This window comes from Delphinapterus leucas, chromosome 4 (genome assembly GCF_059928025.1).
Source record: "Delphinapterus leucas isolate spDelLeu-1000000601 "Yukka" chromosome 4, BTC_Dleu_Yukka2, whole genome shotgun sequence".
Classification (NCBI taxonomy): Eukaryota; Metazoa; Chordata; class Mammalia; order Artiodactyla; family Monodontidae; genus Delphinapterus; species Delphinapterus leucas.
The window spans coordinates 116,940,647-117,012,735 of NC_143132.1; the positions used below are offsets into that span (position 1 = coordinate 116,940,647).

General features: G+C 38.1%; 1 non-coding gene and 1 pseudogene across 1 annotated transcript; one reads left to right on the forward strand and one right to left on the reverse strand.

Annotated features, from left to right (window-relative positions):
* The first annotated feature begins 26,285 nt into the window (after nt 1-26,285).
* LOC149749408 (signal recognition particle RNA) lies at nt 26,286-26,584 on the forward strand. Its single transcript, XR_016393156.1, has one exon.
* A 40,754-nt stretch (nt 26,585-67,338) lies between these two features.
* Nucleotides 67,339-69,191, reverse strand: LOC111179326 (14-3-3 protein eta-like; annotated as a pseudogene).
* Nucleotides 69,192-72,089: the final 2,898 nt, after the last annotated feature.

Below are 72,089 nucleotides of genomic sequence, written 5' to 3' on the forward strand. Positions count from 1 at the left end.
AGTCTGTTCTTAATAGTGCATCACTGGTCACATCCAGCTTTTCTGAAGTTTCTGATCTATGAAAAGAGTTTCAGAGAGAGAGAGATTTTTTTCCCTATGATTCTACAACATACTCTAGTCATATCTAATAGATTAGCCAATACAACATTATCGTCATCTTTAATCTGCAAGACTATACTCCATATACTGTAAGGGAAAGAGAGAGGAGTATGACAAGGCTCTTTCTCTCAGAGTTTAAGACTGAAGTGGGCATATGCTACATTTACAGTTGAAAAGTGTGAACTGACAGTAATTTAAGTATCTATTTAATAGTGGGAAAACACGGACATATGAAATCCAAATGGACTACAGCAACATCTCTCTTTTGGAGTGGCAGTGAAGGTGATGGCAAAATTTATATCAGTGGGGCAATAAATCTGTCTGTAGGTCTCTTAGGGATAAAAGGAATGAAAATTTAAGGAGTATTCCACCAAAAAAGGGGATATAAAGAGAGTTCTGAGGGGAAGAAAGGGAGTTAAACCACATGGCAAGATCATGGACCTTAGGGAGAAAATGGGAAAGTAAGTGGTTCCTAGTGGAAGGAAGTCTAATGGTGTTTTAAGACCAAGGAAATTGAACATTTGTTGTTAAGCGGTTTGTGCTTCTGTAATTTAAATGTCCTCTACTGCTCCAAATCTCAAGTACAGTCTTCTTATGTAGTTGCTTTAGGAGGAAACCAAGGAGTGCCATGTGTAAGTGAATATGGAACAGAATCTACAGGTATGCATGGAGAGAGAAGAATGAGGTTGAAAGTTTCAGCAGGAGCCAGAAGTTGAAGCCAAGACATGGCATTGGAGCTCCAAGCCAGAACTTTCCAGGAGAAAAAACAGTCCTGGTGCAAGACTAGCCTTCTTGTAAAGTGCAGAATAAAGAGCTCTAGAAAATGTGATTCATTTCTCACAGGGTAGAGAACCCTCAGTGGCCATCTGGATTACATGTAGAGCACCCAGTTAACTGGAAAAAAATGAGACCAGGTTAGGGCCTGCTTACAGTAAAGCATTCTATAAATGTATTTTCCTCCTCTTTTACTTTAACAACGGAGGGGAATATGCCGAAATTAGAAACAAGCAAACAAAAGGCATCAGCTTTGAAATTAGGTTGAAGTATCTTCAAGTCTTAGCTCTATCTGTTACTCAGTGTGTGGCCTTTGGTACATTTCCTAACCATTTAGGTCTTTATTTTCCTCAGGAGTAAACTGATCATAATAATATCTGCCTTGCAAGGTTATGCAGGACACAGCATCTGGCAGATAGTAGTGCTTAATTAATCGTGACTGTTGTCATTGTTATTTCTGCTAATAAAAGAGAATAGTTATCATGCACTCAGTATGCTGGGCATGGCTCCTGGCACCTTACTAGATTTATCTTATTTAATACTTACAACAAAGTCATAAGGTAAGTGAAAATATCTTTATTTTACAGATGAGGAAATGGAGACAGGATGGTTGGCAACCTTCCCAAGGTCGTATAGAGTCCAAGTCAATGTCTGAAACCAGATGGAGCCCATCCTCCCTAACCAGTAAGCTGTGGAAGAGAGTAATAGGTCTAGGGATCATCAGAGTGGACTTCCCTGATGAGGTAGGCTTCACCTTGGTGTGGGAGGATCTGCAAGGTTTGCTGAGTCATGCCTCATTTTTAAACAAACATGGGGAGGCAGGAATACCCATCATGCATCGGGATGAGAAGGGAAGCAGTAGGAATGCAGGAAGCTGTGGAGGTGACATGTATAAGAAAGTAGGCGGAGGGAGGGAGGAAAAGTTTGTGGAACTTTAGGCAAGAGATTTTAGGTTCAGTGGGGGTGAGGTTAAAGAAAGGTATATTGTCTTGAACTTCTAGAGTATCAACAGGTTGTGAGTTGTGTGAACCAATTGATTGATTAAAGTTAGTTAAAAATAGTACATCTCGGGCTTCCCTGGTGGCGCAGTGGTTGAGAGTCCGCCTGCCGATGCAGGGGACGCGGGTTCGTGCCCCAGTCAGGGAAGATCCCACGTGCCACGGAGCGGCTGGGCCCGTGAGCCATGGCCGCTGAGCCTGCGTGTCGGGAGCCTGTGCTCCGCAACGGGAGAGGCCAGAGCAGCAGTCTTTCTGCCATGGCTCTTCTGCTCTTCTGGATTGCATTGGTGCGTCAGGTCACGTTAATTCTGCCTTTCTCCGTATATGTTCTGGCTATATTATAGATAACTAAACATCAAGCCATACACTATGTCCTACTATTATGCTTGAAGACTTACAAGTTATACAGTTGAGCTGAATGACATGGGCCACGTTTGTGTCATTATCCCCATTTCCAGATGAGATTATGGGACACACCAAGACTAGCTGAGTTCATGCCCTATCAATGATCAGAGCTGAACTGTACTGAAATAGAACACTGTGTTTCTACATTTTATTGTAGTTATCTCTTTATCTGACCATGTCTCCCGTTTCTGTGCTGCAGCCACAAGGAAGGGGTCTAGTAAATCCTTACTGAATGAGTGGATATAATTATACTGGAAAGTAGCTACATAAAAAATGACTATAAGGTGTAACAGAATGAAATGGTCAGTAATACGCCTGACTTGACCCACCCGTTGTCTGGATAAATTTGTATTATTCATCTGTTAGGATTATTTTGAGTTCTCTCTCATCTCTTGACTTCTCTTACATACTTGACATTTCTTTCCACCAAATCTATGCCCTGGCTTTTGCCGCATCATTGCACCAGCAAATGTGAACTTGGTATGGTGAACGGTTATAAAATGCAGCAGTAATACCATGGGCAATGAAAACTGACTTTTCAGAATATGTCCTATTTGTGAATCAGGTTAATTATTTAGCAAACCATAAAAATAGCTACTATAACCATTAAAGCATGGCTTTTCCTCCTCTTAAAAGAACTGTATGAAAAAATAATTTTAGGCACTCAGATATGTCCTACACTTGTAGCTGGAGGGGCTGTTAGGGATAATTCAGTCCTATGATGACAAAGCTTATTTTTTCTCTTTACTGTTAAATTTTACTCTGAATTACAATTATGAAGCTAATACTAAGTCATTATTTCATGAAAAAACAAGATCTTAGCTTACAAGGTTATAGAATGCATTGTTAACGTGTTACAGGGTTAAGAACTACATAAAGATTTTTCTTTCCCAAGAATTGCTGCTCTCTTTCAAACCAGTAGAAATGGTATACTTAAGTAGAAATTATCTTTCACCCAAATGTGTCTAACATATAACTTTTAAACACCAAATTCTTTTCAAAAGTGATGATAGATGACATAATAGATTTGCAAATTTTCATTTTCTTTTTACTCTTTCTGACAAGTCATATATGTCATATGATTATTTCAGAGCCCATAAAATCCAAAGCGAGAGTCACAGACGCCAGTGGATGTTAAAGCTGGTGACCTGGAACAGGCGCTGATGTAGGTGATACACATCTCAGCCGTTAGAAAGGCTCCATTCTTTGGCTACTGCCTGCTGAGCTCCCACTCCACTTCTCAGCCAATTTGTGGCATCTCCGCTCTTTCCAATGTCCTACAGATCTCAGGGATTAAACTTCAGCTTAATTATTTTTTAAGTCTTCCCTGGGGCTTTTCTTCCCTCCAAATATGCTTGTCAGGGAATCAGAGTCCTTTCATCTCTTACTGAGTCCTTGAATCTCTTTTCTGTTTCCTTTTTCACCATTCTGTGCAATGCAGAGGGTCTCCTTCATTTCAAGGATCTTATGGTCAATTTTTAAAAGGAAAGAGAGGGCAACAAAAAAATCACACACACACACATTTCTCAGAGTCACTGAGACATGAGAAAGAGTAACTGGCAGGATACCTGGGCAAAGATAAACCTAGATAAAATTCCAAAGAAATGTTGCTTATATTGTGCAATTTTGAGTATGAAAACCTTAAATCTAATAATCCAATAAAATCCATCTGGTTAAGGAAATTATGTTTAATAATAATTGAAAGAGTTCTTTAATTCTAGACTCGTAAAAGAATTTGTTGAGGGCTTCCCTGGTGGCACAGTGGTTAAGAATCTGCCTGCCAATGCAGGGGACATGGTTCCAAGCCCTGGTCCAGGAAGATCCCACATGTCACAGAGCAACGAAGCCCGTGCACCACAACTACTGAGTCTGTGTGCCACAACTACTGAAGCCCGTGAGCCTAGAGCCTATGCTCCACAACAAGAGAAGCCACCACAATAAGAAGCCCGTGCACTGCAATGAAGAGTAGCCCCCAGTCACCACAACTAGAGAAAGCCCATGCACAGCAACAAAAACCCAATGCAGCCAAAAATAAAAATAAATAAATAAATAAGTTAAAAAAAAAATCCGCCTGCCAATGCAGGGGACACGGGTTCGAGCCCTGGTCCAGGAAGATCCCACATGTCACGGAGCAACTAAACCCGTGCGCCACAACTACTGAGCCTGCGCTCTAGCCAAAGAGCCACAACTACTGAGCCAGCATGCCATAATTATTGAAGCCCACGCACCTGGAGCCTGTGCTCCACAACAAAAGAAACCACTGCAATGAGAAGCCCATGCATCACAACAAAGAGTAGCCCCCGCTCGCTGCAACTAGAGAATGCCCGCGCACAGCAACGAAGACCCAACACAGCCAAAAATAAAATAAATAAATAAGTTACTTAAAAAAAGAAAAAGAATTTGTTGAGAATAACTAAATTTGCACTCTGTAACAAGAATTAGATACTGTGTAAGAACTACGGTCTGATTATGAATGGTCAAGGGTATATATGATAGTAATAGCTATCATCTAATGAGTCATTATTGCAAAATTAAGTGATAATGATTTTCTCCACAAACACCTGACACTATATCTATCCCCTCACTCTTAGTAAATGACCTTGCCACCATCCTCACAAAGAAAATAGAAATCCTAAAGTGCTAGGCATATACTTGTTCTTACTAATCATTTATTTCACATGACAAAAGTCTCTGATTCTTATGTGGATAAATATCTTATTAATTCTTTAAACTAGTAAAATGGCTTTAACAAAATGGTTTTAAATAAAATGGAGGTGGCTACTCTTTTTTTAACGGCTCTTCTTTTCATTCAGACTGAGCTCTAATCCAAACACAAATATTTCATACTAGATTTCTGTGCCTGATACAACTCATATTGTTTCCTCCTTGGAATGCTTTCCTTTCTACTCCTTTCCTCTGCTCACCCGCCCACCTCCAACTTGTACATATCTTGAGTTTTCAAGTCCTATCCATCCTCACTTTTTCCTTGGAAAATTTTTCTTATTCTATGATCTAAGCTTCCTCCTATCCCAGTAATCCCTCTTACTTCAGAACTCATATTTTCTGCATCTCTCTTATGGTATGTTCTTATATTTTTTCCGTATTTTAGTTTTATGTGTGTAAGCTTTATCTTTATTATACTGTGAGATCCTTGGAGCTATCTGTGTTTGATCTTTTTTTTTTAAATTCCTCATTGCACCTGGCATAGTGCCTTACTCAGAAAAGGAAATCAATCAATATGTGAACGATTTAAATCAATCAATTCAATGATCAAAAGATTGTGATGATCAGTGAGGAAACAAGGACCACACAGGAGCCAGGAATTAAATAAATAAATAAGGCAATGGATCAAAAGGGGCCAAGAGGAAAGGAACAAGGAAAAGGAAGATCTGGAGAATACAGCTCAACATTAGATGATTCAGTTGAAGTAGCTGAAATTGTAGGAATTCCAAAATCAGGGGCAAGTTAGGTGACTCATATGTTGAGTCATGAAACCTCCCTGCTTGAAAGAAGGGTGCTGGTTGGTTTGAATAATTATATTAAGTGGTTTTCCTTTTTTAATCTAAAGTTGGATGAGGAAAATGGTGTCTCTTATGACTGGGAAGATATGAGAAGACATTTCAGAAGTGAAACCAACCTTGGGAAGTAGAATGATAGCCTGAAAAGAGTAAACAAAAGCAGAGCAAGAATTTTGTCAAGCTTCTCAAAGATAAATGGGAATGCAATCTCTCACTCAAAATCTTTGAAATCCCAAAGAAAGAGAGGGTACAAAGTAAAAAGATTCAGTGGAGTGGTATTAAATGGGAGCCTAGGGAGGCAGAAAGGGTAGGGACAAAAAAATAAAACATAAAAGTTTTCTGTGAAGCTTTAGGATTTATATTTTGTTATCCTCCATCTGTATTTTTGGTATAATGTAATCAGAAATTTCTGGTTGACTGAATTCAATTTTCGTCCTGATGTTCTCATATTATGTAGACGCAGTTTAAAAAATTCGCTGAAAACAATATAAAATATATCTTTAAAGAGCACTCACTGATTCTTCTATGTTTTCTTTTGATTATAGTCACTTTGGACAAAAGGTATTAATCGTTGAAAAACTTAGATTTCAGATGACTGTTAACCACATCATTCAATCTTGCAATCTTTACATTCAAAGAGTCAAGGGAGATAAAGATCTTTATTTGACATCAAGGCATACCAATTTTCAATACTTCAGTTCACACTAATACATTTTATGCATGAGCTCATCTCTTCTTTCATATTATATGCATTCCTTGGTGTTTGTAAAAGTTTCTCAACACAAGACTCATTGTCTTTGTATTCTATCACTCATATTCTAGAATGCAGGCACCCAAATAGTAATGATCTCATAGTTGATGAATCAAGTCTTAGATGCAGTATGAAAAGGACAGATTATTGCTGGAAGAATTAGGGAACATGAAATGCACTGGTATTTTGAATTATACATGCACAAACAAAAGAGAAGCTCAATTCTGTGCAATATCCATGGTCATACATAGGAATGTCTTCCCTTTTCCTTGAAGGCAGTCTTAATAGCATACATATTTACTTATCAAAGTAAAAATTAAAAGTATAAGCCAAATAGCTGCAGTGATTATGAGAAGAAGTATTCTAAATTACAAACTATTTTTCAGGAAAACAAGAACGCTTTGGTTATAGCTTGGCATTCAGTCTAGTTGTGTAGAATATTGTATGAATCTGTTAAATGTCAGAAGAGAATAAGAATAGCTGCAGCAAATACTTTCTTGGTCTATAATGTACATATTGTTCTTATACAGTATTTAAAAATTTCTGGTTACCTAGCACCAAAGAATTTTTATTTACCTTTTATCTCAATAAGAACCTTAGAGTATTTCTGTCTTTTCTCGTTTTTTTCTCTTTTTTTTTTTTTTTTCATTTTGTAGGAAGAGAAGTTCAGAAACACTAGCTTATAATGCCAACACAAACAACTTCCAGTATTATCTGAGACTTCTTGCGGAAATGATTCCCAGAATATCTATTATATTGAAAGTCTTATGGAATCAGTGAGACTTAACTATTATTATATAACAATAAGTGTTTTTCATTAGGATGCAAAGATCATGTGAATTAGTCATTTTGGATAATTGTTCTTACTGAGGATTAGTGGGAGAATTGAATGCATGTGGGCAGCACATAGACCAGGGCTAAAACGTTTTGAAATGACTGTTGTTTTGTGAATGGTCTTTATATTATGCCATGCCCAAATTATTTTGCTTTCCATTTTAATTTAATTTATTAAAAAAATATATATGCACATAATTTAAGAGCCAAGGGTTGCACTAGGTTTGTTTCCAAAACAACAGTATCAACTCTTTCTCTTTCCTCTTCCCCAGAAGCAACCACTTTTAACTCCTTTTGTTGACTCTCTTGGTGTCATGTGTTTAAACAACATGGTTTTAAAAATTGTTACTCCTTGATTTTTCAGTTTTAGCCTGTTTTATCTATTGAATTTCCACTATGTATGACAAGGATTGAACTCTCTTTTCTCCCCTAGCCCTCACCATCCTCCCCAAGTATGATTTTGCTTAGATGAATATTCAATATTTATATCATTGTAACTACAAAATGCAATTCAAAGCTGAGCCATGTAGTAAGCTGTTATTTTTCTTTTTCTATACAACTGTTTTCTCTGGAGTCAATTGTCATTCTTTATCTTCTTTTTCTTAGTTTCCTAATGTGTTCATTGCTAATTCAACCTCAAACCTTTCTGGCGAACTTTTTCTATAAAGAGCTATAAATCTTTTAGACTTTTAGTCCTTTAGACTTTGTGGTCTCTGTCACAACTACTCAACACTGCTATTGTAGATTTGACCTCCAGGCTACAGTTTGCCAACCTCTGGTCCAAATCATCCCTCAAGATTTCAGTTGCCTCAGATATTCTATCAATTTTCTTTTTTTTTTTTTCCTCCAGAGAAGTTTCTCACTGGGACTTCTAGGTTGCTCTCTACACCTGTATCATAGATGCCATCCTGGCATCTCCTTCAGCATCATTCTGGGGATTTCCTTTGCTTTTCTTCTTTTGTTGGATCTCCTGTTACATGTATCCCGTGTCTTTTCTGTTTCTTGGCTAACTCCTCGTGTAAATGGAAAACCATTTCCAGAAGCTTTTAGAGAAAGGGTGAATAGGAGATAATGCAAATTCTTTCTTAACACACAGTTCCAAGAGTTCGCTATGATGTAAGAAATTTTTGTTTGCTTTTCTCCACACTTTCAACTGGACTCATCAGAATTTGACTAAGAAAGGCTAATAAAAGCTCAATTAACTTATGTAAAACATTTTATTCTATTATATTTTGCTTATTTTAAAATAAGATCAGGAAACAAAAAGAGTTAAACAAATGTCTGAGACTTGTAACTACAACACCCTACTGACTCATTGTAGTTTCTTCTCCAAGTAAAACCATCTCAGAGGCAGAAAGGAAAAGCTAGAAAGGAACGTGGGAATGACAATGTATAAAAATTGGGATGGACAGAAGTGCAACAGATTTCTGTATATTAATCTTGTATCCCGGAACTTTTCTGAATTCCCTTATTAGTTCTAATAGTTTTTGTGTGGAAACTTTAGGGTTCTCTATAGAGTGTATCATGTCATCTGCAAATAGTGATAGTTTTACCTCTTCCCTTTCAATTTGGGCTCAATGTCTTATCTGATTGCTAAGGCTAGGACTTCTAATACCATGTAGAATAGAAGCAGCCAAGAATGGGCATCCTTATGAAAGTAAAAAACAATCCTGTTTAAAATCACATCAAAATAATACCTAGAAATAAACATAAACAATGATGTGAAAGAACTGTACTCTGAAAACTATAGAACACTGATGAAGGAAATTGAAGATGATTCCAAGAAATGGAAGGATATCTCATGCTCTTGGATTGGAAGAATTAATATCATTAAAATGGCCATTCTACCCAAAGCAATATATAGATTTAATGCAATCCCTATCAAAATACCCATGACATTTTTCACAGAACTAGAACAAATAATCCTAAAATTCATATGAAACCACAAAAGATGCAAAATTGCCAAAGCAATTCTGAGAGAAAAGAACACAGCCAGAGGTATGACCCTCCCAGACTTTACTACAAAGCCACAGTAATCAAAACAGTGTGGTACTGGCACAAAAAGACACATAAATCAATGGAACAGAATAGAGAGCCTAGAAATAAACCTGCACACCTATGGTCACTACTACAAAGGAGACAAGAATATACAATGGAGAAAAGACAGTCTCTTCAACAAGTGGTGCTGGGAAAACTGGACAACCAAATATAAAACAATGAAATTAGAACATTCCCTCACACCATACACAAAAATAAATTCAAAATGGTTTAAAGACAAATGTTAAAACCTGAAACCATAACAACTCCTAGAAGAGAACATAAGAGGAACACTCTTTGATTTAAATTGCAGAAATATTTTCTTGAATTAGTCTCCTAAGGCAACAGAAATAAAAGCAAAAATAAACAAATGGAGCCTAATTAAACTAAAAAGCTTTTCCTTTTATAAATAGCTCATACAACTCAATATCCAAAAAATCCAATCAAAAAATGGTCAGAAGACTTAAATAGACATTTTTCCAAAGAAGACGGCTAACAGGCACGTGAAAAGATGCTCAACCTCACTAATTATTAGAGCAATGCAAATTAAAGCCACATGAGGTATCACTTCACACCCGTCAGAATGGCTATCATCAAAAAGTCTACAAATAACAAATGTTGGAGAGGATGTGGAGAAAAGGGAAGCTTCGTACACTGCTGATGGGAATGGAAATTGGTACAGCCAGTGTGGAAGCAGTGTGAAGGTTTCCTAAAAAGCTAATAATGGAACTACCATATGATCCAGCAATTCCACTCCTGGGTATATTTCTGGAAAAAAAAAGAAAACTCTAAATCAGAAATATAACACACCCCAATGTTTATATCAGTACTATTTAAAATAGTTAAGACACAGAAGCAACCCTCATGCCCATGACCAGACGATTGGCTTAAGAAGATGTGGCATACAATGAAATAGTACTCAGCCATAAAAAATAATAAAATACTACCATTTGCAGCAAAAGTGCATGGACTAGAGAATATTATGCTTAGTGAAATAAGTCCGACAAAGAAAAATACTATATATGATATTGCTTATATGTGGAATCTAAAAAATAATACAAATGAAAGTACTGCAAAACAGAAATAGACTCACAGATACAGAAAAGACTCTTGTGATTACCAAAGGGGACAGGGAAGGGGAGAGGGACAAATTAGGGGTATGGAATTAACAAACTACTATATATAAAATAGATAATCAACAAGGATATATACTGTATAGCAAAGGGAAGTATACCCATTATCTTGTAGTAACCTATAATGGAATATAATCGGCAAAAATACTGAATCACTATGCTGTACACGTGAACTAACACAATATTATAAATGAACTATACTTCAAAAATAAAATAAATTGGGATGGAATTAAATTAACAGAGATTTGTTCTTCCCTTAACCCTCTGATAGCTCCAGAATGATTCCATTATAGTGGTGGACAAAATGATCTATAGTATAATTGTGTCAAAAAGCTTCAGGGAACTAATATTGATGCCTCATACAAGTGATTTTCTTGAGCAGATGGGATTGGCTGCACACTTTGGGTCTTTCTCAAAAAAGAAATAACATTTATCAAATTGAAATTTGTTCATACCACTTTGAATAATTCTTGAATATAGTATTGAATATATCTTAAGCATTTGATTTCCTACAAATAAGAAAATCAAATACTTAAAATATATTAAACTAAAATATATTAAATCAAGAAATAATTTTGTAGCAATTAAATTAGAAAATCAACAGAGAAATTTATAGTATATTTGATGCCAATGAAGTCTAACTTGTAATTTTTTTTTTTAACATCTTTATTGGAGTATAATTGCTTTACATTGTTGTGTTAGTTTCTGCTGTATAACAAAGTGAATCATTAGAGATTTCTCTGAATTAACTTTGTATCCTGCTACTTTACCAAATTCATTGATTAGCTCTAGTAGTTCTCTGGTAGCATCTTTAGGATTCTCTATGTATAGTATCATGTCATCTGCAAACAGTGACAGTTTTACTTCTTCCTTTCCGATTTGGATTCCTTTTATTTCTTTTTCACCTATGAATGCTGTGGCTAAAACTTCCAAAACTATGTTGAATAATAGTGGTGAGAGTGGGCAACTTTGTCTTGTTCCTGATCTTAGTGGAAATGGTTTCAGTTTTTCACCATTGACACCGATGTTGGCTGTGAGTTTGTCATACAGGCCTTTATTATGTTGAGGTAAATTCCCTCTACGCCTACTTTCTGGAGAGTTTTTATCATAAATGGGTGTTGAATTTTGTCAAAAGCTTTTTCTGCATCTATGGAGATGATCACATGGTTTTTATCCTTCAATTTGTTAATATGGTGTATCACATTGATTGATTTCTGTATACTGAAGAATCCTTGCATCCCTGGAATAAATCCCACTTGATCATGGTGTATGATCCTTTTAATGTTCTGCTGGATTCTGTTTGCTAGTATTTTGTTGAGGGTTTTCCCATCTGTGTTCATCAGTGATATTGGCCTGTAGTTTTCTTTTTTTTTTTTTTTTTTGACATCTTTGTCTGGTTTTGGTATCAGGGTGATGGTGGCCTCATAGAATGAGTTTGGGAGTGTTCCACCCTCTGCTATATTTTGGAAGAGTTTGAGAAGGATAGGTGTTAGCTCTTCTCTAAATGCTTGATAGAATTCACCTGTGAAGCCATCTGGTCCTGGGCTTTTGTTTGCTGGAAGATTTTTAATCACAGTTTCAATTTCAGTGCTTGTAATTGGTCTATTTATATTTTCTATTTTTTCCTGGTTCTGTCTTGGAAGTTTGTGGTTTTCTAAGAATTTGTGCATTACTTCCAGGTTGTCCATTTTATTGGCATATAATTGCTTGTAGTAATCTCTCATGATCCTTTGTATTTCTGCAGTTGTTACTTCTCCTTTTTCATTTCTAATTCTGTTGATTTGAGTCTTCTCCCTTTTTTTCTTGATGAATCTGGCTAATGGTTTATCAATTTTGTTTGTCTTCTCAAAGAACCAGCTTTTAGTTTTATTGAATTTTGCTATCGTTTCCTTCATTTCTTTTTCATTTATATCTGACCTGATATTTATGATTTCTTTCCTTCTGCTAATTTTGGGTTATTTTTGTTGGTCTTCCTGTAATTGCTTTAGCTGTAAGGTTAGGTTGCTAATGTGAGATTTTTCTTGTTTCTTGAGGTAGGATTGCATTGCTATAAACTTCCCTCTTAGAACTGCTTTTGATGCATCCCATAGGTTTTGGGTCCTTGTGTTTTCATTGTCATTTGTTTTTAGCTATTTTTTAATTTCCTCTTTGATTTCTTCAGTGATCTCTCGGTTATTTAGTAGTGTATTGTTTAACCTCTACGTGTTTGTATTTTTTAGAGTTTTTTTCCTATAATTGATATCTAGTCTCATAGTGTTGTGGTCGGAAAAGATACTTGATACAATTCCAATTTTCTTAAATTTACCAAGGCTTGATTTGTGACCCAAGATATGATCTATCCTGGAGAATGTTCCATGAGCACTTGAGAACAAGTGTATTCTGTTGTTTTTGGATGGAATGACCTATAAATATCAATTAAGTTCATTTTGTTTAAGTGTCATTTATAGCTTGTGTTTCCTTATTTCATTTTGGTTAATCTGTCCATTGGTGAAAGTGGGGTGTTAAAGTCCCCTACTATGATTGTGTTACTGTTGATTTCCCCTTTTATGGCTGTTAGCATTTGCCTTATGTGTTGAGGTGCTCCTATGTTGGGTGCATAAATATTTACAATTGTTATATCTTCTTGGATTGATCCCTTGATCATTATGTAGTGTCCTTCTTTGTCTCTTGTAATAGTCTTTATTTTGAAGTCTATTTTGTCTGATATGAGAATTGCTACTCCAGCTTTCTTTTGATTTCCATTTGCATGGAATATCTTTTTCCATTCCCTAACTTTCAGTCTGTATGTGTCCCTAGGTCTGAAGTGAGTCTCTTGTAGACAGCATATATATGGGTCTTGTGTTTGTATCCATTCAGCCAGTCTGTGTCTTTTGGTTGGAGCATTTAATCCATTTACATTTAAGGTAATTATCGATATGTATGTTCCTATTACCATTTTCTTAACTATTTTGGGTTTGTTATTGTAGGTCTTTTCCTTCCCTTGTGTTTCCTGCCTATAGAAGTTCCTTTAGCATTTGTTGTAAAGCTGGTTTCGTGGTACTGAATTCTCTTAGCTTTTGCTTGTCTGTAAAGGTTTTAATTTCTCCTTCAAATCTGAATGAGATCCTTGCTGGGTAGAGTCATCTTGGTTGCAGGTTTTTCCCTTTCATCACTTTAAATATGTCCTGCCACTCCTTTCTGGCTTGCAGAGTTTCTGTTGAAAGATTAGCTGTTAACCTTATGGGGATTCCTTTGTTTGTTATTTGTTGCTTTTCCCTTGCTGCTTTTAATATTTTTACTTTGTATTTAATGTTTGATAATTTGATTAATATGTGTGTTGGCATGTTCCTCCTTGGATTTACCCTGTATGGGACTCTGCAGTTCCTGGACTTGATTGACTATTTCCTTTTCCATGATAGGCAAGTTTTCAACTATAATCTCTTCAAATATTTTCTCAGTCCCTTTCTTTTTGTCTTCTTCTTCTGGGATCCTTATAATTTGAATGTTGCTGTGTTTAATGTTGTCCCAGTGGTCTCTGAGACTGTCCTCAATTCTTTTCATTTTTTTTTGTTTTATTCTGCTCTGTGGTAGTTATTTCCACTATTTTATCTTCCAGGTCACTCATCCGTTCTTCTGCCTCAGTTATTCTGCTACTGATTCTTTTTAGAGAATTTTAAATTTCATTTATTGTGTTGTTCATCACTGTTTGTTTGCTCTTTAGTTCTTCTAGGTCCTTGTTAAACGTTCCTTGTTTTTTCTCCGTTCTATTTCCAAGATTTTGGATCATCTTTACTATCATTACTCTGAGTTATTTTTCAGGTAGACTGCCTATTTCCTCTACATTTGTTTGGTCTGGTGGGTTTTTATCTTGCCTCTTCATCTGCTGCGTATATCTCTGTCTTCTCATTTTGCTTAACTTACTGTGTTTGGTGTCTCCTTCATGAGGGTACAGGTTCGTAGTTCCAATTTTTTTGGTGTCTTCCCCCAGTGGGTAAGGTTGGTTCAGTGGGTTGTGTAGGCTTCCTGGTGGAGGGGACTGGTGCTTGTGTTCTGGTGGATGAGGCTGGATTTTGTCTTTCTGGTGGGCAGAACCATGTCCGGTGGTGTGTTTTGGGGTGTCTGTGAACTTATTATGATTTTAGGTAGCCTTTCTGCTAATGGGTGGGGTTGTGTTCCTGTCTTGCTAGTTGTTTGGCATGGGGTGTCCAGCACTGGATCTTGCTGGTTGTTGAGTGGAACTGGATCTTAGCATTGTGACGGAGATCTCTGGGAGAGCTGTTGCTGACTGATATTACATGGGGCTGGGAGGTCTCTGGTGGTCCGATTTCCTGAACTTGGCTCTCCCACCTCCAAGGCTCAGGCCTGATACCTGGCCGGAGCACCAAGACCCTGTCAGCCACATGGCTCAGAAGAAAAGGGAGAAAAATTCAAAGAAAGAAAAATAAATAAAATAAAGTTATTAAAATAAAATTTTTCAAAAAATATTATTAAAATAAAAAATTAAAGGAGCAATTAAAAAAAAAGAGAGAGCAACCAAACCAATAAACAAATCCACCAATGATAACAAGCGCTAAAAACTAAACTAAGATAAACATAGAAATCAGAATGTAGTCAGTTGCATGTGGCAAACCCGAAGTCTACTGTTGGTCCCAAAGTCCATCTCCTCAGTTTTGGGATGATTCGTTGTCTATTCAGGTATTACGCAGGTGCAGGGTATATCATGTTGATTGTGGAGGTTTAATCCACTGCTCCTGAGGCCGCACAGAGAAATTTCCTCTTCTCTTCTTTGTTTGCACAGCTCTGGGGTTCAGCTTTTGACTTGGCCCCACCTCTGTATGTACGTTGCCCTCTGGTGTCTTCTTTACCCAGACAGGAGGGAGTTAAAGGAGCAGCTGATTAGGGGGCTCTGGCTTACTCAGGCTGGGGGGAGGGAGGGGTACGGAATGCGTGGCGAGCCTGCGGCAGCAGAGCTTTGCATGACGTTGCAACAGCCTGAGGCGCACCGTGTGCTCTCCCAGGGAAGTTGTGCCTGGATCATGGGACCCTGACAGTGGTGGGCTGCACAGGCTCCTGGGAGGGGAGGTGTGGTTTGTGACCTGTGCTTGCACACAGGATTCTTGGTGGCTTCAGCAGCAGCCTTAGCATTTCATGCCCGTCTCTGGTGGCCACGCCGATAGTTGCAGCTTACGCCCGTCTCTGAAGCTCATTTAGGTGGTGCTCTGAATCTCTTCTTGCGCACCGCGAAACAATGATCTCTTGCCTCTTAGGCAGGTCCAGAGCTTTCCCCAGACTCCCTCCCAGCTAGCTGTGGCACATTAGCCCCCCCTTCAGGCTGTGTTCAGGCAGCCAACCCCAGTCCTCTCCCTGGGATCTGACCTCTGAAGCCTGAGCCTCAGCTCCAAGCCCCACCCACCCTGGCGGGTCAGCAGCCAAACCTGTCAGGCTGGTGAGTGCTGGTCGGCACCGATCCTCTGTGTGGGAATCTCTCCACTTTGCCCTCTGCATCCCTGTTGCTGCGCTCTCCTCCGTGGCTCTGAAGCTTCCCCACCCCGCCCAACCCGTGTCTTTGCCAGTGAAGGGGCTTCCTAGTGTGTGGAAACCTTTCCTCCTTCACAGCTCCCTCCCAGAGGTACAGGTCCCATCCCTATTCTTTTGTCCCTGTTTTTCTTTTTTCTTCTGCCTTACTCAGGTATGTGGGGAGTTTCTTGCCTTTTGGGAAGTCTGAGGTCTTCTGCCAGCATTCAGTAGGTGTTCTGTAGGAGCTGTTCCACATGTAGATGTATTTTTGATGTATTTGTGGGGAGGAAGGTGATCTCCATGTCTTATTCCTCCACCATCTTGAAGGTCCTCTGTAATGTGTTTTTAAGAAAGTGTTGGTATTCCCAGAACATGTTCACAGAACGAATGGATTAGACAGGAACTAGGTATATTCCTGAACTTCACTATTTTATGCCAACATACTTGATGATTTATTTAAATACAGAACCAAGTAGAAATACAGAGTTCCTGAGGCTGATAGATGGCTTCAACTTTGACCTTTGTAGACTTCCTTAATGTTATTTTCATGGCCTTTAATTTTAGATACAGTATGGTTGTAAATGTGTCTTGTGATCATGGCTTTATTATGGTAATTGCTCAGCATTGTAGTAATTACCAAACAAACCCCAAAGCAGTTGTGCATGTAAAATGGACCCGTCTCTCATTAGGGATTTTGCCTATGCAGTTTTTTTTTTTTTTTTTGCAGTACGCGGGCCTCTCACTGCTGTGGCCTCTCCCGTTGCGGAGCACAGGCTCCGGACGTGCAGGCTCAGCGGCCACGGCCCACTGGCCCAGCCGCTCCGCGGCATGTGGGATCCTCCTGGATCGGGGCATGAACCCGTGTCCCCTGCATTGGCAGGCGGACGCCCAACCACTACGCCACCAGGGAAGCCCCTATGCAGTTTTAATTTATGAATTTCTATATGGTTTGAAACTAGGCTTAACATTGATCTCTCTACTCTCTTCATGGTTAAGAAAGCTATGAAGCTTTCATAAAAGCCTCATTGTACAGAATATGCCTTTCCACTTTTCGAGTATGTCTTTGAAAAACTTCTCTGGAAAAGTTATTTTATATTTATATTTTAGTTGAAGTATAGTTGATTTACAATGTTGTGTTAGTTTCTGGTGTACAGCAAAGTGATTCAGTTATACATATATATATATATTCTTTTCCATTATGGTCTATTACAAGATATTGATAGAAAAATTATTTTGAATCCTATTCTTCCTTTTAGAAGTAATATAACTCCTTGGCTCTATTTTAGAATGTTATTTAACATATCATACCCAGTAAACTAGGAGTGCTCTTTTAAAAAATGAATCTTAATTACTTTTGGGTAAAATATCACTCTCCTATTTGGCAAATTATGGAAAAAATGGGATTTTTAAAAAATTTATTTATTTTCGGTTGCATTGTGTCTTTGTTGCTGCGCGTAGGCTTTCTCTAGTTGCATTGAGTGGGGGCTACTCTTCGTTGCAGTGCACGGTCTTATTGTGGTGGCTTCTCTTGTTGTGAAGCACGGGCTCTAGGCACACGGGCTTCAGTAGTTGTGGTTCAATGGCTCTAGAGCGCAGGCTCAGTAGTTGTGGCACATGGGCTTTGTTGCTCCACAGCATGTGGGATCTTCCCAGACCAGGGAATCAAACTCATGTCCCCTGCATTGGCAGGTGGATTCTTAACCACTGCACCACCAGGGAACTCCCTGGGATCATGCATTTTAGGAAGGTGCAGTTGACTTATGGAGGCTATCCGAAGAGTCATATAAGAACATATTGATAAAGAGTCATAAACTTTAAGAATATGGCTTAGAAAAATGTAGTCTACACCCATGTGTGGAAATAAATGAAGACCACTCAAATGAGAACCAGTAAGGGCTATTTATTCAGAGCTTGCTATGGCAAGACAGTCAGCCACCACAATTTGCATTTGACAGAAACTCAAAGGCTGCAGAGAAGTGGGACAGCTTTATAGTGGAAAAAAAGGAGGGCTTCAGGTATGCCCTGATTGGAGGCTGTAGGTGTGGGGAAGCTGGAAGCTAGGTAACTAGAAGCAGGACATCCTAGGAGATTGGTTAGGGTCACATATTTGGCTTTATCCCATTGGTCCTAAGTTGGAAGCAGGGGCAAAAATTAGGGAAGCTTTCGGTTATTGATCAAATCCTGACCATTTGGGGCTGATTGCTAGTAGGGTGTGGTTTGGCTTGCTGGACTGGCCACTTCAGGTTAGGGATCAGAGTTCTATTTTAATATCTGAACTGGCTATTATGTGTCTGTATATGCAGTCTCTCACAAGGAATCAGAAATATCTGTGATCATATGAAAAGTTACCAGTAATTCACAAGAACTAACTTAAAAATCAGGGTAATTTTCCAATCATCATATTGTTCTAGGTATTTTTACTCTTCTTATCAGTGAAGTAAAAACATGGTTGATTTGCTCCTTTTTTTTCCAGTTAAGGAGGATCCTTGACAACTATCTCAAGTAATTATAGAGTAGAAATCAATTTCTGATTCAGTAAAAATCATGAATCAGTAAAATGACTTAATCATAAAAGACTTTTCCTTGCTTCTGAGAAAGAATGAAAATGACACTTACTCTCATCTGTTTCAAGGTTTGTAAACACGGTGTGCTTTGAATTACTTACAAGAAAATTTCTATTAGTGTGAATGGAACTAAGCAAAGGCCGTTCTACAACACTTTCACCATTTTGTTTTGACTCAACGTTACCAGTATATTTTTTGAAAACTAGAAATATATTTATTCTACAATTTTTAAATGTCCCCAAATGCTACATTCTTGTCACTGGATTCAAAAATCTGTTGTATTAGGCCATATATGACAAGCCCACAGCAAACATCATCCTCAATGGTGAAAAACTGAAAGCATTTCCACTAAGATCAGGAACAAGACAAGGTTGCCTACTCTCACCACTCTTATTCAACATAGTTTTGGAAGTTTTAGCCACAGCAATCAGAGAAGAAAAGGAAATAAAAGGAATCCAAATCGGAAAAGAAGAAGTAAAGCTGTCACTGTTTGCAGATGACATGATACTATACATAGAGAATCCTAAAGATGCTACCAGAAAACTACTAGAGCTAATCAATGAATTTGGTAAAGTAGCAGGATACAAAATTAATGCACAGAAATCTCTGGCATTCCTATATACTAATGATGAAAAATCTGAAAGTGAAATCAAGAAAACACTCCCATTTACCACTGCAACAAAAAGAATAAAATATCTAGGAATAAACCTACCTAAAGAGACGAAAGACCTGTATGCAGAAAATTATAAGACACTGATGAAAGAAATTAAAGATGATACAAATAGATGGAGAGCTATACCATGTTCTTGGATGGGAAGAATCAACATTGTGAAAATGACTCTACTAACCAAAGCAATCTACAGATTCAATGCAATCCCTATCAAACTACCACTGGCATTTTTCACAGAACTAGAACAAAAAATTTCGCAATTTGTATGGAAACACAAAAGACCCCAAATAGCCAAAGCAATCTTGAGAACGAAAAAAGGAGCTGGAGGAATCAGGTTCCCTGACTTCAGACTATACTACAAAGCTACAGTAATCAAGACAGTATGGTACTGGCACAGAAACAGAAAGATAGATCAATGGAACAGGATAGAAAGCCCAGAGATAAACCCATGCACATATGGACACCTTATCTTTGATAAAGGTGGCAGGAATGTACAGTGGAGAAAGGACAGCCTCTTCAATAAATGGTGCTGGGAAAACTGGACAGGTACATGTAAAAGTATGAGATTAGATCACTCCCTAACACCATACACAAAAATAAGCTCAAAATGGATTAAAGACCTAAATGTAAGGCCAGAAACTATCAAACTCTTAGAGGAAAACATAGGCAGAACACTCTATGACATAAATCACAGCAAGATCCTTTCTGACCCACCTCCTAGAGTAATGGAAATAAAAACAAAAATAAACAAATGGGACCTAATGAAACTTAAAAGCTTTTGCACAGCAAAGGAAACCATAATCAAGATAAAAAGACAACCCTCAGAATGGGAGAAAATATTTGCAAATGAAGCAACTGACAAAGGATTAATCTCCAAAATTTACAAGCAGCTCATGCAGCTCAATAACAAAAAACCAAACAACCCAATCCAAAAATGGGCAGAAGACCTAAATAGACATTTCTCCAAAGAAGATATACAGAATGCCAACAAACACATGAAAGAATGCTCAACATCATTAATCATTAGAGAAATGCAAATCAAAACTACAATGAGATATCATCTCACACCAGTCAGAATGGCCATCATCAAAAAATCTAGAAACAATAAATGCTGGAGAGGGTGTGGAGAAAAGGGAACACTCTTGCACTGCTGGTGGGAATGTGAATTGGTTCAGCCACTATGGAGAACAGTATGGAGGTTCCTTAAAAAACTACAAATAGAATTACCATATGACCCAGCAATCCCACTACTGGGCATATACCCTGAGAAAACCAAAATTCAAAAAGAGTCATGTACCAAAATGTTCATTGCAGCTCTATTTACAATAGCCCGGAGATGGAAACAACCTAAGCACCCATCATCGGATGAATGGATAAAGAAGATGTGGCACATATATACAATGGAATATTACTCAGCCTTAAAAAGAAATGAAATTGAGCTATTTGTAATGAGATGGATAGACCTAGAGTCTGTCATACAGAGTGAAGTAAGTCAGAAAGAAAAAGGCAAATACCGTATGCTAACACATATATATGGAATTTAAGGAAAAAAAATGTCATGAAGAACCTAGGGGTAAGACAGGAATAAAGATGCAGACCTACTGGAGAACGGACTTGAGGATATGGGGAGGGGGAAGGGTGAGCTTTGACAGGGCGAGAGAGAGTCATGGACATATACACACTAACAAACGTAGTAAGGTAGATAGCTAGTGGGAAGCAGCCGCATGGCACAGGGATATTAGCTCGGTGCTTTGTGACAGCCTGGAGGGGTGGGATAGGGAGAGTGGGAGGGAGGGAGATGCAAGAGGGAAGACATATGGGAACATATGTATATGTATAACTGATTCACTTTGTTATAAAGCATAAACTAACACACCATTGTAAAGCAATTATACCCCAATAAAGATGTTTAAAAAAAAATCTGTTGTATTAAATATGGGTAAATAAAAAATAATACAAAAGAAAACAAAAATCATGTTCACAGCCAGAGTGCACTAATGGTAGTTCCACTTTCTTGAAATAGATCACTGTGACATGGTAGTTGACAGTAATTAATAAGTGATAAACAAAACAATAATATGTCAGTCTGCAAGTAACCTTGTCAGACTCCTGATATTGCTCTAGCCCCCACTAATCAGTCAAGCTAATTAGGAGGATCAGACAATTAATATCTTAATGTCTGTGAGACCAGCAGCACATTACGAATACTACAGAGCTAAAGGGGCTGTACCGAGGTATGAATATCCCGAGGGTAGAAACCAACAGCAAAGAAGAAAATGCTTCTCCAGTTGTTTCCTCCCTGGCTGCCATTTGCACCTCTTTCAAATAATGTGCTATTCAGATTATATCATGTTAGTGATTCAAGAAAAGCACTGTATGTATATAATACAATTACTCAATGGTATCCTTTAAACTGGAAGAATATATTAATCATGCAGTCAATTTCTGCTCTCATGAATATTCAAAACAATACCAGCACCCACCTTACCTTTGTAGTCCCTCATTTTAGCAACAGAGAATGTGTATTAGTTTACTTGCCTTTGCCCTATTTAAATTACTAGAAATGAGAAATGATAAACTCATTCTGCCTAGTATAATATTGATGATCAATAATTAGTAATTAGAAAATGTAAGTTTCCTGTGCATTTTTGAGACATTATTGAGCTGATGTCTTAGATAAAACCATTTCTATTTTGAATGTGGCAAATTCACATTAAAGACACTACATTCTTGGCTTTAGCTCCCAACTCAGAACCTTTGCAATAAATACAGACAAGGTGTTAATTAAAAGAACTGCCAATCTAAATGAATAATGGAGTGCTGGAAACAGCACGGGTGAGGGCCTGACCTTCTGCGTCAAAGAGGTGCTCTAATGCTGAAGTCTCAAGTTTGGAACTATGAATACAGAATAATGAGAAAATGGGAGGGAAAAAATGGATAGTGGGATCTCCATTAACTCGTTCAGCTACTCCTAATTAGTTTGTAAAAACTGTCAGGCAATGTTTAATGGAAGGTTTTTCAGGAATAGGAAATGAATAAAGGTCACTGCATCTATATACTATTTCTTCAACCCAAAGAGTGCCAACTAAATATTAAGTGAAAGTTGATACTTTGTAAGGGCCCTTCCTAAAAGCCATGCTTTCAGCAGCAACATAAAAAAAGCAGCCGTTTTCCTCAGGACACTGACACAGGCCGAGCTAACTCAGCCATCTCGGCCCCCCGGGGGAGGGGAGGTGGGCACGCAAGAGGCAGAGGCAGTCGGGTATGTGGGGGCCCATGGTCAACCCAGAGACAGCTGCCACCTCTGACTCCTACACAGCCAGTGCCTCCCAGTCACCTGGGAGTCCAGGGCAGCCCAAGTCAGAAACCTTTCATCAGGCAATTCTACTCCTGATTCTAACTTGACAACTAAGTTGTGCAGTCTTTTCTGGACTATGGGATCCTTCCAGCTTGAAGGAGAGACCCGACCACCATTTAGTCAGGACTCTGAATTATAAATCTCCGAGGTTTTTCAAATGTTTGAGAAACCTAAATCATTGTGAAGATTATTCTGAAGCTACAAAATACCTTAGGCCATGAGAATAAAAAAACATTTCAGTGAGGCCAATACTGCAAATAACTTAGTTTCTTTGAGAATGTAGCTTGGCTTTGGCCTCCTTTCCAGGGAAATCTCTAGGCTGAACAGAGAATAAGACAGACGAAAATCATCTTGTGAAGACAAGTGGCATTTACTGAAAGCCTATTCTGGGTATGTGCTGTTCTATGACAGTATTAAACCTTCATGACTTTATGAGGTAAGTACCATTATTATACCCATTTTACAGATAAGGATGCTGAGGCACAAGAGGTAATGTAATTTGCCCAAGAACACTATTCTATCCAAGTGCCTAGTTTTAGGCATGAATCTTGGTGTCTGGGGTGTCACAGGGACCCACCGTGGTCATTTGTTTTCACCTGGACTCTAGACATTGTGGCTTTGGTTTCTCCTGCGTATTTTACTCAGTTTAAATCCTAGCCTATATCCAGGCTCAGAGAAACATCTAGCTGTTTCCACTCAACTCCACACACCTGTGTGGATAAACTAAGTGGTCATACACACAGGCTTTCAAAGCAGAAGCATATTTATTGTAATAAGGAAGAAAACTACCTTATCCCCACCTGAGGTCCCATGATAGGGATTTTTCCAAACTAAACACCGTCTCCCAAGTTGGCTGTCAACGGAAAGTGAAGCTGTGGTAGGAATTCCTCCAGGACCACAGCTTGGCCATTGCTGGGTCCCTGGCAAAGACTGCTGTTCTGAAGAAATAATAGAGTGAATTTTGGTTTTAGGATGTCACCTGAAAAAAACTTTTGCCTAGCCTTAGCCAGTGACCAGGGTTTAGCAATGTTAGAATCTATTTCCCCTATTTCTGTGTTAAAAGGCTCAACTACTTAGTTGTCCATCTTCCCCACATGCACGTGAACTTGGGAGACTCTTCCCTACAGTTTTTAATCCATGTTATATTTTATATGTAGCATGGAGTTACCAGGTAAAAACACATGACACCTAGTTAAGTTTACCTTGCAGAGAATTTCAGAGAAATTCAAGTTTAACTGGGCATCATGTGCTTTTGCACGCTAAATCTGGCAACTGTATTCTATAGCTAACTCATTAGAAGTGAGCCACTTTTTATTAAGTAAACTATCTTGTTTAGTGTAGATTAATTTAATAACACTAGAAGCTAAAGTATTTTTTGTGCTTAGCGTCTGCAGGTGGATGCAAAATTTTCTCTCATTTTAAACTGTACATTATAATTATATTCAGGTTTTAAATCTAAACATATTTAGTATGATTCCCACCATTCATTTTCCCAGGGTAAGACAAGCACCATAATAATTTTCATGAACCTTCCCCTATCATTTGTGATTAAGGGGTCCATAAAGATGAATTTTCTTAAGTACCAAAACTTTTCAATTTTAATTTTTCATAGAGATTTTTCTGAGGTGTGTTTCACTTTGCTTTATCTACTTGGGGGTGATGTATTGAACATGACTTCCTCTGGAAAAATCAGTGTTATCATTATTAACACAAATTCTTTTGGCCTTTAATACAGTAATATACCCTGATAGTCTACTGGCACGTACAGGACTGTTTTCCTGTCTGTAAACATTCTTGCTGTGCTATGCTCTTGGGGTTGCATGCTGCTGTTTGCTTTCCTCTCTGTCCACCTCCAGGAGACAGCTGTGTGAATTAAGAACCCAGGGAAGCTCATTTATAGACTCAGGTGCGTTTGCTTTGGACCAGCTGTGTTTTTTGCAGCTGCTTCAGACCTGCCTGCACTTTGAGATCTATGTTTTCTTCCTTACAGGTGAGCTTTGTCGGGTATGTGAAGGGCTGCTTTGTGTTTGTCATTATTACTTCCCAAGAGATGTTCTACCGGACACAAGTTCTATAAAATGTTAATAGGTGCCTCAAGAAAAACTTCAATGGTTGAAGAGTTTGAGAGACAGTGAGCTAAAAGAACGTTAAACCTATAAAAAGCTAAAGCTGTCTCTAAAGGGATTTTCGTATGTTAACAGGGCTTATAAGGCTCCAGGTGTTTAACATGGTACGTGGCAAAATTTGATTTTATCTGTCCACGTAATCTCTTTGGTGAGAAATCATTCTGGACACGTTGTGACATCTTGTCATGACTTATAGTTTCAGTTGTACACAGAAGTAAAAATCTTAAGCATGACATAAATTCTGTTCTAAAAACTTAAGAGGAGAAAGGAAAGAAATAATGAAGTGATTTATAATGGGGATGAATTAATATCCTTTATGTATTCGACTAATTATGTGTTGGAGATGTTCTCTGAAAATAATAGCAAGTGTACAAATCTTCAGGACATTAATTGGAAGACAAGTTTCTTCTTTAGAAGTAAAGGGTTGAGTTTCTGAATGTTAATGTATTAGAAAGGTATAACATGTCAAGGTTTAGAACCCATAAAATATACTAACAGAACTCCTTCCTGCTCTCTGGACAAGTTCAATGAGAAGCTAAAATTAAAGGTTAAATAGAATTTAATGCTTCCAATAGAGACTGGAAAAAAAAAAAAAAAGCCAAGCAATCTTGGCTTCTTTTTCTTCCTGAACTGCCACTTCTTTCTCTCTGTGCCCTTAAAAATATATATATATATATATATATTTTGGGTGAATATTATTGCTTTTAATTAGTGTTTGATGTTATTTGGTCATTAGTTTGGAAGTTATTACCGCTAAGTATTGAAGGAAAGAACTGTACATTTTGTTGAGAGGAGCACACTAATATTTGGCTTAAGCATGTGTGCCACACTTGTCTTTGCCTGAAGACACACACACATGCACATAAATATATTTGTATTAATTATATTATAAACACCTAATCATGTATAACAATGCCCTCTGTTCTGTTTTGTCTCATGTCAGAAATATATTTTTATGGCTTAGCTTCGATGATAAATTGTAACTCGGATACTTAATTTAATCTGTGCTAAGATACTTGTTGCAAAGGCAAATCCACAGCTTCCTGCAGCTATTCTGTCACCTCCTGGACCCTGCATCTTTAGTGATCTGTGCAGAGAGGCTCATTTTAATAATAATAGCCAATACCTATGTCGGTCATGCTTCTAAAGTGTTTTTACATGTATTATTTAATTCTCACAACAATTTGTTCATGATTTCATTTCAGAGATGACAAAATCAAGGCATATTCACCCAAGATCAGCAGTTAGTAAGTGGCAGAGCTGGACTGTGAACACAAGTAGTCTGATTCTGGAGGCTGCTCTTATTAACCATTAAGAATGGAAAGATGGGAGTGATACTTAACTTATTCCATATAACTGTAATCCTGCATTCCTGGAACCTTCCCATGGGTTTTTCTGAAGCAATGTGACCACCGAACTGAATTCTTACATTCTTCACAAAAATAAGAAGAACAGAGATTTTTCCACTGACTTGGGCATAGTTGATGAGGTGTGACGTCTCGATTAGGAACAGTGAAGTGCTGCTGGGCTCAGTTGTGTGTGCCCGTAGTCCCAGCTCCTTGGGAGGCTGAGGCAGGAGAATGGATTGAGCCCAGGAGTTCTGGGCTGTAGTGTGTTATGCTGATGGGTGCCCACACTAGGTTCGGCATCTGTATAGTGACCTGCTGGGAGTGGGGGACCACCAGGTTGCTTAAGGAGGGGTGAACTGGCCCAGGTCAGAAACAGAGCAGGTCAGGACTCCTGTGCTGATCAGTAGTGGGATGGTGCCCGTGAACAGCCACTGCACTCCAGCCTGGGTAACATAGCGAGACCCTGTCTCTTTTGTTAAGGGAATCCTATATATCCTAAACGTTCCATATATCCCCTAAAAAAAAAAAAAAAAAAAAAAAAAAAAAGGATAGTGAAGTGCTAACATTATTGGTAGCCAGTGTTTCTACCTCCTTGAGTAAGAACATAGATTATCCTAAATCCCGGGAAAGGTGTGGGCTCTGTCTTGCTCTCCTTTAATATCCTACAATACTACTACGGAACTGAGTGCTTATTAGTGGTTCCACAAAGACTTTCTGAGTGATTCTCACTTTACTGATGAAATTGAGGCCCAGTGAGATGAAGACCTTCACTAAGGCATGTGATTCTCACTTTACTGATGAAATTGAGGCCCAGTGAGATGAAGACCTTGACTAAGGTAAGTGGCAAAAATTCCACCCATGGTCACAGGTCCATTTCATTTTTCACTTTACTATGTTGACAATTGGTGTTGATCTCGAGTTAATTTAGAGAAATGTTAAACTGCTAGAATTACTGAAATATACTGATTGGTTATGCTTATCATGATCATACTAGAATATACACAAATATCTTCATTATAGTGATCAAGCTGAGATTGCTAAATCACTCTCCAGATGTATTTGGGCCAGTAGCACTTTCTGGCTTCTTCATAGAGCATCCCTACCTTAAAGCAGGCTGGGCAGATCTCCTTCATATCTTTGCCACAAGAGTCTCAGGTGGTGTCAGACAAACGCTTTTGCTGTTTTTCCTCTGGGAAAGCTAATGAAATATGGTCAAGTGTATTCAGGGTTCACAGACCAACCCACACACCCTACTTCCTTCCCTGACAGTGCATTTTCCAAGACAATTTGAAAAGCACTATTGTCCAAACAAGAACCATTTTACATGGGAACCTTCCCGTATGTCCTAACAACTTGCATCTTGATGGTTCTCTTTTATTTCTCTTTGCCCACTCACTATTACTGATGTGTATACATTTTTATATGCTTTTTTTCACTCCTGACCAATTATTAATAGGTGTCTAGTCTTTCATGCCTCTGAGTTTTACCATCCTGATATTAAGATGGCCAGAAATGTAATCATCATGCTTCAGATACTCCATTGTGCCTGCCTGTTCCTGTTTTAGAAGAACATGTGGAAAAAAGAATTTCATTAAAATTTCTGGAACACACTATGTATAATGAAGGGTTCTAGTGTCACTGACTTTGCCATCAGATTACACTTGGACTAGAATTCTGACTCTGATAATTACCATGTGACCCTGAACAAACTACTTAACTGTTCTACACCTTAGTTTCCTTATCTGTAAAATGGTGCTGAGAATAAAACTTATCTCATAGGGCTGTGAGCATTAAATGCGATAATGCATGAAAAGTGCTTAGCACGTACCAGTTTGTACTGAGCATAAGTGTTAATTACTTATTTACATCTTCCATACTGACTGATATAGAGAGCAGATCTTTTCAGGTCTCCCAAATGGAAAGGGTAATGTGGGCCCAGAAGTCATGCTTAAAATCTCCCCCATTATAATAAGGAAAAATACTTACTGAAAAGACAAAGCTATAGGAGTTTTGTAAGTGTGTGAATAAATACCAATGGCACTGGCTAGCCTACTCAGTGTGATACACACACACACATAGACACACACACACAAAAGAAGCAAAAGTTGTGACGTAGTCACAAATGCAACAACAACAAAACAAAGAAAGAAAAACAGGATAAAAATTCGACCATATTATATTTTGGGAACTAGTATCTTTATAATTATATACATTTAGGTATGATTCATACCTTTAGTTCCACATGCCACATTAAATGCCTGCCTTTGTAATTATACTTGTAAACACAAGTATAAAGTTATATCTTTGTGGCTGAAAGTATACATTCATTTGTGAACTCCCCACACTACAATTAAATTATGAAGGTAAGAAATAATTTTTATTTGGATAAGGAAAATAGCCTGTCCATGGGCACAGGTCCCCTTGTTTTTTGTTCTTCTCGGTTTGTGTGACAGAACCCCTAAACTTGTAGGTGCTGCCCCATTCTACCCCACCTCCCAAGTTTTCTATGCTTGGCTTTCCTCAAAAATACATTCTATTTTGTTTTATTGAGCTCATGGGTATACAGATATTTATAGGCTTATTTCACTATGAGCACCCCAAAAACCATTAGGCAACTTTCAGGTCCAAAAAATAAAATGAAATAAAATAATATGCTGGGCAGTGTCGATGTTAAAGATCCAGGTATTTAGGAGACCTTCACTGCCCATCTCCCAATCTATTCCTGTTCTCAGTGACTCTGTGGAAATGTCACTTTTGAAAGGCTCTGAAAAATCTGACCTCAATAGCCTCTTTCCTTCCAGGTAGGGTGACTGTATTATACAAACAAATGTGAGTAATTATGACTGAATACGGATTTTACTTCCAGCTGTGATGAGCAGTCACAGAGGTGACATGTTGGACTCCTGACACATTTCGAGGTTTATGGGAGTGGTTCACAGCTTTTGGACAGTGAGGGACCATTTTTTGAGCACCTCCTATGTGCAAGGGTCTAAGCTGGGGGGTTATCAGTTAATTCACATTATGACTTAATGAGCAGGCTCTTTATATTTTCTCATTCTTTAGGGAAAATTGAAGCTTGCATTTGAGTCAGGTATGATTCCACCATTTAATAAAGCTTCATTAGATTTTAAAGATTCCAAAAAACCTATTTAGTAAAGCTCTTATGCATCTGAAATAGTTTAAATACAGGAATTTCTAGAAGCAGGGGAAAGTCTTTGAGCCTCTTTGAAATCTTTACAATCTGATTTTAACAGGTGGTGCTAAATTCCTCTTCTTCCTAAACAGAAGCTAATTTCAAAAAAGATCTGATTTGGAATATTGACATAATTAAAGCTATCAAATAATTTTCTTGTTCTCTTTACAAGATATTAAACATTTTGGATCACTGCTTACAATAATCTAGCTATATGTGGACTATAAAGTCTATCTACAACAAGGATAAATGTAATTTTCATAGTGACCGAAGGTAATTTTCCTGTGTTGTTAAAAATATATTTATAATGCTTTGCACATCACCTTTGGTTTATCATCATGGTTCATGAAAGTCTTGACATGTGAATATAATCTAGCAACATAGTTCATATATTTATAATTTTGAAAGAACAAGGGAAGCACCCTAATGTAATAGAAACAGCATAGCCCCGGGCTTCGTCCTCATATTGCCACAAGGTAGATGTATAGGTTTGTGTAATCCCTCAGTCTCTTTGAAGTCAGTGTCTTCAGTTATAAAATTTATTGGATTGGACCAGGTGATCTGCAGGGTCCTTCCAGTTTTTAGGTTAATGATCATCATAATGAAGGGATCAGAGAGAACGCACACTACACTAAAGAGGTTTTGTATGCTCTGAGCTGCCTTTTAGAAAGTTGGCAGTAGCCTTTAAATCAATCATAAACCAGAGGGCAGAGGTGCAATGTGTGAATTGAAAAGCTTCTTGCTCTTAATTTTTGGGTGCATTTCTGATACTGCAGAGTAGTTTAAACGGCTCTGAGTGCCCTAATGCCACACAAAGCCCACATTACTCTAATCATTATGAAACCTTCACAGATGTGCGCTGGAAAGATTTTTCTGAGGAAGCTGGAAAAATGAAACTGTAAATGCCTTCCAGCTGGCATGCCTAAATATTCTTCGTCTCATTGGAGATGTGTTCAGGTTAATTTCAGTTGATGACTGATAGCTCATCCAAATGTTACTCAAGATAATGTGGAGCAATTTTTCCCTCCTAGTGATGAACTCAGATAAGAGGGTGATTATTGAAAAAAAAAAGTAACTAACATTTCTCAATGGAAAAAAAATGGTATCATTACAAAAACACAAAATTAAATTATAATATCTTTAAAAAAAAAAAGAAAATGACTCAAGGTTGGGATATAAAAAGCATAAGGCTAATTACACACATGCATGTGGTGTACATTCTAGTTAAGTACTGAGGGAGTTAACACTTTCGTGCCTGGCTGGTTTAGGTCATGCCATTTACATCCTGCTGTTCACAATAATAATGATTAGAGATGGGCCGCCTGCTATCACTAAGTGCCAGGTACGGACAATATTGCAACAAGGCAACATCAACTTTTAAAAAATAGCAGTTTTCTTGAGACTTAAAATACTCTGATAGCTTAAGACATGCAATCTATTGCACATTTCCTTAATTCCTTTAAATTCCTCTTCTCATCCTGGCATTGCTGCTGGCTGCTCTTCAGCTGTTTAATGTGAATGTGAAAACAAGCAAAGAACATGATTACAAAACCACATATCCTGGAATCTAAGTTCTTTACTTTGGACAATTTCCTTCTTTAAATGATAGCTACTCTCTCTATAGAAACAGGAGAATTCCAGGAAGAAAAACATAAAAAGGGATGACAAGCTATTCAGACTTATGCATATAGGCAGACACATAAAATGTGAAGTGATTTCTTAAAAGTAGAGATAAAAATAATGGAATCATAGAATGTTAAAGCTGGAAGGGATCTCAGAGCTCTTCAGACTCACCCTATTGCTTTACAGAAAAGGAAACTGAGGCAGAGTTGTGTTAAACCACCTGCGCAGGAGCACATGACAGTTACACACGGAAATGACTCTACAGTTTAGACCTACAGACTTCCACTCTAGCGCTCCTTCAAAATCTGTATATGTTTACAGAGTTAAAGATAATAGGGTTTCAAAGAATTAATTTCTGATGATTGATTGAGAAATTGTTTGGTGTACAACAGTTAAGCAAACCCAGGACTTCATGATTAAAAACAATACCTTTCTAATAAATACAATATATATTTTGAAGAAAAGTTGAATACTTCTTTAATATGATTTTATCTGTGAACTGATTTAGTGAGTTGCCCTAATCACTCCATGCATCAAAAATTTTTGGTATAGATTTCACAGTAATTCCACAAATCTTCTTCTATACATAAACTAAAAATAGCGTATTTCTCATGGTCTGCTGATGGATATCCTCTTCTGTAGAATGGCCTATGTGATCTAAAAGGTCCCTCTCAGCTCCGGCAGATTATGGTTCTATTGTACCCTGTTCACGATGAAGTGTGACTTTTGAAGCTGTGATCATATGACTTCAAGGTAATTCAAGATTTAACTTTTGCTGATTTAAAAAAGCCATCACTCTACAGTGTTGGTTAAAGTTACGTTTTGTTAAAGATAGTTTTATAACTTCAAATTATACTTAGATATTTCAGAACATCATTCTCAAGATAAATGTTCAGAAATTTCTACCTACTACTGATGAGACCATTAATCCATTGGAGTTTTCCTGTAACTCACACTTAAATGTATGAAATAAGATACCGTTGAGACTATTTGCATCAGTGCAGAATTTTCATACTTTTTTTATGTGAGTGCAATGTATTTTTAAAAGCATTTAAAATTAAACTGTACTCATCGAGATTGCATTAGACTTTTTCTCTCTCTACATTTTCATCTTTAAACTCCATGATTAAAACCAATCCCAGATATCAGAGCATCAAAAGGACAGGTAATAAAAGTGAGGGATAGCCATGGGTAACAGGACTTTCAGGTACAAAGCAGAGTAAAAAACTGAGCTTAGAAACTTAAAGTTAGAGCTAACGATTTATTAAGAAGTGTTTCTGTTATTCAATTTTGATTTGATTATAAACCACTCAAGGACTTCAAAGGGTAAAGATAAATGATTACTAAAGACCACAGTAAAAATTATGTAAAAATCTATCACTGAATTTCAGAAAAGTCATTACCCATTACAATTTTTGTCAAAATGGCTGATTCTAGGGCTGGAGAAAGGAGAGTCTACAGCATCTTGTAGCTCTAGAAAGAAAAGAAAAGCTCAAAAACTGAAAACCATGTAGGTGGGGTATATCAAAAAGATACAGGAGACAAACTGAAAGAATTCCCAGTGGCCAAAGCTGAATCATTCTGAGCAACAAAATAAATAACATAGTATTGGATTATAACCCAAAGTATAAAATATCCATGAATACACACCGATATAAATAAATGATTGAATAAGTAAATGAGGCAGAGATGAATCTCTTACACAGAAGAATTACAAGTAATTTATGTAGCTACTAATTCCTCAAGGAGGTGAATCTTAACTCCCTATTCCTTAAATGTGAGCTGTGCTTAGCAACTTACTCCCAAAGAGTAGAAATAAATTAAAAAAAACATAACTTTACAGTGAAGAAACCTGGCAAATGCTATCTCAGGTGATCAATGTCAGCATTATCAGTGATAAGTTGCATTGACAGCATGTACCCTTGAAATGATGTGACAAGAAAGGCACTTCACCTCTGTGATCTTCTTTTCCCAAACCCGCAATCTCAACCTGAGAGAGAAAACATGATACACACTCAAACTGAGGGACATTCTATAAAACACATGACCAGTACTCCTCAAAACTCTTGAGGTCTTAAAAAACAAGGGAAGTCTGAGAAACTTTTAAGACCAGAGGAGACTAAGAAGGCACAATGACTAAATGTACTATGTACCCTGGACTGGATCCTGTAACAGGAAAAGGAAAAGGAAAATATGCGGAGAATGAATGACATCTGAATTAAGTATGGAGTATAGTGAATACTAACATATCAGTATCAGTTTATTAGCTGTGACAAATGTATGACATTAATGAACTAACAATAGGGAACTGGGTGTGGGGTATGTAGTAACTATCCAAATTATCTTTGCAACTTTTCTGAAAATGTAGAACTATTCTAAAATAAAGTTTATTTAAAAACAAAGAAATTTGATGATTTTGTTCTCTAAAGTTTCCACAAGGTAGGTCGCATGTTTTGACTGTCATTTTCTATTTGATTAAGTTTTGTTTGCAAAAAATTCAGAATAACTAGGCAATAGAAGACTTGCTTAATGGCGACAGTTTATATGAGTATCAGATAGAGAAATAAATTGTGTTTAAAATTATGCTGCCCTCTGACACAAAGCTCAAAGCATTTTTATAGAGTCATCACTCATTTTCTAATGTGATAAAACTTATGAAAGTGTGTTGTAAATTGTAAAAGACTATAAAACGTGTACCATAATTAGTATTACTTTATGATTACTTTTATCATTATTCCTGAGATCTCAATAACGTATTGGTTGCTAAAGGGAGTTTCTACAGGTTAGATAATCGTTATCTTCATAAAGTTAATGCCAAAAAAATGGTGCCATTTAGCCCCATAAAATAACACTTAATGTGATTTTAACTGTGCAGTTGTGTGCCCTTAGGGGAATTATGTGTAATTGTACAATTTAGTTGGTTTCTCTTGCCTTGGTCAAACCAAGTACTTCATATTCTGAGTGTCATCTTTGATGAGCCATTTTAATAAAGAAGGCAAACAAGACTGATCATATATTATATACATATAATTTGACCTTGAGCATATAGACACAAGCTGAGTGACCTCAGTAAGACAAAGCTGCAGACAAGTAAGATAAACTTATTGAATATTTATTCTCCTGAGAACACATTCTTGGAGTATGAGTGGGTGATAAAACATTTTTGGATGAATTTGGCCTTTTGCCATCTTTTGAGATAAATCAGTGGTTGAAGTGAGAAGAAAACCAAAGCCGAAATGCAAATACACTGGTGAGACAGATTGACAGTGGTGGGAAACTGCTCTCCTGCTGTGAACTCTGTGGATTTTATTTTAAAGAGCTTTATTGAGGTATAATTGAATTACAATATACTTCATATATTTAAATTGTACAGTTTGGTAATTTTTGACATATGTATGCAACCATGAAATAATTATCACAACCAAATAACGTACATATCTATCACCCCCAAATGTTTCCTTGTGCTCAGTTGTAATTTTTCTCTCTTGCCCATCCCCATACCACTTCCATCCTTGTCCCCAGACAATCACCGATCTGCTTTCTGTTACTCTAAATTAGTTTGCATTTGTTTTAGATTTTTATTCAAATAGAATCATGCAGTATTTATGCTTTGTTTTAAAAAAATCTTAATTCTTTCACACAGTATTGATTATTTTGAGATTCATTCATGTTGTAGCATGTGTGAATACTTTGTTCCTTTTTATTGTATGGATCTAGCACAATCTGTGTATTCACTCACCTGTTTATGGCCATTTGGGCTGTAATCTCCTCTTCTGAATATTAGAAAAGGAGTTATTAGTTTTAGCATGGTTTTTTATCCTTTTACTTTTAACCTATTTGAGTTTATATTCAAAGTGTATTTCTTGTAAGAGCATATAGTTGGTTCTTACTTTTATATATGCAATGTGAAAATCTTTGCCTTTTAATTTGGGTGTTTAGATCATTTACATTAACATGATTATTAATATGGTTAGGTTTAAATCTATTTTCTTGTTATTTTGTTTTCTCCCATTTCCCTATTTTCTTTGTTACTTCCTCTTCTGTTTTATCTAGGATTAAATGAATTTTTTATAATTACACTTGCCTTTTTTGTCTATTTATTAGCTATAACTCTGTTTTGTTATTTCAGTGGCTGCTTTAGGGTTTATGGTATACATCTTTAACTTACCACAGTCTACCTTCAGAGTGGTCAGTAAATCATGGTCAATGAGCCAAATCTATCCCACTGCCTGTTTTTGTAAATGAGGTCTGGCTTTCTTAGGTGATGTCACTGAAGCTGCTAGTTGTCTGCAAAGATCTGTTCCCCAGTTCTTACACAATTTTAGAATTGTAGTTGGTACACGGCTGCCCAGCTGAGGATTACATTTTCAGCCCACTATGGAGTCTGGTGTGTCTGAATAGCTAAGTTCTCAGTTTTAGAATGTGAGCCTTAGGGAAGTGTGTCAATTCCAGTAATGGGGGAGGGGGGGACTTGGAATGGTACTAAACTTCAGGTTACTCAAACTCTTTGATGCTAGTTCTGAGTACAGTTATGGGTATTCAATAAATATTTTATAACAGATTGAAGGACCTTGGGATACTCCAATGAGTCACATAAATTATTCTCCTGTGACAATCTTCATGACATAAAAAGACTGATATGGCTATTAATGTTATAGCCATGTGTCCCAGATTCAGCAAGTAAGCTTCATCTAATTACCTGTACAGAATTAAATCGTACAGAGTAGAAAGTTAGAGCTATAAAGGGCCCTAAAGTTTAATTCATAAACCCTGCCTTTGGTTCTGCTCTACTGTTCCAAGCATATTGTGAATCCTAAGGGAATGTTAATGGACAACACTCAATTCTATACTGGATTCAACAAGTCAGTGATATTTTTCTGTTAAAAAAATCTTCAAACAAGTATAAAAAACTACCAATTCAATAGTAGCTTTTGTCTCTCTGTAGAAATACATCTATAAAATATACAAGCTCAGTATTTTCTGTATCGCCTAGAAAAAAAATTATTAATCTTGAGTGAGTGAGGGCTGATGGCACGGCCACATTAACTACTCCCAGGTATGAACTATTACTCAAAACTGTTGATCAGGAAGTCAAGCATGAAACAGAAACTACTGACAGGTCACAGGGAAAGGTATTCTGTCACTTGTATGCACATAAAATCCACTATGTGGGTAAATTCTCTACCCTAAACACTAATGGTTTGATGTGGCAACTGCTGTAAAGAAATAGTTTCTTTACAAAAGCCTTTCAGGGCATTCCTATCTTTCTATCCCCTGTCTTGCCCTTTCTCACTTCTCCAATCAGAGCCCAGAAAATCCTAATTCTAAGGTATTTTGTTTTACTACCAACAGGATTCCTAGATAAGAAGTCATATCTTATGCTATAGTTGATATCAGAGTTAAGTGTGTGTGTGTGTGTATACATATAAATAGCCATATACATATATATGTGTGTGTGTAATTGTAAACCTTCCAAAATATAATTGATTAAATGTCATTCTTGTAAGGAATTACATCTTAATATATTCTGGCATATAAGAACTATTAGAAGAGAAAAATTAATAAATTTTATTAAAAACTCTCTCCTTTTTAGCAAGTATGAAAGGCAAGAGTGTAAATCTATATGTGAAGTTAACTTCATGTGTCAACTTGACCAGACCATGAGGTGACCAGACATTTGGTCAAACATTATTCTGGGTGTGTTTGTGAGGCTGTTTCTGGATGAGATTAACAACTGAATTGGTAGACTGAGTAAAGCAGACTGCTCTCCCTAATGGGGGTGGGCCCATCCAATTAGTTGAAGGTCTGAATAGACCCAAAAGACTGACCCTCACACAAGTAAGAGGGAATTCTTCCTGCCTGACTGCCTTCAAGCTTGGACATCAGATTTCTTCTGCCTTTGGACCTGAACTGAAACATTGGCTCTTCCTGCATCTCAAGTCTACAAATCTTGGGACGGGAACTACACTATTGGCTCTCCAGGGTCTTCAGCTTGCCATCTGCAGATCTTGGGACCTGTCAGCCTCCCTGACTGCATGAGCCAATTCCTCATAATAAATAAGTAAACAAAAAAACAAACAAACATATCCTATTGGATCTATTTCTTTTGAGAACCCTGACTAATACACTATGTTAGGTAAAGAACTCATAGATAACAAGAGGTAATGAAGTAAATAATACAGCAATTATTTCATGTAACTGGAAATACAATTAATGAGCAAAATTTTGGAGTAGTGATCTTCTTAGCCAACAAAGAAGTGTCATTTTACACTTATTAAGATAGTTAAAAAATCTGACATTTATACCCAAGCCTAGAAAGGTTTTGTTGAAACTGCTGAAACAATCCATTACTGGAAGTAATAATTTGTCATAACTCTTTATGACAGCAATGTAGAAAAATATATAAAAGCTGGAAAACTGCTCATATCCCTTGACTCCAGTCATGAAACATACAGGAACTCTTCTTAGAAAAATAATGCTAAAGAGGAAAAAAAAAGCTACCTGCATAAGGAAGATTGAAATTTTATATATAACAGTGAAACAGTGGAAACAGCCTAAGAGATAAATAATACAGAAATGGTTTAGGAACCTAGTCAAATGAATATTATGCATCCACTAAAATCATAATAATCATGTTAATTTAAAGAATATTCCTTACAATCAAGCTTTTCAGCAAAGAATTTTTGATGCACACACAAATATACATACACTACTGTAAGAACAAAATGCGTTAAAAATATATATGAGTATCAGGTGAAGTAGAAATTAAGGTAGAAAAATAAGATCCTGGGCTACAGTTAGGACCCAACCTACCTACCCATTGTCCTATTTGATTTATTAGAAGTGGGCCACAGATTTGGCTCTACAGTTCCGGCAGCTAATTTGAAAAAAAAAAAAAATCTAAATTGTCTAAATAAGCCATAAGAACATACTAGCTATTGAATAGCTATTTTCACTATGTAATCTGAGAGGTATTTTTGCTATAGAATCTCTGCAAAGAAGACATTGTGTGAACTTAGTGAACAAGATCCTACATTTTAGCGGGAGGGGCCCCTCCCTCCCTTCTTCCATGTTCCATGGGAGAAAGGAATGTCCACTCCCCTCTCCAGGAGGGGAAGTAGGAGACCTACACTAGAAGCTTCTCTTTCACCCCCTCTCTACATAGGGAGGAATGATTCAGGTGACTGAGGAGTTTGAGAGAAAGAGTATGTATAGCTCAGCCCTTTCCTCATTTATAATTCTTGGAACCAACCTGTCTTCTGGGAGTCTGAATTCTCTGCAACTCCATGGCAAATTTTAGGGTGCAGCTCAGTCTCAAGAGAGATGGGGGCAGATTGCTGCTGTCTACCTTTGCCTGTGACTCAGCTAGTAAATCTCTCTCAATCATACGTAAAGCCTCAGGGAGTCCGTTTTGCCACAGAGACAGACTCTTCCTTCTTCCATTAGCCCTCTCAACAGGAAGCTGAAATGACTCTCTTGCAATTGGTCAGGTGTTGGATTTGAAGAAGAATGTTATTTGTTGGCCCCTAAAGTCCTAACACTTAACAACATCCTTCTTGTAGATACATTACTGAGACTTTCAGGGATATTTCTTATAATGTGCCCCAAAGAAGACATGATGCTGTGTGAGAAATAGTACAGAAACCAATGTGGCTGGAGAGTAATGGCTGATGAGGAAAGTGACAACATGAGAAGAGGCAGAAAGGTAGGTTACGGACAGATCATAAGTACGATGTAAGGGCATGGGAAGACTTTTAAATAAGAGACTGAAATAATCAGATTTTTGTTTCGAAATGAGCTCTCTGGCGGCTGAGTGTAGCATGAATCAGAGCCGATGACTTTAAGTCCCACAGACTAGGATTTAACAAGCAGCTATTGGGAGAGGATTCTGGGAAGCATTGATAGGGAGGGGGAGGGGGTGATGTGAGACAGAGAAAGAAAAGAAGCCAATAGAAGATACCCAGGGGGCAGGTTGCCCCTGTGGGCAACTGGGGATCAATCTTGATGGGGAACTCTGGAATCCTATAGAAGGTAACTCAAAGTTGTCCCTCTTGAGCTGTAAGGAAGCTGGAAAGTTACTAACAACTCCTGTCTCTTATTGGTTGAGGGCTGTGCCTGGGGGTGTTAACACCCCAGCACTTCAGAGCATGCTTCTGCAGCCAGAGAATGTCCTCAAGGAAAGAGGGTCCCAGGTGCTTACAGGAGGAAGCTTTGGTGGAAGGGAAAGAGTGGGCAGAGAATTGGGAAAATGCTCTCCCTGTGGGTCACATTTTTCATTGCTTATCAAAGTAGAACAGCTTGCCCCCAGCCCCCTTCAGCTTCCACAATCCTCAGGAAAATCTTTTGTCAACATCTATTCTTACTTCTCTTTCCAGAAAAATTCCCTTTGTCAATTTCCTTTGGAAACTCTTCCCTCCCCTTTTAGCCCTTTTTGACTGATACAAATTAACTCACCCCAGCTCCATCTAGGCTCCCTCACCAGTTCAACTGATAATACACAGATAAATATGTTTCCATCAGAGCAGAGGCTTAAATTACGAAACATTCTTACTGACATAACGCTTGAAGCCAAATGCATATTTATGTTAAAAACAAAATTATTGACCATTTATGAGAAATAAAATCATTCAAAAATACAGTAATTAAAGTTTCCAATATATTACTGGATTATGATATTGTTCTTGTATACAGAAACAATGTAAAAAAGAATTCCTACTGTTTTTGAAAAAAGTTTGAAATTAACTTCTACTGTTTTTAATAAACAACTTACTTTCTCCCCATAACCGAAAAATGAGATATGTCCATAAGCAGAGTAAATTTTGCAAGATAGCTACTATCAGTGCATGTACCAGGACAAAACACTAGTCAAAGAAATCTACAACACAGCCAAATATCCTGTTCTGTGTTTCAAAACTCTAAGGTTCTCTTCCTGGTTTGCAGAGGGTTACCTTCTTGCTGTGACCTCATGTGGCAGAAAGAGAGGGGCTGGGAGGGTAAGGAGAAGGAGAGGGAGAGGGAGAGGGAGAAGGAGAGAAAGATAGAGAGAAGGAGAAAGCTAGCTCTCTAATGTCTCTTCTTATAAGGGCACACACTAATCCTATTATGAGGGCCCCACCCTCATGACCTTAGGTAAACCTAATTATCTCCTCAAAGCCCTATATTCAATACCATCACATTAGGAGTTAGGGCTTCAACAAAGAATTTAGGGATTCAATCCATGGCAATGAATCTGAGGTAGCAACTGTAATCTGAGGTAAAATCCATCAAGAAGTAAGTTAAACAATTTGGATAGAAAGACTTATGCAAGACATAACAGACTTGTTTTCTAATCCCAGTCTTGAAAAATACCACTTCTCTGCTTGGAGCCTTAGTTTCCTCAAAGGCAAATCCCCAGCTGTCACACACTGATTAAATCTAGCTTTGGAATTAGCTGATACATTTTCATAGTATATGATTTCTTCACTTTGACACCTATTTGGCATTGTGCTATGGAGTGAACTGCATGTAATCAGGCTGTGGGTGTGAACCTGTTCTAGATTTGGTATTAAGATTCCTTAGTGCAGTGGTTGGAGACAAGATGGCAGAGTAGAAGGACTTGGGTTCACCTCGTCTCATGAAAACACCAAAATCTGGCAAGCAAAAGCTAAGAGAATTCAGCACCACCAAACCAGATTTACAACTAATGCTAAAGGAACTTTTCTAGCGGAAAAGAAAAGGCCACAACTAGAAACAAGAAAATTATGAATGGGAAAGCTCACAGGTGAAGGCAAACATACAGAAAAGGTAGATTGCTACTGTCTACCTTTGTCTACCTTTGCCTGTGACTCAGCTAGTAAATCTCTAGCTGTGATTTTGTGTGGAAATCATCCACACAAAAATATGATGTCAAAACCAGCAATCGTGAGAAGAGGAGAGTACAATAAAAAGGAACAAAGTATTGACTACACGAATGAATCTCAAAATAATTAATACCATGTGAAAGAGTTCAGATTCTTTTTTAAAAAGAGGAAGTACAAATGCAGGATACTGTTGTTCTTGTTTTTCAAAATTATAAATATATGAATTATGTTGATAGATTATATTCACATGTCAAGACTTTCATGAACTATCATTATAAACCAAAGGTGATGTGCAAAGCAGGATACTGGAAATGCATTTGAAACTAAGAGACCAGCAACTTAAAACAATCTTGTATATATATAGATTGCTATATCAAAACCTCCTGGTAACTGCAAACCAAAAATCTAAAATAGATGTACACACAAAAAAGAAAAAGGAATCCAAACACAACACTAAAGTTAGTTGTCACATTACAAGAGGAGAGAATAAAAGAGGAAGGGAAGAAAAAAGACCTATAAAAACAAATCCAAAACAATTAACAAAATCACAATACCTTAAATTACCTTAAATTTAAATGGATTATGCTCCAACCAAAAGACACAGGCTGGCTGAGTGGATACAAAAATGAGACCCATATATGCGCTGTCTAAAAGAGACCCACTTCAGATCCAGGGACACATACAGACTGAAAGTGATGGAAAAAGATATTCCATGAAAATGGAAATCAAAAGAAAGCGGGAGTCACAATACTCATATCAGACAAAATAGACTTTAAAATAAAGACTGTAAGGAACAAAAAAAGGACACTACATAATAAGCAATCAATCCAAGAAGAAGTAGTAACAACTGTACATATATATGCACCCAACACAGGAGCATCTCCATATACAAGGCAAATGCTAACAGACATAAAAGGAGAAGTTGACAGTAACACAATAATGGGGGGGACTTTAACACCCCACTTACATTAACGGACAGATCACCCAGACAGAAAATCATAAGGAAACACGCCTTAAATGACACATTAGACCAGATGGTCTTAATTGATATTTATAGAGCATTCCATTCAAAAGTGGCAGAATATACATTCTTTTCAGGTGCACATGGAACATCCTCTAGGATAGATCACATGCTGGGCCACAAAGTGAGCATCAGTAAATTTAAGAAAATTGAAATCATATCAAGATCTTTTCTGACTACAACGCTATGAGATTAGAAATCAACTACAAGAAAAAAAAACTGCAAAAAATACAAAAATGTGGAGGCTAAACAATATGCTAATAAACAACCAATGGATCACTGAAGAAATCAAAGAGGAAATCAAAAAATGCCTAGAGACAAATGAAAACACAATGATCCAAAACCTATGGGACACAGCAAAAGTAGTTCTAAGAGGGAAGTTTATAGCGATACCATCTTACTTTAGCAAACAAGAAAAATCTCAAACAACCTGACATTACATCTAAAGCAACTAGAGAAAGAAGAACAAACAAAACCCAAAGTTAACATAAGGAAAGAAAAAATAAAAGTCAGAGCAGAAGTAAATGAAATAGAAACAAAGAAAACAATAGAAAAGACCAATGAAACTAAAAGCTGGTTCTTTGAAAGATAAACAAAATTGATAAACCCTTAGCCAGACTCATCAAGAAAAAAAGGAAGGAGGACCTTCAAGATGGCAGAGGAGTAAGACGTGCAGATCACCTTCCTCCCCACAAATACATCAAGAATACATCTACACATGGAACAACTCCTACAGAACACCTACTGAACACTGACAGAAGACCTCAGACTTCCCAAAATGCAAGAAACTCCCCATGTACCTGGGTAGGGCAAAAGAAAAAAGAAAAAACAGAGAAAAAAGAATAGGAACAGAACCTGCACCTCTGGGAGGGAGATGTAAAGGAGGAAAACTTTCCACACACTAGGAAGCCCCTTCACTGGTGGAGACGGTGGTTGGCGGGGGGAAAGCTCTGGAGCCACGGAGGAGAGCTCAGCAACAGGGGTGCAGAGGGCAAAGCGGAGAGATTCCCACACAGAGGATTGGTGCCAACCAGCACTCACCAGCCCGAGAGGCTTGTCTGCTCACCTGCCAGGGCGGGCGGGGGCTGGGAGCTGAGGCTCAGGCTTCGGAGGTCAGATCCCAGGGACAGGACTGGGGTTGGCGGCGTGAACACAGCCTGAAGGGGGCTAGTGCGCCACAGCTAGCTGGAAGGGAGTCCAGGGAAAAAGTCTGGACCTGCCTAAGAGTCAAGAGAACACTGTTTTGGGGTGTGCGAGGAGAGGGGATTCCTTCCCCATCTGCCCACAGCAGGCAGAGCACCGCCTAAATGAGCTCCAGAGACAGACGCGAGCCGTGGCTATAAGCTCAGAACCCAGAGACAGGCGTGAAACACTAATGGTGCTGCTGCAGCCACCAAGAAATCTGTGTGCAAGCACAGGTCACTATCCATACCTCCCCTCACGGGAGCCTGTGCAGTCCGCCACTGCCAGGATCCCATGATCCAGGGACAACTTCCCCAGGGGAACACATGGCACACATCAGGCTGTTGCAACATCATGCCGGCCTCTGCCGCCATAGGCTCACCCCACATTCCAATTACAACTATAACTACCATAACCCACCCTCCCCCCAGCATGAGTGAGCCAGAGCCCCCTAATCAGCCGCTCCTTTACCCCGTCCTGTCTGGGCAGGAACAGATGCCTAAGGGCAACCTACGTGCAGAGGTGGGGCCAAAACCAAAGCTGAACCCCAGGAGCTGTGCAAACTAAGAGAAAGGGAAATTTCTCCGTGCAGCCTCAGGAGCAGTGGATTAAATCCCCACCATCAACTTGAGGTACCCTGCATCTGTGGAATACCTGAATAGACAACAAATCATTCCCAATTTGAGGTGATGGAATTTGGGAGCAACTGCAGACTTGGGGTTTGCTGTATGCGACTGATTACTTTCTGATTTATATGTTGATCTTAATTTAGTTTTTAGCGTTTGTTATCATTGGTGGATTTGTTTATTGGTTTGGTTGCTCTCTCTCTTTTTTTTTTGTTTTAATTTTTTATTTTAATAATATTTTAAAAAAATTTTATTTTAATAACATTTTAATTTAATTTCATTTCATTTCTTTTATTTTTCTCCCTTTTCTTCTGAGCCATGTGGCTGACAGGGTCTTGGTGCTCTGGCCGGGTGTCAGGCCTGAGCCTCAGAGGTGGGAGAGCCGAGTTCAGGACACTGGACCACCAGACAACTCCTGGCCCCATGTAACATCAGTCTGCAAGAGCTCTCCCAGAGATCTCCATCTCAACACTAAGACCCAGCACCACTCAACAACCAGCAAGCTTCAGTGCTGGCCACCACATGCCAAACAACTAGCAAGACAGGAACACAACCCCACCCCTTAGCAGAGAGGCTACCTAAAATCATAATAAGTTCACAGACACCCCAAAACACACCACTTGACGTGGTCCTGCCCACCAGAAAGACAAAATCCAGCCTCATGCACAGAACACAGGCATCAGTCCCCTCCACCAGGAAGCCTACACAACCCACTGAACCAACCTTACCCACATGGGGCAGACACCAAAAACAATGGGAACTACAAACCTGCAGCCTGCACAAAGGAGACCCCAAACACACTACGATAAGCAAAATGAGAAGACAGAGAAATAAGCAGCAGATGAAGAGGCAAGGTAAAATCCCACCAAACCAAACAAATGTAGAGGAAATAAGCAGTCTACCTGAAAAAAAATTCAGAATAATGATAGTAAAGATGATCCAAAATCTTGGAAAGAGAATGGAGAAAATACAAGAAACGTTTAACAAGGACCTAGAAGAACTAAAGAGCAAACAAACAATGATGAACAACACAATAAATGAAATTTAAAATTCTCTAGAAAGCATCAATAGTAGAGTAACTGAGGCAGAAGAACGGATAAGTGATCTGGAAGATAAAACAGTGGAAATAACTACCGCAGAGCAGAATAAAGAAAAAAATATAAAGACTTGAGGACAGTCTCAGAGACCACTGGGACAACATTAAACACACCAACATTTGAATTATAGGGGCCCCAGAAGAAGAAGAGAAAAAGAAAGGGACTGAGAAAATATTTGAAGAGATAATAATTGAAAAATTCCCTAATATGGGAAAGGAAATAGTCAATCAACTCCAGGAAGTGCAGAGAGTCCCATATAGGATAAATCCAAGGAGCAACATGCCAAGACACATATTAATCAAACTATCAAAAATTAAATACAAAGAAAAAATATTAAAAGCAGCAAGGGAAAAGCAACAAATAACAAACAAGGGACCCCCTATAAGGTTAACAGCTGATCTTTCAGCAGAAACTCTGCAAGCCAGAAGGGACTGGCAGGACATATTTAAAGTGATGAAAGGGGAAAACCCACAACCAAGATGACTCTACCCAGCAAGGATCTCATTCAGATTTGATGGAGAAATTAAAACCTATACAGACAAGCAAAAGCTAAGAGAATTCAGCATCACCAAACCAGCTTTACAACAAGTGCTAAAGGAACGTCACTAGGCAGGAAACACAAGAGAAGGAAAAGACCTATAATAACAAACCCAAAACAATTAAGAAAATGGTAATAGGAACATACATATCGATAATTACCTTAAATGTAAATGGATTAAATGCTCCAACCAAAACAGATAGACTGGTGGAATGGATACAAAAACAAGACCCATACATATGCTGTCTACAAGAGATCCACTTCAGACCTAGGGACACATACAGAATGATAGTGAGTGGATGGAAAAAGATATTCCAGGTAAATGGAAATCACAAGAAACCTGGAGTAGCAATTCTCATGTCAGACAAATAGACTTTAAAATAAAGACTATTACAAGAGACAAAGAAGGACACTACATAATGATCAAGGGATCAATCCAAGAAGAAGATATAACAGTTGTAAATACTTATGCACCCAACATAGGAGCACCTCAATACATAAGGCCAATGCTAACAGCCATAAAAGGGGAAATTGACAGTGACACATTCATAGTAGGGGACTTTAACACCCCACTTTCACTTTCAATGGACAGATCATCCAAAATGAAAATAAATAAGGAAACACAAGCTTTGAATGACACATTAAACAAGATGGACTTAATTGATATTTATAGGACATTCCATCCTAAAGCAGCAGAATACACTTTGTTCTTAAGTGTTCGTGGAACATTCTCCAGGATACATCATATCTTGGGTCACAAATCAAGCCTTGGTAAATTGAAGAAAATTGAAATCATATCAAGTATCTTTTCTGACCACAACGCTATGAGACTAGATATTAATTACAGAAAAAAAATCTGTAAAAAATACAAACCCATGGAGGCTAAACAATACACTACTAAATAACCAAGAGATCACTAAAGAAATCAAAGAGGAACTCAAAAAATACCTAGAACACATGACAATGAAAACACGATGGCCCAAAACCTATGGGAAGCAGCAAAAGTGATTCTAAGAGGAAAGTTTATAGCAATACAATCCTACCTTAAGAAACAGGAAACACCTCGAATATACAACCTAACCTTATACCTAAAGCAATTAGAGAAAGAACAAAAAAACCCCAAAGTTAGCAGAAGAAAAGAAATCATAAAGATCAGATCAGAAATAAATGAAAAAGAAATGAAGGAAACGATAGCAAAGATCAATAAAACCAAAAGCTGGTTCTTTGATATGATAAGCAAAATTGATAAACCATTAGCCAGACTCATCAAAAAAAAAAAAAAAAAGGGAGAGGGCTCAAACCAATACAAATGAAAAAGGAAAAGTAACAACCGACACTGCAGAAATACAAAGGATCATGAGAGATTACTACAAGCAACTATATGCCAATAAAATGGACAACCTGGAAGTAATGGACAAATTCTTAGAAAACCACAATCTTCTGAGACTGAACCAGGAAGAAATAGAAAATATGAACAGACCAATCACAAGCACTGAAATTGAAACAGTGATTTAAAAAATCTTCCAAGAAACAAAAGCCTAGGACCATATGGCCTCACAGGCAAATTCTATCAAACATTTAGAGAAGAGTTAACACCTATCCTTCTCAAACTATTCCAAAAAACTGAAGAGGAAGGAACACTCCCAAACTCACTCTCACCATCATACTGATACCAAAACCAGACAAAGATATCACAAAAAATAAAATTACAGTCCATTATTACTGATGAACATGGGTGTAAAAATCCTCAACAAAATACTAGCAAACCAAATCCAACATTACATTAAAAGGATCATACAAACTATGATCGAATAGGATTTATCCTAGGGATGCAAGGATTTTTCAATATCTGCGAATCAATCCGTGTGATATGCCATACTAACAAACTGAAGTATAACAACCATATAATCAACTCCATAGATGCAGAAAAAGCTTATGACAAAATTCAACATCCATTTATGATAAAAACTGCAGAAAGCTGGCATAGAAGGGACATACCTCGACATAACAAAGGCTATATATGACAAACCCACAACATCATCCTCAACAGTGAAAAATTGAAAGCATTTCCTCTAAGATCAGGAACAAGACAAGGATGTCCACTCTTGCCACTTTTATACAACATAGTTTTCGACGTCCTAGCCATAGCAATAGCAGAGAAGAAAAAGAAATAAAAGGATTCCAAATAGGAAAAGAAGAAGTAAAACTGTCACTGTTTGCAGATGACATGATACTATACATTGAAAATCCTAAAGATGCTACCAGAAAACTAGTAGAGCTAATCAATGGACTCAGTAAAGTCATGGGATACAAAATTAATACACAGAAGTCTGTTGCATTTCTATACACTAACAACAAAAGATCAGAAAGACAAATTAAGGAAACACTCCCATTTACCATCCGATCAAAAAGAATAAAATGCCTAGGAAATAAACCCTCCTAAGGAGGCCAAAGACCTGTACTCTGAAAACTGTAAGATGATGATGAAAGAAACTGGAGATGACACAAACAGATGGAAAGATATACCATGGTCTTGGATTAGAAGAATCAATATTTTCAAACTGACTATACTCTCCAAGGCAATCCACAGATTCAGTGCAATCCCTATCAAATTACCAATAGCATTTGTTTACAGATCTAGAACAAAAAATCTTAAAATCTGTATGGAAACACAAAAGACTCTGAATAGCGAGGGCAATCTTGAGAAAGAAAAACAGAGCTAGAGGAATCTGGCTCCCTGACTTTAGACTATATTATAAAGCTACAGTAATCAAGACAGTATGGTTCTGGCAAAAAGACAGGCTTACAGATCAATGGAACAGGATAGAAAGCCCAGGAATAAACCCATGCACCTATGATCAATTACCTATGACAAAGGAGGCAAGAAAATACAATGGAGAAAAGACAGCCTCTTCAATAAGTGGTGCTGGGAAAACTGGACAGCTACATGTAAAAGAATGAAATTAGAACATTCCCTAACACCATATACAAAAATAAACTCAAAATGGATTATAGACCTAAATGTAAGACTTAGACACTGTAAAACCCTTACAGGAAAACCTAGGCAGAACACTCTTTGACACAAATCGCAGCAGTATCTTTTTGGATCCACCTCCTTGACTAATGAAAATAGAAACATAAATAAACAAATGGGACCTAATGAAACTTAAAAGCTTTTGCACAGCAAAGGAAACCATAAACAAAATGAAAAGAAATCCACAGAATGGGAAAAAATATTTGCAAACAAAGCACCTGACAAGGGACTAATCTCCAAAATATAGAAACAGCTCACTCAGCTCAATATCAAAAAAACAAAAAAACCAATCAAAGAATGGGCAGAAGATCTAAATAGACATTTCTCCAAAGAAGACATACAGATGGCCAAAAGGCACATGAAAAGATGCTCAACAGCACTAATTATTAGAGAAATGCAAATCAAAACTACAATGAGGTATCACCTCACACCAGTCAGAACTACCACCAACAAAAAGTCTACAAATAATAAATGCTGGAGAGGGTGTGGAGAAAAAGGAACCCTCCTATGCTTTTGGTGGGAATGTAAATTGGTACAGCCACTATGGAGAACAGTACGGAGGTTCCTTAACAAACTAAAAATAGAGTTACCGTATGATCCAGCAATCCCACTCCTGGGCGTATATCTGGAGAAAACCATGATTCAAAAAGATACATGCACCCCAATGTTCACTGCAGCACTATTTACAATAGCCAAGACAAGACATGGAAGCAACTTAAATGTCCATCAAGAGAGCAATGGATAAAGAAGATGTAGTACATATATACAATGGAATACTATACTACTTAGCCTAAATAAGAATGAAATAATGCCATTTGCAGCAACATGGATGGACCTAAAGATTATCATACTAAGTGAAGTAAATCAGACAAAGACAAATATCATATCATATCACTTATATGAGGAATCTAAAAAATGACACAAATGAACGTATTTACAAAACAGAAAGAGACTCAACAAACTTAGAAAACAAACTTACGGTCACCAAAACGGAAAGGTGTGGTGCAGGGATAAATTAGGAGGTTGGGATTAACATATACCCCCTACTATATATAAAATAGATAATCAAAAGGACCACTATATAGCACAGGGAACTCTACTCAACATTCTGTAGAAACCTTTATAGGAAAAGAATCTGAAAAAAAGTAATATATGTATATGTAAAACTGGATCACTTTGCTGTATACCTGCAACTAACACAACATTGTAAATCAACTGTGTTCCAATATAAAATAAGAATTTAAAAATAAATAGACAAGATGGAGATACTAATAAAAAAAGATTCCTCAGTGCAGCCACAGGTCATATGAATGTCAGATAACCAAGAACTTGGTCCTAGGATGATGTCACCATTCCACTAGCTCTGATGTGACATTCCTTGTAATTCCGGTTTTCTGAAGAACTTCTGTATCTTTTATTATAAAATCAACCAAAAACCACATATACATATAAAGCCAGCAGTCCCACTCTTTTCTCCTCCTCATTGGCAACCACTTTTATGTCTCTTATCTAATTATTTTGGGATTTCTTTCCATGTTTTAAAATTTCATGTTTGTATTGCTACTTCCTGACTCAGTTTGAGGATTTACCACTTGATTTTCTATCAAGGAAGATTTTCTATCAACATCTTCCCACACCGCAAGCAGACATCCTTCTCATTAACCACTCTTCTAATTGTCATACTGTAACTTTGGGTAGATCAACATGTTGTGTTTACACTGTTATGACTACTAACAGCTGAACTATATTATCAATTATAATGGCTTTCCTTTTTGTACCCAACTTTTCATTCCCCTGGAGATCTTTAAAATTTTTCTATCAGGGCCTGTTTACACATACTTTTCCCTCAGCTTGCAACACCTGCCTTTCTACTTCCCATTTTTTTCCACAAATATGTGTTATTATTTTCCTCCCTTTTGACACAAAAGGTTGCATATTGTTAAAATGTGGTAAATACTTAGTGTTAGAGTCTGTTTATCAGTGGATAAATATTCATCATACAACAGGTATTTATTGAGTGCCTACTCTGAGGTAGGGACTGTTTTATATTCTTGGGAAAAAGCTGTGAATAAAACAAAGTCCCTACCTTGCATTCTAGGGGAACTCAGATACTGTAAGCTTCCAAACCAACAATGACAGTTGCCTCTAAATGCAGCACTTCTTGTTGTATTTTTGCTTTCAAACAAGAACAAATTTAGTATCACCTAATATGAAAATATACGCTTATCTGTATTAAGCTCATATATATGTAGGTAAAAATGCTTACCCAACTGAGGTTTATCATCTCGTTTGAGCTTCCAAGTTTTGATTTAATGAGTCACATTCTTAAAGTCACTGAGCAGAACTAAAGGACCCTAAATTAGTGCAAATCTAACCCAAGCCAATTGCTTTACAGAGCAATTAGATATAGGAATAACCAGTTTCAACCTCAAATCCTCTTAGTGAAGTGACTCTCCTACAGAATCAAATGCATTAATTTTTTATTTATTGTTTAAAATAAAGACAAGGTGACACGTGGTTCCCCACATTTTATTTTTACCACTCATCATGTGCTACTTAAACTAACCCTTTTCCTATCCTGTGGCCATAGACTTTATCATTTTCTAGAAACATACTGAAAGTCTTACCTGCTTGTCCATCACCTTAATCTATGTCATTTGCTGTCATTTATCAAATTCTCTGCCTGCCTGTGGGTGACAAATAGCATAGCTGGCTAGTTCAGGAAGACCCAGACCACTGATTCAAGGCATGTGACAAACAAAATGACACTCATATTTTACGTCCACTTCCAGAAGAAAGCAGCTCCTCATAACCACTATTGATTCTGTAAACATGTCAGTGCTGGTAAATACCTTTCTGACAATATCCACCTAATGAAACTCTGGGAGAAATGACAAGCCTGCCATTAACCTTTCAAGCAACTGATAGTGGCAGAACCAAAATTTATCACTTATAAAGATTACTTGTCAATGCTTTATGGGTCATTTATCTAAGAGATAACTATTAATGAAGTAGGTTTGAACCTTGAAGAGTTAAACCTTCTACAAGTAAGTTGTTAAAATAATTAAGTGAACAATCTCTAATTCTAATACTAGAAAAGAGGCATAAATACATGCTATCAGAATTCAAAAGCTTTTCCTGGGTCCAAACTCAGGGACATATTGTGGACATAACTCCATAATAACAACAATAAAATTTTATCCTAAGTGTGCAAAGAGACTCTATCAGAAAAGCAAGAAAACTTATTTATTTATATTTCAGTGAGGAACTTCTCACAAAACCTGATATTTATCAGATTCTTCACAAATAGTTTAAGAAGTTTACTTTGTTCCTTCTCTTGTTTTAGTAAAATAAAAAGTAGAGAACGTCATAAAATCTAGGTATCTCGAATTTTATGTTAATCACAACTTTCTAATAACTGAAACATAAGTAGCATGAAATTCACTGCAAGGTCCTGAATGCTCCTAAAGCATTTCATAAGTTTTAAAAATATGTTGAAAAATTACATTTCTTTCATTACTTTGCAAGTCCCTCCATTGGTGTCCCTAGGCCATCTGAGGTTTTAAAAGTTCCCCTGTTGGGCTTTCCTGGTGGAGCAGTGGTTGAGAGTCCACCTGCCGATGCAGGGGACGCAGGTTCGTGCCCTGGTCCGGGAAGATCCCACATGCCGTGGAGCGGCTGGGCCTGTGAGCCGTGGCCGCTGAGCCTGCACGTCCGGAGCCTGTGCTCCGCAACGGGAGAGGCCACAACAGTGAGAGGCCCGCGTACCGCAAAAAATAAAAAAAAAAGCTCCCCTGTTAGTTCAATGTGTAGCCAAGGTTGAGGCCAGGGGCCCACGTTTCTCAACATGTGCTCTGAAAACTACCTGCCTCAGAACCACCTGGGATTTTGTTAAAAATGCAGGTCAGAATCTTTAGTGTTGGGCCTTGAAATCTATGTTTTTTTTTTGTGTTTTTTTTTTTTTGCGGTACGCGGGCCTCTCACTGTTGTGGCTTCTCCCGTTGCGGCTCAGCGGCCATGGTTCACGGGCCTAGCCGCTCCGCGACATGTGGGATCTTCCCAGACCGGGGCACGAACCCATGTCTCTTGCATCGGCGGGCAGACTCTCAACCACTGCGCCACCAGGGAAGGCCGAAATCTGTTTTTAAGAGGTCACCTCCATTACACTCAGGATCACTTCAAGGCTAAGTAGAAATATCGTAATGAATCCCGAGGTTTTTCTACAATGAGTTATCACCTCACACCAGTCAAAATGGTCATCATTAAAAAGTCTACAAATAATAAATGCTGGAGAGGGTGTGGAGAAAAAGGAACCCTCCTACACTGTTGGTGGGAATGTAAATTGGGGCAGCCACTATGGAGAACACTATGGAGGTTCCTTAACAAACTAATAATAGAGTTACTGTTTGATCCAGCAATCCCACTCCTGGGCATATACCTGGAGAAAACTTTAATTTGAAAAGACACATGCACCCCAATGTTCATAGCAGCACTATTTCCAATAGCCAAGACATGGAAGCAATCTAAATGTCCATCAACAGAGGAATGGAAAAAGAGGATGTGGTACATATATACAGTGGCATATTACTTAGCCTAAACAAGAATGAAATAACGCCATTTGCAGCAACATGAATGGACCTAGAGATTATCATATTAAGTAAGTCAGAGAAAGAAAATATTACATATCATTTATACATTGAATTTAAAAAAATGATACAAATGAACTTACTTGTGAAACAGAAATACGACTCACAGACATAGAAAACAAACTTACAGTTACCAAAGGGGAAAGCAGGGGAGATAAATTAGGAGTTTGGGATTGACATATACACACTACTATATTTAAAATAGATAACCAACAAGGACCTACTGTATAGCACAGGGAATTCTGCTCAATATTCTGTAATAACCTAAATGGGAAAAGAATTTGAAAAAGAATAGATACATGTATATGTATAACTGAATTATTTTGCTGTATACCTACAATGCAAACTAACTACCAAACTAACACAATATTGTTAATCACTATGCTCCAATATAAAATAAAAAATTTTTAAATAAGTAAATAAAATTAACAACAAGGACCTACTGTATAGCACAGGGCACTATATTCAATATCATGTAATAACCTATAATGAAAAAGTATCTGAAAAAGAATATATATTGTATACGCATATATTATATATATGTATAACTGAATCACTTTGCTATACACCCGAAACTAACACAACACTGTAAATCAACTACACTTCAATAAAAGAAAACAAGAAGTGTCATAATGAATCCTGATTTTTTCCCCTTTCTTATTTTCAGAAGCCTCCTAAAGCACAAACAATAGTCCCAGCAGCTGCAGCTTTACTTTGGTCCGTAGTGATAGGCTTGCTATCACGATTTGATAGGCTTGCTATCACGATTTGTCTCATTATTTATTTATTTATTTTTGACTTCCCTGCTAGCTCAGGTTTTTGAGATCCCAGACCAATTAATTTCTTAATTCATCAGAGGGAAGTGTCACTCCTGTCTTTTATTTTGGCATCAGCTTGGTAAGGAACCAAAACTCTGAGGAAAAAAAAATTTGTTTTTAAGGTTTGCTGGAATTTAGCAAAATAGGCAGTCCAGTGAATACTAGTTCGGATATAAATTGGTACAGTCTTTTTGGAATATGGCTCTTTCATCTTGGGAAACCAAAGAAGATCATGTTGGATTCCATGGCAGGGTCAGTGATGTTTCTGTGAGTCAGCCTTATTGACCCTAATACTACCCCCAACCATGCTGTAGATTTTGGGAGACTTTAATCTCCAGGTTTACTTCCACCCACATGCCTGAGCCAATATGAACTCCGAAAGACTAACCCTACAAGTGGGTTAGTCTTGTTACCTACTATTGTATGATCCTGGCATGGGCCTGTGGGCACAGACATGGGGTACGTGATTCCTTCTTTCTTTGCAGTGTCCTTAAATTACTTTGCACGTGCTACCACAGTTACGTGTATCTCCGCAACTTGATGCATTTAGCAATTCACTGACAGCTCTCCCTCACACAGATGTATTTGTAAAGGGGGCAAACATTTTTTTCTTATTGAATATTTTACGCACATTTGAAACAAAATAAAAAGCATTTTATAAATTAATAATAATAGCTACTATCTATTAATAATAATAGCTATCTATATCTATGCTGTATATCAGGCATGATGTTGGGCATTTCAAGTATATTATCTCTAACATTCTCACAGAAACTGCAAATAGGTAATACTGTTCCCACCTTACAAGTAAGGAAACTGAGGCTGAGGCTGATTAGTCCAATATCATACAAGTGATGAGTAGACTCTAAATTTTAATTCAGATGTAAACTCAATAGTTTAAAATACAACCCCCAATTATACTTTTGCTGTGTTTTAACTGAATATTGCTAAACAGTACCTGGAACACAGAGTAATTTTAAAGATTCACCTGGAGCCAGATGAACAGAACTTTGATTACTGCCAAGGTGAACTTGGGCAAATTTTTCAATTTCTGTGAGTTTAAGTTTCTTTACCTACAAAATGGGATTATATGAGGATTAAATAAGGATATGGGTGCCAAAAGCCAATCCAACAATGGATCCTTATGACTATTTACCTTGTTCATTCATGCCCAATTATAGTGCTTACCATGTCCACATTATTATTCCATAGCAAATTGGAGCTGAGAGTAAAACGCATAGCTTGTAGGCCAAAACTTTAAGTTAAATTGAGAATAAAAGTTTGGATTTCTATCCATTCTGAGGAAAAAAATAATTATAAAATAATCTCACACCAAAAGCCCAATACAAAACCAGTCTTATAAAAAAGGCAGGGCTCCCTTACTGTCATATTTCACTGAAAAATAGCTAATTAACCACAGATTGCCAAATAAAGAGAAATGAGTTCTTTCCCTCCAGTTCTTCCAGAAAAATCCCATTATCACTTTGCCAAAACACTGTGACATTTTCTCAAGGCTGGGAAATGCAAATAGATGAAAATAATACTGGCCTGAAGTGAAGAAATAGACACATAGAGAATTTCTCACTCAAAATTTTTGTCACATATTTTGTTGTTTAGTCAACTGTCCCATTCTCAGAATCTACAGGTGTGTTTGGAGGGCAATTCAAAGAAATGTTAAGAACTAAATGAAAGGAGAAGGATGCTCATGCAAAAGTGCTTTGTTTTAATAAGTTATGAATACAGCAAGCGACCAGTTTCATATAGTATTTATACAACACCAAGAAAATTAATGAGAGGATTCCCTAACCTTTAGGAATTTTAGAATTAATGACTTAAGTCTTGGCTTCTTTCCACGGAAGTCATGGCAGAAGTCACAGTGAGCCTCAGGCTCTTGTCACAAATATAGCAATTACTCTTTACGACTTCACTAGAGATTCTTTTCTGTTTGAACACTCTCCTCAAACAAAATATTATAATATTAATTCACATCCACAAAAATGACAAATTCTATGGTTCCCTATCAGGCAGTTTTAGGCTCCACTTTAAAACAGGTTTATAGGGAAACCCTCAGTATTCATTAGGGAAGAATCATTACAAAGAGTTTGTGTGGACAGTAGTTAAGCAAAGGACTGGAGAGCCAGGATGCCTGGGCTTTGGTCATAAACCCTGCTGCTTACTGTGTGATTTTGGGGAGGAGACTTAGTCTCTTTGTGCCTCTGTTTTGTAACCTGTAAAATGGGAGTGATAAGAAGGACCTACTTCATAAGTTGTGATAAGGATGTAAAACATTGAGAGCACTACCAGGTACATAGCTGGGAGTATTAAAACCAACTTTTTTTTAGGATAAGCAATTTGTCAGAGTCACCACCTAGCCATTTGACCCTTGAGCAAGTCACTTTTCTGAGTCTGATTTTCTTAATCTTAAAATAGGGAATATATATAGTACCTAGCCGCAGAGTGAGGGCTAAATATTGTCTTTGAAACATGGCTCTGTGCAGCAAATATAGTTGTTCACTGCATTGTAACCTATTATGGATTTTATCTATATCTTTTTTTACTTTCTATCTTATCATATAATTGCTTGTGTGTGTGTGTGTATGTGTGTGTGTGTGTGTGTGTTTTCTCTCTCTATATATACATATTTTAGATTATTAATTCCCTGAGAAATGGAAGCAATATATGTTTATATTCCATATCACATAGGTCAGTATCTTAAATGTGGTGGGCACTCAAAAATTATCAACTGAGAAAAAATTAATATTAGTTTAATTTTACTACTTTAGGATACACTAAATTCTGTGTGAGTCTCCTTGGCTTTACATTATGAATTATACAACACTCCCCAAGAACCTGGGAAATTAATATAGTAATATTTTCTATATCATATAGATAGAAGAAGTAGAGTAAAAGTTTGCAAGAATACTGAAAATTTTTATTTTCCCTTTGATGATTTGCCATTATTTTTTTCTCTTATAAGCTCACAACCCACTAGAACCCAGATCCATTATTTCCATATTTCAAAGGTAACTAATCCATATTAATTTTAGAAATTTCCTCAGGTAACTGAAACTGGTAACATGAACGAGTAAGCTTTGCTCTTACACCTCCAATCAGCTTTCAAAGTACTGTTTAATCCCACGGTTGTGCTCTGTTCTGTCCTCACCTTGGTACACCTGTGCCTGCTTCTATCCATGGAGCTGTCTTGGCCCAGACACAACTTCTAAATTCACAAAATCACAGGTCCTCAAGTATTCACTAATACTATCTTTTAGCAGCATACTGATTTCCTACTGCTGTTGTAACATGTGACCACAAACTCAGTGGCTGAAAACAGCACAAATTTCTTCTCTTACATTTCTGTCGGTGAGAAGTCTGACAGAGGTCTCCCTGGGCTAAAACAAGGTATTGGCAGGGCTGTAATCCTCCTGGAGGCCCTGGGGGAGACTCCATTTTCTTGCCCTTTTTAACTTCTAGACGCCACCCACATTCCATGGCTGGTGGCCTTCCTCCTCTGTCCTCAAAGCCAAGAACAGAGTTGAGTCCTTCTCCCATCACATAACTCTGACTTTTCTTCTGCCTCCCTTTCCTACATTTAAGGACCCTTGTGATTACACTGGGCCCACCCAGATAATCCAGAATAATTTCTCTATTTTAAGGTTAGCTAATTAGCAATCTTCCATCTTTGAGCTTAATTCCCCTTTGCCATGTGAGGTGACATATTCACAGGTTCCAGGAGTTAAGACATGGCCATCTTTAGGAGCTTATTATTCTGCTGACCACAAGTTCTTCAAAAATATGTTAAACATTAGCACGTTGGAAAACTGACATTTTAAAATTGAAGTTCTTTAAGTAATTTGGGGGACTCAGACTTCTATAAGGGACAGATAGTCCACTGTTGGAAGTGCGCTCATACAGCAATGCCAAGAGGTTCTTTCATCTTAGAAGTCTGGTTTCCACACTGACCGACACAGCATCATCTGTTGTTTTGCAGCCTGCGATGTAGGGCACCCACCTTGATTCTGGCACGAACAAATAAGTGACAGAACAGAAAGCTCTCCTAGCAAACACACTGTTTCTAAAAGTCCACAGACTGAGGGTTTTGATGCATAATTCAGCCTCTTTCAGCTTAGTCTGTTTCCCACTGTGTGCTTGGCAACATGCTGGACTCAACGGAAAGACATCATTCACATTGGATGGTTTCCACTGTCAAGTTGACTGCAAAGGGAAATGTATGACAAACAGAGAACACCTCAAGTTCAGCTACAGATGTCAGAGTGCTCGTGGCACAAATAAGCTACAATCTGAATGCGGAGATTTGCTTCAGGTGGAAGCCAGCTTTTTAGACTTCCAATTTCCACCTTTAGTACAGCTTGTCATTGGTAGCATGGCCTTGGAATTAGACAGCCAGGTGCAAAGCCTAGCTCTTTCCCTTAGGAGATTTGTCATCATGAGCATTTAACTTTTTAGGTCTCAGTTTCTGCATCCATAAAATTAATTATTGTTACCATATAGGATGATTATGAGGAAAAGTGAGGTAATGTATTAATATTTTAGTACAGTGCTTATGGCACACCATAAACTCTTGATGGATGGCACTCCTTTTATTTTTTCTCTTTTTAATCTGTTAGACTTCACTGCTTTAAATTCCAGCTAAAATATTAGGGAGAATATGAAAGGCTATATCTTTTACCCACGGGAACAAGCTACTGAATTTTTACTCTACTGATATACTATTTGTTAAAATATTTCACTCTATAACACTGTAATTGAACAAAATGTTAAATCATTAAAAATGAAAATTTTAGTTTAAATGGCTTTCTAGCAACATGAGATGAAATTTCTTATTAAATTCCATTATTTGTGAATGTAGATTATTCCTGCCTTGTTTCCTTACCTCTATGCTTTTTGGTCTCTCGCATCTAAATTTCAAGTTGCTGTGTTTCTAATATCAGCCTCTTGTTTGTCCCTATGCATCGTTTGTACTCAGAATCACCCAAGTTCAGTATTATCCTGTTCTTTATATGATGATGGTCATGCTAAAGAGGGAAGAAGTAGCTAGAAGAGATATTTGAGAGAGGAATATATGGAGTGTGAATGGAATCTATTTTTCAGGAAGAGACAGATCTTCAGGCTGGGCTTGGTCTCAATTACCCTTCCAGTCAAAAAGACTGGCTGAGCATAAGCTAAATGAAAGGCACCTGGTCATGAACATGATCTAGAATAAGAGAGCTTCAAGGCCATAGAAATCAAAAGTTGGTCCCTAGTAGTAAGCAACCAGCAGTGGGCACTTCGCAGGGCTTTCCTAGCAATAGAGTTGAGAAATACCACCTGTAAAGTGATCTGGAACCAGGTGCAATTTTAGACGGTGAGACTAAGGGAGTGAATGTAATAGCCCCAGGTTGCTTGGAAGTGTGAGGCAACGGGAAGCCGAGGAGCGGAACCTGAACACAGAAAGAAGAAAAATCTGTCCAGAGCAGGCCAAATCACTTAGACAGTGAGCTAGTGAGGAGGAATTAGAAATTCATTTCAAAGTGCAGCTTACAATATTTATAATTTCTTTATATAAAACCATGCTGAAGTTATGTTTAAATATCATGTATATGGCTTTCAATGTATAGTCATCACATTAAGAACTAGTAGTAGTTATCCATTTCAGTGGATTCCTTTTGCGGTCTTTAGGAGACCATCAGTTAAAGACTCTCGGGAATTCCCTGGCGGTCCAGTGGTTAGGACTCCGTGCTTCCACTGCAGGAGGCATGGGTTAGATCCCTGGTCAGGGAATTAAGATCCTGCAAGCCATGCAGTGTGGCCAAAAATTAAAAAAAAAAAAATTTAAGAAGACTCTTTTTAGGTATTCCCCCAGATAGCTACACATAGTAGTTTAAATCTCACACTAAGTTTATCCAAATACCATCTTCCACAGGGCTAAGTGGGCTTGCTCTATCTGCTTGTTTTTTCTTTTTTTTTTTTTTACTACCTTATTTCTTCCTTTGCCTTTTTCTGCCTCTTCTTTCTCAGTTGTATACTTGGCAATATCTTAGCGCTCATGACCATATCTGTTTTACATGTCCAGGGAAGCCTAATAGAAAGTTAGGAAATATAATGAATGGGTTCCCTACAGTCTTAGCTGGCAGACTTCTTCACTGGTTGCGTGCTGATGGGTCCCTTGAATGCCTTTTATCTGAGCCCAGGTAACGAGAATAGGTATATCTCTTCTTGGAAATTAATGCTGTTTTTGTCGTCTATCTCCAAAGATACGACTGCCGTTTGAGTGTGATGCAGCTCTCTTACTGCTTCCCAAACTCACTGCCCCCTGCTAGAATATAAATCCCTCAAGAGGAGCGATCTTTCTCTGTTTCACTCACTGATGCATCCCAACTGTCTAGAACAGTGCTGGGCACATGGTAGGGACATGGATATTTACTAAATGAGTTGCTCTTAGGGAACAAGAAGCCTAGCAAGGGTTAACCGTATGTAGGGGGAGGGGTGTTGGGAGTAAGGCGGGCCAGAAGGCTGTACTATTTGTTCCCGAGAGAGCAAACACTAAGAAAGGTTTTGTGCTTTGGGTGCCCTCTCCAAATATCTCATGGTCTTGCTTTCATACTGTTTTCTTCTAAGATCTTCTTATCACAATCCTAACAACTACTGTATTAACATAGTATCTTAAACATTCTTCCATAAGGACCACTTTTGAAAACATGTTCGGCTGAGGAGATCGCTCTCCCTCCTACCTACCCTCACATCAGCTATACCTCTGTGTGGAACTATTTCAGGGAGGAGACTGACACTGTGACTTTGCCAAAGGGCAAGTTATTAAAGGAATTATCAAAACAGAGTGTATAAAAATAGCATTAAATATTTATTTGTAAATTGTTGAACATATTCATAAAAATTGTCCACCTAATCTTCAATGCTTATGCTAAATACTGATACCCCTGTGTCTGTAATCACCAGTAAAAATTATAGCTTCAATCTTCAATGTTTTCCTTCTTCCTCTTTTTTTTTTTTTTTTTTTTTTTTTGCGGCACGCGGGCCTCTTAGTGTTGTGGCCTCTCCCGTGGCGGAGCACAGGCTCCGGACGCGCAGGCTCAGCAGCCATGGCTCACGGGCCCAGCCGCTCCGCGGCATGTGGGATCTTCCCGGACCGGGGCACGAACCCGTGTCCCCTGCATCGGCAGGCGGACTCTCAACCACTGCGCCACCAGGGAAGCCCCCTTCTTCCTCTTTTATTTCTTCTTGCTGTCTGTTTCTTCCTCTCCCGCTCTTCTGTAAATACTCACAAGGAACATACAATAGCCACAGTATGGATAGGTGCTGGCCTGCAGAGTAGAGTAAGGGGATTCCTATTAAGAGGTCCTCGTGGTCCTAATGGAGGTAACAGATGTTGTGGTCAACATGATCCTGTGTGGTAAGTTCTACAAGGAGGTAGGTTTGTAGGAGATGCTGTCTGAGCACAGAGGAGAGTAACTAACTTAGCCTATAGGTTTAGGGAAGCATCCCAAAGGAGAAATCTTGAAAGAAGAGTAAGACTTCTGCAGAAAGTCAAGGAAGATAAGAGATTTCACACAGAAAGAATATGTCCCTGACCCTGCTGGTTGCCCCTTCAAGTACATTTCCTCTTCAATTATTCCTTGCCATCTAAATCCTCACTTTGTTTTTCTGGATGTCTCATGAATCACTTAAGGCCTCTGTGCTCCCCAGCCTCAGGGATTAAATCTTGGTGGGTCTGACTCAATAGGAGCAATTCTATTACCCTTTCCATGGTTGGTTTAGAAAAGATTACTTCATTCCATCCTGGCCCATGAGACAGCTTTGAGAGAAAATTTGCTGTGGGGATTCTGGGACATCCTGTGTGAGGATACAATGGTCTCTTCTGGTTTTTATATGCTATGTCAGAATATGAAGTTTGAAACTAATACAGACACTTGTCACCACAGGAGACAAATCTGAAGAAAAAGAGCCGTGTCTCTAAGTATGGCATTGGGCCATAAAACAACAATCCTGGAACCACTAACTGGAACTAACTCTGATTTCTTGTTGTGTCTGATAATAAATCACTTATTTTGTAAGTTATTTTGAGTTAACTGATAAATAATAACAAAACAAAGTCTTAGGGGCATAAATTATCATAGTTCCACAATCCGCATACTTACTGTGAAGGGCCTGGCTAGTGTTCCCTATTGTATTGAACTGAGTAGTTAAGGGTGAATAAGCAACAATTTTCCCAAGGCTGAGGATGAAAGACCAGAGCCAACTCTCACAAACATGAGATGCCAATAAATAAAGACCTGAAGAAACTAGCTTGATTTTGTGGGAAAATGCAAGACGCCTTAGTCAAAACATGACTAAGCCAAAGATACATTTTGCTAATCTCTGCAAGGATATAGAAAGTGAGTCTGGCAGCAAACGACAGGTTGGTCTCTCTGATATTGGTTCCTTTAAGCTGTCAGGCTCACCAAGTAGACTCATTCATATAAAAGCCTGTCCCCAAACCTTCAAAGAAGCTTTGATCATGAATCATACTGATCTTGTTTTACCACGTGAATCATTTTCAGTTTACGGTTTCATCATGATCTTTGGTCTAGCATGCTCAGGGCTTCCTCACTGTTTTTCCCCTCCACTTGTCCCCTACACACAATTTGATAACTCCCTCTGTCAATACCTGAGGCTTCCTAAAAAAAAATCCTACCAATTTTGGTCAGCTAGGACCATCTCCTCTGGCACAGACTACTCTGAACAATAGATCTGCTCCAGCTTTATGGAGATCCTGGACAAGATCCACCAAAACCCCCTCTTATAGAGACAGAAAATTGACAAAGTTATTGAAAAAAGCCCATTCTTTTCATTTACCGATATTCAACATGTACCTGGTTTTCGATCACATAATTGCAAAGTGTAATTATCAACCTTATTTTTGCAGAGAACATTCAGTTATCTCAACGTCTATGCTGCAAAATTATAAAAGAATTACTGAACCCACATTAATTCATACTGATGTAAATTTAGAGTATGTACATGTACCAAATAATTAAAAAATAGATATAATAAATTAAAAGTAAATAATAATGGTGTTTATTTTCCTAAGATAGGTACATTGGGGCAGCTTCCTTAGACATGTGCTTAGATAGTAACAGGACAAAACACTGTTTCATAAATATTTTCATAAAGAAGTTCTGGCTTTTCAGGGTAACCTTTATAGTTCTTCCTTAAGCACAAGAGAACATTCCTATAAAATGGACAAAAACCTATTTTCTTGGTTCTCATTGTTTCCCAAAACTATGAGCTAGACTGAAAAGCCACAAGAGCAGAAACCTCATCACTCTTGTCACTTCTAGAATTCTAGTGCTTAACAAAATGCCTGACATATAACGGGTGTGCTGCTCTTTAAATATATTTTTTTGGAATCAGAAGTCTGAGTATTGCTTCAGATCTGTATCTGATGGTCTGAAAGCACTGAAACAAACTGTGGAGGTGCTGTTATCTAGTGAGTGTCACTGTGCTTCCAGAAGACTATGTCCTGTTTCTGATTTCTACCATGGACTCTTAGAGTTGAAGGGGAGTGAAGGGGTCTTTTCCATAGACCTCTCACCCACGTCAGCAAAAATGCTATTCGATTTCTGCTCTTTTTGGTCTTAGGGTGCTTGTTACATTCAATCATTTGTTTGAGGCATTCTTTCAGAAGAAAGACAGAAGAAATTTACTCCATCTTCTATATGACTGTATTTTAACATCCAGAGGAGTAGTTGTCTCTTCTGCATATGAACAATCCCCAATTTTTTATTTGACATTGTTTCTTGATCCTCATCATCCTGATATTTAATCCTTTCACCTTTCTCTGGGACGTGGAAATCTCCTTTAAAATGTGGTATCAAGAACTGAACTCAGTACTCCTGATGTACTCTTTTTATCCCAATTAAAAATATAATAATCCTAGAGAAAAGTTGAAGGAATGCTATATTGAACACCTGCATATTCTTCACCTGTATTCACAAATTTTAATATTTTATCTTATTTACTTTTTTCTGTCTGTATATAAATATATGAATTTTTACCTGAAGCTTTGATATTAAGTTGCTGACATTATAACACATTGCCCCTAAATATATTAGCACATATTTTGTAAGAACAAAAACATTCTCCCACATAACCACTATACCATCAACACATCCAATGTAACATTGCTATGACAATATACAGTCAACATTCAAATACCCCCAACTGTCCAATTGTTATGTATAGGTGTTTCTTTTTTTCCCTGCCCCAGGATCCAACAAAGGACCATGGTTTACATTTGGTGGTTATGTCTCTTTAACCTTCTTCAAGTTCTCTCACTTTTCTTTTTCTTTGATCATTTTTTCTTTTTTAAAGACTCTGGGATAGGTGTCTTATAGAATGTTCCACAATTTGAACTGATGTGATTGCTTTTTCATTATTAAATTCAGGTTAAACATTTTCACAAGAATATTACATAGGTAAAGTTGTGTCCTATCATTCTATCACATTAAGAGGAGCATGGTATCAGTTGGTCTCATTACTGACGGCAAACATTTTGGTCATTTGATCACCATTATTTAAGATGGTGTTTCCAGACCCTCCTTTATAAAGGTCAGTATTCTCCTTTGTAATTAATCCACAATATGTGAGGTAATAATTTAAGACTATATGATTATCTTGTTCTCCAAGATTTATACCTATAGTTTTAGCATCCATTGATGACCCTTGCCTCCATCAGTTATTACATTGGCAGGTGCAGCATTTCTAATTTTATCCTTTTAATCTTTACTAGCTGGCATTCTAATACAAAGAAGAGCTCTGCCTTTCCTGATGTGCTTTGAGTACTTTTGATCTCCTTTGTTCTGAATATTATATTCTTCGCAATGCAGCCTTAGGTTGCAGTAAATTATTTTTCACAATCAGGTCACACAGTTCACGCATTCAAAGAACAAACTGTAGTTCCATTTGAACATGCAGAGTTTTAAATCATTCATCGTATATTAGAGCATTAGAGTGTAAGAATTAATTAGATATGTTCATATAATTCATAGGAGATATCTATTTCTTAACATCCTGACTTAATTAGTTTTTATGTTTTCAAAGCTGTCTATTGACTTAATGTATTTTTCTGGCCTCTTACTTCCTACTGGAGGTTTATCTACCTTCTGTCATTGTACTGCAGATACGTGGCCAGCAATAAAAATGATCACATAATATTTATGAAAATGATTGTAATTCTACCCATAGCTACAAAGTCATCTGCCAATGATTTTCTCCACATCAGTACTATATGTTAACATGTTAGGACATAAATGTTTTTATTACATGCTAAAATTATATGAGAATTATAAACACTAAATATAGGAATCATATGACACAATATTGCAACTTAATACTTCTCTGCAGAAAACCCTTGAGATAGAGATACTGTTAATATTTAAGCATATTAATTACTCAGAAAATGGTCTAAACTGTTTGAAATTAGGATCATCTGGTCCACCTTTTTTTTTTTTTTTTTTTCAGAGAATATGACACAGACTAGAGAAAGTAAAAATCATTTCTTTTCAAGGACATTGGTATTTTTTGGTTTTGGCTTGGTTCATAAAATCACAGGAATTCCTGAATTGGTGTTTCTCTCATGAGTGCCATTTACAGAGGAAACAGATGGGACTTTTCTTCCCATAAAGACTGTATGTGGCTGCAGGAGTTAAACATATTTCTCAACTGCAATCTGGCACTGCTTTTTAATTTCTCAAATGGAAAAAAACATAAGACAAAAATTATGAGCCATTTCTCTTGTTATTATACTGATTACATAGATTCATCGTGAACAAGACAGATGCTAATTTGTGCATAAAGCATATTCCTTTTGACAGGAAAATATACATAAGTTGTGGTTGAAAAAAGACAAGAATAGTGTTAAAATCATTTTTTGATTTATGTGGAAAGTTTCCAGTGAAAGACATGATCTCCTGCTTTATCACATCAACAATAATTCCTAGATACAGAATGTCAGTAAAGACACTCAAACAAATCTCTTTCTATGGAGTCCGGTGTCTTGGCAATTGGGAATTTTTGAATCAGTGGTGAACCCAAGCAAATCAAGGAAGGTGAGTGGGATGGAGAGAAAACAATGAGGTCACCTGTGCCCCAATTTCTTCTACAGAAATTCCAATGTGACCTTCAGCAAGTCCCTTAACATATTTTGGTTTCTGCTTTCCTATTTCTAAATTCAAGATATTTGGGTCACATGCTGGCTGTGTACCTTTTAGCTATAAAATGTGATATATGGATTCTATTTTTCAAGCTATGTAGAATGAGTTTGTGGTATAAAGTTGAACTGATATAAATTTAGAGTCAAATAACCCCCATGACAGGTGGATTTTCCCCAAATCCCATTATGACCTAGAAAATTTGGTATTAAAAGCAACTTCCCTCCTGATAATCTTATAAGTACTTAAGTGTCAGAAATTCAAGACCTAGTCAGTGGAACAAGAATGATGTCTGCCAAGAATGATGGCAAAGCAGAGTTTTAGAAGAGTGGAAGATTAAAGCTTAAAGCTGGGAGAATGTCTGTGGTGATGGATGAACTTCTATTTAACCTGTAATAAAAATCATACTTTTCTTTCAATGCCTAGTCAAAAAGCTACTTACCCCATAACACCTTCCCAATTGCCCCTCCCCCACCCTGTTTTCCATTCTGTTTTCCTACCACTTTGTTCTTTGTCCCTTTGATGTGGTCTTCTATTAAAATTATCTACATATTAATTCCTCCCACTGTTTTGTAAATTTCTTGAGCCTTCAGACACTTCTCTTCCATTTTTGTGTTCATTCTTCCATTCTCTTCTCTCACTATTCTCCCACTCCTACTCCCAGGCCACATCGTCTAAATATCGAGTAGAACCTACTCAGTATTTCTTTCTCAAATTTAACATTATTTCAATTGACAGATGTGAATATATATGTCAGAGCATCAAAATCATTGAATTTGAACAGTTTCTTGATTCATTATGATTGTAGACAGTTAAGTAGCCATCAATCTCTGGCAGACAAATGTTAAGATTTACCTGACTGAGCTTGTTGAAGTCAGGGACGATGTCTTGTCCAGATTTGCGCTGTCGGCACTGGTCACGGCATCTGGCACTAAGCATGTGCTCTCTTAAGGCTTACTGAATGGAACAATCCTGACCTATGAGCTAGGTTAGGATTAGATGGGGAGCTGTGTAGAGAAAACAAAAGATTAGTTTTTTCTTGGATGAATTCAAAAGGGACTTCCAAGAAAATAAATAAGGGATTGCAGCTCTCTATAAACCATATTATCTGCAATATTTTCAGAGTAACTAGTCTTTAACTAACTACAGTTGACCCCAGAGCAACTCGGGGTGGGGAGGTGGTTAGGGGCGCTGACCCCTGCACGGTCCAAAATCCACATGTAAGTTCACTGTCTGCCCTCCCTATCTGGGGGTCTGGATCCGTGGACTCAACCAATCAGGGTCATGTAGTACTGTAGCATGTATTTACTGAACAAAACCTGTGTATAAGTAGACCCTCACAGTTCAAACTTGTATTGTTTAAGAGTCAACTGTAGTCTCATTTCAACAATAAATAACTTTTTAATAAACTGTGTGAGACACTGCGATACAAAAGGAATCTTATTAACATTCTAGACTGAATCATCTAAGGTTTTTATCTCATTTTCTTCTTCTTTTTTTGAAATACCCCCAAAGCAGCACTTACTTACCCAATGAATTCCAAAACATTTAATTTAGAAGTCTGGCATTTCATAATCACCGATTTTGATTGACATGGGCTGACACATAGGACGATAGCCAAAGAGTTAGAAAACATAAATCCATGATTCTTAAACAATAGTAACCAAAAAAAAAAAAGTTACAGGTATCAAAACTTTAGCTGCATCGCACTGAAAAGAAGGCTTGTGCACCTCATAATTTAAAGAGGCAAAACAAGGCGCTACTGAAACCTCACGTTAAACAGCTTATTAAGCTGATGGAAAGGAGCAAGTGGTCTCTCCATCTCAGCTTCCCTTAACAGTTTTCCATCAGCTGAAGAAAGAGGTGGGAGGGGTGAATTCATTTATGCATGCACAGATTTACTGCTTTAATAAAACACTATCAGCTTGTTTTAAATGAACTGTTTAAACACCGACTGCAGCCTGTGTCGGCTAATCCTCCGTTCTAACCTCCCCATTGCTTTCACCTGCATTTCACTTAGCTTGGCAGCAGAGTAAAATGCCTCCTTCAGAACGCACCTGTCTGCACAATCGGAAAAGAAAGCTCCCGTGGGCTCACAGCAAACCGTCAGTCCCGCAATGCCCATGAATCTATCCGGAACTGCTTCCCGGGGGAGCTGAGAGCAGATCTGAGTAGATCCGAGTAGCTGTCCTGCCATACAGATAGGTTCAGCACTAGCTACGGAGTGACTGGAGCGAGGAAGGGGCGGTGGTGCTGGGGTGCGGGTAGGCGTTGGGCCGAGGCGCCCGCGTGGCCCTTCTCCGGCTTCCTCGTCCTGCTGGTCGCTCCTCCGGAGGGTGAGGTTGTCTCACAGCAGAGGCATGATGAGCGTGGAGTCCTTACAGGAATCCCCATTTAATGTGTCCAGCTCGCCTGCGGCATCTTCGGAGGCTTGTTTGGCTAGAGGCAGGGCTCCTCCGACGCTTTCTGGGTCTCATAGTAGAACACGGAGAAGTTGAGCGCCAGGCGCTGGACGAGGTGCGTGGGCTGCATGTGCTCCTTGCTGATTTCGAAGGCTTCCTCGTGGCGGCCTCCGGAGCTTCAACCACACTGTTTTTCTCCTCGCCGGAAGCTGCCTCTGCCCGGTAGCGGAAGTAGTCGCCTTTCATCTTCAAGTAGAGGACCTTTCCTCTCACACTAGAAATCAGTGCAGTTCTTTTTTTTTTTTTTTTTTTGCGGTACGCGGGCCTCTCACTGTTGTGGCCTCTCCCGTTGCGGAGCACAGGCTCTGGACGCGCAGGCTCAGCGGCCATGGCTCACGGGCCCAGTCGCTCCGCGGCATGTGGGATCTTTCCGGACCGGGGCACGAACCCGTGTCCCCTTCATCGGCAGGCGGACTCTCAACCACTGCGCCACCAGGGAAGCCCTCAGTGCACTTCTTGATGAGGAACTTGTCCAACGGAGCCGGCACGACGCTGCACACCGTTTCCAGCTCCTTCTCGATCTACGCCTGGTAAGCCTTAACCTTCCCCTGTTTCTTCTCATTCCCGTCGGCCATGGTTTTCTGCTCGATGCTGCTGCTAACCCTCCAGGAAGACCGCTGGGCACCGACCACGTTCTTGTAGGCCTGAGAGAGGAGGTTTCGGTCTTCACTGGGGAGAGGTTCGTTGAGCTCGGTCACCGCCTTCATGGCGGAGGCCTTGTCGTCGCAGCGCTCCACATGCGCGGCCAGCCGCGCCCGCTGCAGCAGCCGCTCGTAGTCCCCGTTACCGCTAAGGTCCGGCTTCACTTAGCGCCCAGCTCCGCTCCGCTCGCTCGCGTGTACGTTCCGGGTCTCCGCGGAGGCTGCCGCCGCGCACGCGCACGCGCACGCGCACTGGCTCAGCGGCGGCCCAGGCAGCAGGCGGCAGGCACCGCCGCTCGCCCTCTCGCTGGCTTGGACCGCGCGCTGTGTTACCTCATTTTCAGATGTGTCTGGAGTGTTGAAAAAAGTTTATAGTTCCTTTTTCCTCCTTTCTAACATATGATTGAGATTTTTTATCCACTTTATGATCTGATGAAAGTTCTTTAGAGGTTTGTTTCAGTAAATATTTTCCAGTTTATAGCATTCATTCTTAAGTTCCCTCTAGATACCAACAAAGCAAGTAAAGAAGTAGACTTGCTTCCCTTCTCACTGCAGGAAGGAAGTTAGATAACCGATAACCCCAAGTTGCCTCAATAGAGTTTGAACAAACCTCTGTCTCTGGTGTTAAGACTTAAGAGTAAGGTCCGTGGTAATAAATGTTGATTATTGTGTTTTCCTGCCAATCCTCCTGTTCGAAGGCCATGTGCACGTGGGATGTTTTATCTGCTCAGCAGAGTTTTCACCAGGCTCCTCCTTTTCCATAAAATGGATAGTATCTGTACTATTCACTTAAATAATGACTAAAACGTGTCTAGATTGCATAGCCCTGATGGTTTGCTCTCATGGAGTTTCTTTTTGGTGCTATGTTCTCATAAAAGTATTATCAAACCTACCTCTATATTTACTATAGGAATCTTGTTTGAGGATATTGTCCATCCCAATGTTCATTCCCTTCGCTATGAAGTTCCACATGAAAATGTTTTTTTAGAAAATTTTCTGCTAATTGCTAGTGACATTTTGCTTCTCCCAAACAACAGGTATTTTCCCTCATAAACAATGAGGGTTATCTGCAACACTAGCTCCAATTATTAAAGCATCAGTAAATGTATAACCTCAGTTAACAAGATGTCAGGAGACAGTTTGGTTTAAGAGTGATTATTCAGCAACTCAGTGATATTCACAGCAATCACAAATTCCTGTTTTTAACAGCTATGCACCTTCAGTGTCAAGCTTGTCAGGCTAGCCAATGTCATGGTTGTTAGATGGTTGCAGTAGTGCTAGGAGTGAAATCCTCAAACATAAACATCCAGAAGAATAGCATATGATAAACTTTCTCAGAGTATTCTAGCTAATTTCAAAGAAACATCTCCAGAGGACCCCCAGTTATCTCCTACCATTGCATTGGCCAGAACCACGTTAGGTGCCCAACTAGAACAAATCCTAGCAGCACAACTGTTGCAGAGGAGATGAGATGACCATGGCTGGCTTACATTAATCAGAATTTACCCCCAATCTACGTAGCTACCTTAATAAAAGAGTTTTTGTTTTTTTTTTTTAAATAAGGAAGAGAGAGGAAGAGATCTTGAGTAGGAATCAACAGTGTCTATTAGAAACACTTAGAGGGGGTCATTTTCCTTTGACAATAGAAAACTTAGAATTAACTTTGTAAGCCCTGCATGTATCATCATGGCCTTTCTACTTTATGGCTCTTTGTTCTGCTTTTATCTCTTAGTCTTGCTTTCAATTAAAATTTATTTTCTACTGCTCATGATTTTTGTATACTTTTTTTTGACATATATTTCTGATGTTCTAGACTTCACATGTTTTTCAAAATGATGTATAATATATGAAAACTAGAGCTAATGTTTCAGATACAAACTAGGGAATAGAAGGTGATTAGGTAACTGTTCCGGATTTGAATATACAGGATTCATTGACATTCCAGCAGAATCGTTAGAAAGTGATTTTGGGCTAAGCCTTTAAAAACATGGCTGTAGTAATCGACTTCCCAAGCATGGTAACACTGAATATTCTCATATAATTAACATCTCTAATTTACAGACAAGCAGTGGTGGCACTTTTTGTTACAGGTAGAATTTAATTAGCCAAGACAAATAAATTAGGTTTCACACTTCTATCAGGATAGTGGAATTGCAGAGGCTGGTCTGGGAATTTCAGGCCATTGAAGATGCCATTTGACCTCTCAAGGAAATTAACTTTTCCAGCTGCCATTCTGAAAAGTTCTAATTAAGCCATATGGGTATTATTGACTTATTACAATGGATGTCATGTAGGCAACTTTCTTGGAATTCTGGAAAATCCTCCAAATGACTTTTTCTTAATGTATAGGTGAGATGGAAGGCATCTTAGGATTGTACATGTCAATGGGACCATAGAGAGAGAAGATTCATAGAAGATTTATAGATTTAATCATATAAACCTCCAAAGATTCACTTTATTCTTTCCATATGGGGACCCAATTTGTATTACATTTCCTTTTGTACAAGAGTCTTATATAATAAAGAATGCATGAAGCATTTGATAAAAATTAGCCTCTGTGGTAATGGGAAATATTGCAGAGAAGAGACAGATGTTGGAAAGGCAAATGTGGACTCATTTTATGGGGAAATAAATAAATAATGGGAAGACTTATGTAAGAGTGATGGTTAGCAGTAATCTTCAGGGAAGTGGTTCAATTAAATAATATAGGACAAAAAGTATTGGAAGAGGATTTGTAGGTAGAGATATAATTAATTATAGGGTTATGCAAACTTGGGAACCCTTTGTGTGATTGGTTGCTTAAACTAAAACATGTTGCACTAGTACAATTACTTAAACAGAAAGTAGGAAGTGTGTGTTGGAATCAGCAAGAACCCTGGAGGTACAAATGTAATAAAGAGGAAGAGAAAGTTTGATATTCTTGCAGCCAGAAAAGAGAGAAAGGAAACAAAGGGCTGGTGTCTTTAGGGAGAACAGTTAAATGTATGTGATTATAATGTGTGATAGTTAATAAGTTATTCCTATGTGATAGGTAATGTATGTCTTCTCAAT